The sequence below is a fragment of the Haliotis cracherodii genome, unplaced genomic scaffold (genome assembly GCF_022045235.1).
Source record: "Haliotis cracherodii isolate W230 unplaced genomic scaffold, xgHalCrac1.p SCAF_7, whole genome shotgun sequence".
NCBI lineage: Eukaryota > Metazoa > Mollusca > Gastropoda > Lepetellida > Haliotidae > Haliotis > Haliotis cracherodii.
Window position 1 is genome coordinate 45,942,661 of NW_027266330.1, and position 58,096 is coordinate 46,000,756.

General features: G+C 42.4%; 4 protein-coding genes across 4 annotated transcripts; 3 read left to right on the top strand and 1 right to left on the bottom strand.

Moving 5' to 3' along the window:
* Positions 1-5,450: 5,450 nt before the first annotated feature.
* On the top strand, positions 5,451-20,197 carry LOC139448919 (uncharacterized). Its single transcript, XM_071230433.1, has 3 exons — positions 5,451-5,495; positions 16,902-17,990; positions 18,044-20,197. The coding sequence occupies exons 1-3, from the start codon at positions 5,451-5,453 to the stop codon at positions 20,195-20,197; spliced, it is 3,288 nt and encodes a 1,095-aa protein (XP_071086534.1).
* Positions 20,198-21,109: 912 nt separating this feature from the next.
* LOC139448920 (uncharacterized) lies at positions 21,110-22,816 on the top strand. The gene has a single exon (XM_071230434.1). The coding sequence runs from the start codon at positions 21,110-21,112 to the stop codon at positions 22,814-22,816; it is 1,707 nt and encodes a 568-aa protein (XP_071086535.1).
* A 24,827-nt stretch (positions 22,817-47,643) lies between these two features.
* LOC139448921 (mucin-2-like) lies at positions 47,644-50,860 on the bottom strand. Its single transcript, XM_071230435.1, has 3 exons — positions 50,816-50,860; positions 48,320-48,500; positions 47,644-48,203 (listed from the first exon to the last, which is right to left on the bottom strand). The coding sequence occupies exons 1-3, from the start codon at positions 50,858-50,860 to the stop codon at positions 47,644-47,646; spliced, it is 786 nt and encodes a 261-aa protein (XP_071086536.1).
* A 1,733-nt stretch (positions 50,861-52,593) lies between these two features.
* On the top strand, positions 52,594-55,231 carry LOC139448283 (uncharacterized). Its single transcript, XM_071229824.1, has 3 exons — positions 52,594-52,767; positions 54,161-54,249; positions 54,863-55,231. Exons 1-3 carry the CDS (start codon positions 52,692-52,694, stop codon positions 55,160-55,162), a joined length of 465 nt encoding a protein of 154 aa, XP_071085925.1. The 5' UTR covers positions 52,594-52,691; the 3' UTR covers positions 55,163-55,231.
* Positions 55,232-58,096: the final 2,865 nt, after the last annotated feature.

A 58,096-nucleotide genomic window follows, 5' to 3' on the forward strand; every position in this document is an offset into this window, starting at 1 on the left:
TAGATATATATTTTTAAGTAACATTACTTATTTCTGGGACTAAATGTCAGTCTAGATGGGGCACATTGAGACCGAAGAAGGTGCCATGTTCAAACGGCTACCAACTGCTGACATGTCTGACCCTATACATTTCCAAATCACGATCAACTGCAGTTATCACAAACATTCTTTTCAAGGAGCCATAAAAGAGAAACCTTCTCAGACTAATGCTCCATTACCCCTAGAACTACATGCAGAAATGAAGGCAACGATAAATATAAATATATATTCGATGTATCGAGACCTGAGCGAAACGTGTTAAATGATCAGTGTGTTCACATGGTGATCTTGCATATGCCCGGTGATATCACACAATCCATACTGTCACTTACAACACTGTAATTCCGGATTTCCGACACACACACCTTCCAGACAAGTACTGGATGTATATAAATGGTAATAGTACAGGAAGTATCTGTAAATAAGCCATTTTAGGAAAGGAAGGAGACAGCTTTAACCCCACTGCAGTCGCTGTGTCGACGCCCATTATTCAATGGTTTGAGACAGGCACATCAGATTTTATAGGGGTCTGGGTGACTAACATATAGTCTCTGAAATGAACATATCTTACCGAAAAAACAGTTGTTAAATTATCTTAATAAAATATAATGAAAAAGGAGCCCAGAGACTCTCTTTTTCAGATACTACAATAATGTAGACTTGTCCACTACTATACCCCTGGGCTGTTTGGATATATTTGTTTCAGGGTCTGTATGACAGTCTAGGGATCTAGGCTGGGACAGATTGGCAGACCTGGACAAACGCTACCTCAACCGTTACGTTGTACATGCAGAGATAAGTTAATGATTACCCTATTTACATAGTCACGATTGTTAAGTTTCAAGCATTGTACCAATCACACCCAGACCTGGTAGGCACACAGCCGAATATTTTACTCTCTTATGTTATATTTCACGGATGCAAATGTCAATACATCTCTCCGTGCATACACAAGGATAGCCCTGCACCATGACCGTGGAATATATTTATTTCATGAAAAAGAAAGAAATCTAGAAACGCATACAAAAGCAAGTCTAGCCAGCTTTAGCTCGCTCTATTCCACATATTAGCATAGGGACTTTTTTTATTCTTAGAGTCAAGAAGGATATTGTGTAATATAAGATTTCAGAGACTAAATATTAGTCTAACACCAGGGCAGCATATCAAATACAGTCTCTCACTGACTGACTGCGGCAAAACATAGCATTAACAAGTTCACACTCTCAAATACAATTCTGAAACATATATGGTACTTCGTGTGCATTGAGTTGATGAATATTATTGCTTTAAGCAACTCGAACCCAAATATAAATCCTGGTATGCCAGTCCACGTGGCAATGTACAGGGCCATGTAAATTCGTGGACTATAAACATGAATAAATGATAAAAAAATTATAAAAAAAGTTACATGAGTTGATATGTCCTTTTATGAACTGACCCGAGCATAATTAGAACGTGTAACAAGACAGACCTCTCCAGTAGAAAGAAATGTCGTTCACTTTACACTCTCATCAGCACCTTGTCCATTAGACTAACGCTTAGTCTCTGAAACATATTCTTTTGATAGAAACAAAAAACTCCATTTAAAGCTTGAACAAATATACACGCGGTGACTGAGGGTACACCCGGTATTGCCTCCAGTTCTACCCCGGCACCAAGATGGTAAAGTCTACGACTTGCATCTCCACCTCCCGGAGAGACCATGCATGTTGATGTCCTAGATTCCTGACTGACGCTAAGGAAATTTTTGCCCTAAACCAACAGAAATTAAGACTTGCCTCATCTGTGTTTTGAAAAAGGGTTAACTGTATAACAATCACGGTGTGAGAGTTAGTTTGAATCATATTTCATTTCAACTGAGCGTGTGTTCTAAAATGTCGCTTTACATGAAACAGATGTGCTGTTACTACACAAAAAGTGGAAGTATTATTTTCCCCCCTTTTTTCAAAGAAACTAATTGTATATATGTTTCAGCTGATGTGAGGATATGTAAAGTTGATATAACCACATTCCATAGTAACTAAAGAATATTTTGTGTTATGAACATTCTTTTTATCTATTATTGCAAATTTCAAGTTTTAGAGGTACATATAATTGTGTCACTTTTTGCTGTAACTGGCACCTGGTTAATATATCTATTATCTGTACCTCCCCTGTATTTCTGTATGGAGGACAGACATGGCAACAGTGACAAATCTTTATGGTGATAAACTCATTTAAAGCCTCATATGAAATTGGTTCCTGTGATGATCTTTCAAAATACTGTATGGAATGGTTTCAATGTCAGAGATTCAATACTTATTCGTCACAGCATGATATATCAGTTACAAACTCAATCTATGACCAAATCAATTTGTTTTTGTAAGTACAGATACGTCAAAGAAACACAGTTAACACAGTCGCTCCCTAAGTCAGGATTCACTTGTACTTTGTTCGAATCCCACATCCGCCTCAAATTATGTGCCATGTTTTGTCAGCACAATAGTTGTAATCATGTTTTTTTACCAATGTGGAAAAAGTCAAATAACAACGCATCATGAATGATCAAGTGTATAGCCATTCCAAGGAAAACCAGGTTATGGTCGGATACGATGCTACACTAAGACAACTTGGTTAAGGGTTGAACGATGCTACACTAAGACAACTTGGTTAAGGGTTGTACGATGCTACAATAAGACAACTGGGTTAAGGGTTGTACGATGCTATACTAAGACTACTTGGTTGAGGGTTGTACGATGCTACGCTAAGACTACTTGGTTAAGGGTTGTACGATGCTACTCTGAGACTACTTGTTTAAGGGCTGTACGATGCTACAATAAGACAACTGGGTTAAGGGTTGTACGATGCTACACTAAGACTACTTGGTTAAGGGTTGTACGATGCTACACTAAGACTACTTGGTTAAGGGTTGTACGATGCTACACTAAGACTACTTGGTTAAGGGTTGTACGATGCTACACTAAGACTACTTGGTTAAGGGTTGTACGATGCTACACTAAGACAACTTGGTTAAGGGTTGTTCGATGCTACACTTGGACAGCAAGGTCATGAGTCGGGTACGATTCTACACTAGGACAACCAGGTTAAGGGTCGGGTACGATTCTACACCAGGACAACCAGGTTAAGGGTCGGGTACGATTCTACACTGGGACAACCAGGTTAAGGGTCGGGGCCAATGTTACACTAGGAACACGAGGTTATGGATCGGATACGATGCTACAACTAGGAAAAACAAGGATATGTTTAGGATACGATGCTACACTGACAGTGGGGGCAGAAGCGACCCAAGTAGTACCCTGAAAGCAAATGCTGCCAAGAAGACTCACGGAGGCACAAGGGATCCCCCAAGAAGACACCCCGGAGTCAAAAGAGGTCCAAGAAGACATACCGGAGGCAAAATTGGTCTAAGAAGACACACCGGTGCAGAAGAGGTCCAAGAAGACACACCGGGGCAGAAGAGGTGACACCCGTAAAAGAGATCCAAGAAGACACACCGGGGCAGAAGAGGTGACACCCGTAGAAGAGGTCCAAGAAGACACACCGGAAGCAGAAGAGGTCCAAGAAGAGACACCGGAAGCAGAAGAGGTCCAAGAAGACACACCTGGGCAGAAGAGGTCCAAGAAGTCACCCCGAAGACAGAGGAGGTGACAGAAGAGACACCGGAGGCAGAAGTGGTCCAAGAAGACATACTGGGGGCAGAAGAGGTCCAAGAAGACACACCAGAGTCAGAAGAGGTCCAAAAAGACACATTCATAGAAGTGGTCCAAGAAGACACCCCGGAGGCAAAAGAGGTCCAAGAAGACACCCCGAAGACAGAGGAGGTGACAGAACAGACATCGGAGGCAGATGAGATCCAAGAAGACACGTGCGCAGAAGTCCAAGAAGACATACCGGAGGCAGAAGTGGTCCAAGAAAACACAACGGGGCAGAAGAGGTCCAAGGGACTGCCAAAAAGACGTCCCGGCGGCTGTGGTTAGCCAGCAAACGGAAGACACCAAAGTAGACAAACTTTTCAAATCATCTCTTCATGAAGAACACATGGCAAAAAGGCTTGAGTGCGATAGTTTCTTGTGTATAGTTTTCCCCAAAGAATTACAGCTATGTAGACAGCGGTGGGTCGGGACATAACACACACAGACAATGATCTCGGATTATTTGTCACAACGCAAGAAACAATCCCCTGGTATTACGCTATCCAATTTAATAATTTTCATTGTATGCCAGTATATTGATCTTATTAATTTTATTTAAAAAATCATTCACTATTGTTTTCGAAGCTTATTTTTTGAGAAAATTATACACGGTCAACTTTTAATACATGTAAGTAAAACAATAGCATAACGGGATCTACAGCCGACATTGTACATCATTATGTCCAGTGATGTTTCATCTAAGAGTTGACATGACCACTGACCAGGTATGTTATCCCCCGTATCACCTACTGGCCAGTCTCTTATATGAAGGTGGAGTCTTATCAACTAAAATATTGTACTCAAATGAAGTGATTACGTTTTGCTGGACCAGTGTAGATCCGGGTAGAGACGTCTTCAGTAGCCCATGCTTACCGTGAGAGTCGACTAAGGGTTCGGGTGGTCAAAACTCGCTGGCTTGGTGGATGCATGGCATTATATCCCAATTGTGTAGATCGATGCTCATGAAGTCAATCACTGACAGACTCGATTATTTACAGAGAGAATTGTGAGATATCAGTACCGGCGATGATGAAATATATGAGGTTTCTGCGCAATGTAACAATGTAAATTTTGTCCACCGTGTATGGGTATTCTGCAATAAGGAACCTTTCTCTCCCATTTTTTCTCTTTCCTATCCCGCGCCCCACCTCTGGAGATGAGAAACGCAAAAACGCAAGGACGCCCTTTTAATAAACAGTATCTTACAATTTAGCATAGTATACAATAAAATGACCTGTTAGATATGAGATCTGCATGTCAACATGACTTATTTAGCGAGTTAACGGAAATGTGGCTTCAAGCAAGTAATAAATACGTTTCAAGTAGAAATTAAATCTACCGCCACTGCCACAGAACCACAATAGCAAGGGATAGCATCTTTCGTCCATTAGTATATCGTATATATCACATATATCATTCAGAAAGAAAGGCAGGGATGGTGTATATCCGATATATCACATATATCATTCAGAAAGAAAGGCAGGGATGGTGTATATCGGATATATCACATACATGTACATCATTCAGGGTTTATATCGGATACATAATTTATTACATACTTCAGCATGATATTGATGCAGGGCAATGTAACCTTAGAAACCTGACACGAAGTAATATATCCAAATCGGATGTTGGCCATCTACCCTTATATACAAGTAGCTGGGAAGCTAAAACACGCGTATCTACTTACTATGTATAAAGTCGTATCATATATGCTTGATGCGAGAACTGCAAGCTCAGGAATTCCACGTGCAGATCGAAGCGGTAAGACTGATATATGACTTATACATACGTGCACCAGTCACATCTAGACACCTCATGGACATTTTGCAGTAACTTCATCGTGTTTTAGAAACCGGACAGCGTCAATGTCAAATGTCAAATAGTCGTGTTTTCAAGATCTCAACACAAATGTAGATGTAAAAATAATCAGTCGACTCTACACGCATCGTTTATACTGGGATTTGATAGAAACAAATAAATTGTTCCCGAAATTTCTTGATTAAAAAAAAAAATTGCCTTCCACAAAATTTACATTGTTGCAAGATGTTTTTTCCCTTTAAAAAGGCAGGCTCATAGTTCTCAATAAAACATAATAAAAACAGCAGCAAATGTTGACCTACACGGGCAGAGAGTAGCTACAGTGACTCGGTGCTCACACAAGTGTACTAGAACAAGGAAATAGCTCCTAGATCGGGAGAAATTGTTATTTGAAAACTTTCTAGATTATCTAAATTATTTAAATATAAATATTTCATACCAAGTGGTCAAATATTTGTTGAGCAATTTCTTTCAAGAAAACAAGTAATTGCTGAGATTAACGACATGAATTTAATTCCCTGAAAAGAAAAAATTATTAAAATGTTGACAGCAAACATCAGACAGATCATATGTACAAATGACAAAAGATAGAATTCTCCAGTTTTTATTTGCAAAATATAGACTCTTTGTTATGCCGTCCGACGAACGTCATCAACTGTGTTCTGGAATAGTTTTGACACATTTAGTTATATCGGTCCTTTATACACTGTACTTAATAAAACCTAGAAAAGGACGAAGTTATCTGCATGTTCACATGATGGAGAACATAACCAGACAATTCCTTAATTACCTCCCTTTCTAAACAAAAGTCAGTGTGCCACTTTCACATTTTCACAAGCATTTTAGTAATGAGCTTTTTTCAATGATCCAAATGTATTTAGAGACACATTTATTGATGACACGTCTAAATGCACAAGGCTGCTCGTGTTTTTTACCGAGTTTCTGATCTATTCTCTGGCCTTGTCAATTCTGAAATTTAAGCCAGCTCATCGTTTTTTACAAACAAAGCCTATCATCGGTCAGTGTCACAAAATGACATATTGAATTGTAGTTTTCAGGTAACTAAACATTATATGTTATCAGGAAGACTGTGGTGAAGGCAAAAGGGCGAAATTAACTCTTTATTAAGTTTGCAATAAAACACCGGGAGTTAATTGCGATGTTAATTTCGTGTGTAAAGCGAAACACGTTTCGCAGATGTATAAAACGATAGGTAGGATCTGTCCCTACTACACGAGAGGTGCACATGCCTCGGTTTTCGCGTATGACGTCAGAATGATCTTTTCATCCAAAGGGCATATGTCATGTGTGTTCCTGGTTTTGTGCACTGATATTATCTATACTTGGGGAAACCTGGAATATAACATTTCGTTGAAATGCCTAGCAGTTTGACAAATTCCCCATTTTCCATAATGAAAGAAACATGTTTAGTATGTAGTGCAATAACGGAGTGCACCTGCATGGAATCTGTGGAAACCTTAAGTCAAGAAGTGCACGTGCTTAAAACCCCCCATGCAAACATCATGTGTTCAAGTATCTCTACTTGACGTGAACGTTTAACTGCCCTGAGCGTTAAGTGTGTACATGTTTATGCTGCACTCAATAAAGTCGGCTATCATGAGTTGTCCAACACAGAGATCATATACCGGTATATGCATGTTTGTATCAATATATACATATATACATGTACTTATATACATACACACAATTGAAGGCAAATCTTCAGGTGTTTCCACATTCAACCTGTGTGTGTCTTTATCTGTGTGTGTCTTTATCTGTGTGTGTGTGTGTGTGTGTCTTTATCTGTGTGTGTGTGTGTGTGTGTGTGTGTGTGTGTGTGTGTGTGTGTGTGTGTGTGTGTGTGTGTGTGTGTGTGTGTGTGTGTGTGTGTGTGTGTGTACGTTTGTAGGTGATTGCTCAACCTGATTTCCATATGTAGGAATATTCATATGAAAATTAAAACGAAAAGAAATTATTCCTCATTTCAAACACTTACATGTTAAATTCCTTTTTAAACTAATTGCAAAGACAATGTTTAGCCTCCAATTTTAACCAGGTTTATTTCATATCCGCGGAGTGATATTGATAGTGGGCATTAGGACAGTACACAACTTTAATGAGGAAGTGATGTTCCAGGCCATCATCTGTCCAGCTACAGTCTTGACCCCTAGCCAGATATACAGATCAGGCGTTATCTTATCTGACCACTCACTGGCTAGATGATTCCTGTCAACAGCAGTAGAATTGGTGTGCCCTTCTGATCACTCCCCCCCTCCACCCCAACCCCAACCAGCACCCCCAATCCAGCACCCCCACCCCCACCCCCCCTCCACCCCCCAACACCCCCACCCCCAACACACACACTATCCTCCCATCCCGACATCTGGTTTTATGATGATATAGATAGGCATCTAGAGCCCACGTGCTAGCCCAGGCATTCTCCCTTGAGAGACAGTAGCCAGCTGGTCACTCGCCCAGCTCTTTCTGTAATACAAAAGCTCTGCATGAAGCAAGTCTAGATATTCTTCTGAAAGATTTACAAGGCAAACTTTTGTGATGTCACCTTGTCCTTAAACATATTTACAAATCAATATTGTGTCATGTAACTATATGGCCCTGAACATATTTACAAGACAAACTTGTGTGATGTCACCTTGTCCTTGAACATATTTACAAGGCTCAGTTTTGTGTTACGTCACGTTGTCCTTGAATAGATTTACAAGGCAAACTTGTGTGATGTCACCATGTCCTTGAACATATTTACAAGGCAAACTTGTGTGATGTCACCATGTCCTCGAACATATTTACAAGGCAAACTTGTGTGATGTCACCATGTCCTTAAACAGATTTACAAGGCAAACTTGTGTGATGTCACCATGTCCTTAAACAGATTTACAAGGCAAACTTGTGTGATGTCACCATGTCCTTAAACAGATTTACAAGGCAAACGTGTGTGATGTCACCTTGTCCTTAAACAGATTTAAAAGGCAAACCTGTGTGATGGCACCTTGTCCTTGAACAGATTTACAAGGCAAATTTGTGTGATGTCACCTTGTCCTTGAACATATTTACAAGGCAAACTTGTGTGATGTCACCTTGTCCTTGAACGGATTTACAAATCAATATTGTGTCATGTAACAATATGGCCTTGAACATATTTACAAGGCAAACTTATGTGATGTCACCATGTCCTTGAACATATTTACAAATCAATATTGTGTCATGTATCTATATGACCTTGAACAGATTTACAAGACAAACTTGTGTGATTTCACCTTGTCCTTGAACATATTTACAAATCAATATTGTGTCATGTATCTATATGGCCTTGAACATATTTACAAGGCAAACTTGTGTGATGTCACCTTGTCCTTGAACGGATTTACAAATCAATATTGTGTCATGTAACAATATGGCCTTGAACATATTTACAAGGCAAACTTGTGTGATGTCACCATGTCCTTGAACATATTTACAAATCAATATTGTGTCATGTATCTATATGGCCTTGAACATATTACAAGGCAAACTTGTGTGATGTCATTATGTCCTTGAACAGATTACAAGGCACATTTGTGTGATGCCACTATGTCCTTGAACAGATTACATGGCAAATTTGTGTGATGTCACCTTGTCCTTCGGCAGATTTACAAACCAATATTGTGTCATGTACCCATGTCCTTGAACAGATTACAAGGCTAACTTGTGTGACGTCACTATGTCCTTGAACAGATTACAAGGCAAGCTTGTGTGATGTCACTACGTCCTTGAACGGATTACAAAGCAAACTTGTGTGATGTCACTACGTCCTTGAACAGATTACAAGGCTAACTTGTGTCATGTCACCTTGTCCTTGAACAGACGACAGTGTCGAGATGATCACTTTACAGGATGTCTTTGATCCACCAGATGACCAGAGATGTCCTATCTAGTCACAACAGTATATCCGACAACAGCCCTGTGTGACGGTCGAGACACTCGTCGGGGGATGGGCAATCAAACAGGGTCTGTGGTAAGGGACATACATTGTACAGCTATCGTGGTTCGAGGCCAGATATGAGTGGACTCGGTGTGTATGAATCACTCACCAACAATTCGTATAGCCGTTCCCAGCTGCAAGCCCGACCTGGGTTACGTTCAGTGTCTCCGGTTTTGCCTCACACGACCTGGACAGGACCAGCACACCGTGTCGGGGCGGCCGGAGTACAGGCCACGCACACAAGGGTGTTGTTTTGGGACAATACTTTTCGACAGTTTGCATTGCCACCCTTTCTACTTCTCGTCGTGTCAGTATTCACATCCAGCCCTCCCTTATCCGTCTCCACGACCAAGTTTCCTCCATCTCAATCTCAAAACACAACGAAACCATCCTCGTTGCAGAAACCCGAATCATCCCTTTCCCAAACCCTATTTAATCGGAACACCCATGTCAGAACCCATCATCCAACGTCGTTTTTAACATTATTTCATTTATATCACGGAGTAACAGCTTCATGTGAGAAGAAATGCCAAAATGATGTTCGCCATTTGAGAATCGAACCGCGATCACAGAATTCTGGCGCACCTAAGGGAACCAACTCTGCACACCGAGAATTGATTACTGAGATAACAAATGATTGAGTGAGTATGGTTTTACACCGCTTTTAACAGTATTCAAGAAACATAATGGGCTTCACAGACTGTACCCATGTCAGAAATCGAACCCGTGTGACGAGTGAAAGCTTTAACCACTAGGCTATCGGACCACCCTACTGAGATAACAAAAATACCCACAACAAATGGTATTTACGTGTGTAAGGTGGGCAAATAGTTCTGACTTCATGCAGTGGGGACATTCATTGACCATAAAGCGAGTGTGTGAATAGTATTTTGTGCCTCTCTGCATACACGCAATACAGGATGTAGCACCTGATCAGAATCCCACACAACAATGTGTACATGCAGTCCTCCTAACACTGTAAATGTGGGCATTTGGGGCTGTTCCCGGGCACAAAGGCTGCTGTATCCTGGGATTAGGTATTGCTAGGCTAGTCAAGGTCACACTGACTGTTTCATTTTGCCATGGTAATTGTGTGTCAGTATAAACCAACAGTGGCAACGGCTCACTCTATCAACCACTGAAGCGGGATAATGACAAGACTGACGTATGGCAATGTCGTAATATGACGGGTGATAATGACAAGACTGACGTATGGCAATGTCGTAATATGACGTGTGATAATGACAACACTGACGTATGGTAATGTTGTAATATGACGTTTGAAAATTACAACACTAACGTATGGTAATGTCGTAATATGACGTGTGATAATGACAACAATGACATATGGTAATGTTGTAATATGACGTGTGATAATGACAACACTGACGTATGGTAATGTCGTAATATGACGTGTGATAATGACAACACTGACGTATGGTAATGTTGTAATATGACGTGTGATAATGACAACACTGACGTATGGTAATGTCGTAATATGACGGGTGATAATGACAAGACTGACGTATGGTAATGTCGTAATATGACGTGTGATAATGACAACACTGACGTATGGTAATGATGTAATATGACGGGTGATAATGACAACACTGATGTATGGTAATGTTTTAATATGACGTGTGATAATGACAACAATGGCGTATGGTAATGTTGTAATATGACGTGTGATAATGACAACAATGGCGTATGGTAATGTCGTAATATGACGTGTGATAATGACAAAAATGGCGTATGGTAATGTCGTAATATGACGTGTGATAATGACAACACTGACATATGGTAATGTCGTAATATGACGTGTGATAATGACAACAATGGCGTATGGTAATGTCGTAATATGACGTGTGATAATGACAAGACTGACGTATGGTAATGTCGTATTATGACGCGTGATAATGACAACACTGACGTATGGTAATGATGTAATATGACGTGTGATAATGACAACACTGACGTATGGTAATGTTGTTATATGACGTGTGATAATGACAACAATGGCGTATGGTAATGTTGTAATATGACGTGTGATAATGACAACAATGGCGTATGGTAATGTCGTAATATGACGTGTGATAATGACAACAATGGCGTATGGTAATGTCGTGATATGACGTGTGATAATGACAACAGTGGCGTATGGTAATGTCGTTATATGACGTGTGATAATGACAACAATGGCGTATGGTAATGTCGTTATATGACGTGTGATAATGACAACAATGGCGTATTGTAATGTCGTGATATGATGTGTGATAATGACAACAATGGCGTATGGTAATGTCGTTATATGACGTGCGATAATGACAACACTGAGGCATGGTAATGTCGTAATATGACGTGTGATAATGACAACACTGACGTATGGTAATGTCGTTATATGACGTGTGATAATGACAACAATGGCGTATGGTAATGTCGTAATATGACGTGTGATAATGACAAGACTGACGTATGGTAATGTCGTATTATGACGTGCGATAATGACAACACTGAGATGCAGATACTAGAACGTAACTTCTTATTGTAATCTTCGTGATACATTTGTTCATGCTAAATTCGATTGGAATGATATCATGATAAACAAGAAAGGCAGATACTTATCACGAGAAAAAATACTCTTAGGATTTTTGTCCAATATTCCAAAGGGTGTCTTAGATGAACATCAATCCCAGTTTGTATGTTCTGTTTAGGGCCCTATTCGGGCTGTGTACCTATTTTAATCTTATTCATCACACATGTTTTCTCATTCGTTAGTATATATAATTATATATATACACACACACACACAATCTGTGTAACACATTACATGTTGCGGATCATGTGAGATTTGGAGAATATCTTGTGTGTCAGCACCAATGCGTGGTGAACGTGCAGAGACAGTTTCAGTTGAAACTCCTTATGAGACAATATATGTATATATTGTCTCATAAAGAGTTTCAGCTGGTGCTGATACACAAGATATTCTCCAAATCTCACATGATCCGCAACATGCAATGCGTTACACAGATTGTGTGTACCCCTTGTGTTTATGGATCTGTGACCTTTGTACAATGACGTTTGTATTGAATTGACAGTGGTAAGATGATACTGCATGTGCAATTACTAAGTTTAAAGTGGAGACTTCCGAATTTCAAATTTGAAATGTACTTAATCATTGTTCTGAACCCATACCACTCAGTGTGTATCTTCACACACACCAAAGAGTTCGCGTTTATTTTTTAAATAATGGACTGGTGATATGGTGATGAATACCGCGTGTTTGAGTGGAGAGCGATGTTACCTTTAGACCTGCGTTGAATCAAGTGCCATCAAATGTTTCCTGGAGATATGATGGTGCGAAAGTGCATTCCGACCACAGTACAAAATCCCATAATTGTAGGCAGTGTGAGTCTATGAAGATTTTCTTCCGCCAAATAAGTTAATGAAAAGTCATCGACAACAGGAGACAAAAAGCATATTTGAATTAAAAGTTTGACATTGACTGATAGTAATATTGTCAGATACACTTGGGAGTACTTTTAAATCACTTAAAGTTTGGACGTATATACAGTCAGTCTTGGACTTCCATAGTTGACATTCGTGGTCGCATTCACATTTAAACGACTAACAAATCTGACAAAATTGTTCAGTAAATAATAATACGATCATTAGAAATATGTCGTGTTGTTGTTAGTTTATAAAAGTTCTACTGGTTTTCGCTCTCAGCAGGGCAATTTAGCATCCGCGTGGGGTGAAGAAAAGTGGGTTTATTTTGATTGTGAACGAGATAATTTCCCCAAACGCAACTCTAAATTGTTTCACATACACAGTTGAGATTGCGACGTTTACAGAGTTATATTTAAACACATGTGTATTACGTAGCTTAACATCAGTGTCAGAACTGAATTAATGGCCCTCCCGTGGCTGGAGTGATTGGCCACCGGAAGTGGATGGCGATCCCTCGTGGCACTGTACCGGCGGATACTACAGCTCCCTGCGCTGGAGCGGGTGAGTCATGTATCTATAGTGTCATACAGACCCTGAAACAGTAAACTACGTTTATAACGAACACGCTTATAACGAACTGACCTATATAACGAACTTATTTTGTAGTCCCGGACATTTGTTGTAATCATGTTGTAGATATGCTTATAACGAACTACGGTTTTTACGAACTAAAATTAGTGGTCCCTTTGAGTTCGTTATAACCGTAGTTTACTGTATATCCAATACAGCCCGTGCAAGTCTATATTAATGATCAAGTCTAGACAACTGAGGTTTCAGGAAAATGAAGAGAGTCTCTGGGCTTCTTTTTATTATGTTTTATTAAGATAATTTAACAGTCTTTTTATATAAAATATGTTCATTTCAGAGACTAAGTGTTAGTCTAGGACAATGTATCTGCACAACACGAACACGATAGCATGTTTGCAGAGATCATCCCCCAATTGCACAAGAAAACATCGAAGTTCCCATCTAAGGGTCGACCGTCAAATGAATGTAATTAAATGTACTTTAATGTTACATTACTCTCACAACTGACCAACACTAGTGAAGGTATAGTGCAGAGATGTACACCACCCCGATATCGGTATATGGTCACGCAGATATGTTAGTACAATGGATTTCTCAGAGATGCAGTGCGTCCATTCCTAGGTTGAGGTTAATGGTTTGAGCAGATAGTGTGAGCCTTATACACCGGACTGACATGTTTTAGCAACCCACGACTTCGATTAGGACAGTGTCGTAATTTGTGACCGAACCAAATACTATTCACAGATCGGGGTTCGAATCCCATATTCGTCCCGATTATGACCCTTGGTTTGTCAGTTCCTTTGCCATGTTTTTTAAACCAAAGCTGTAAATGGTTACAACCTAACGCTTGTGTTTCACTCGACATTAAGGTGACACGACGTATCCCCCAGTAGAGGTTGCACACACAGGTTGTCACACACTGTCTACGTTGAGCCACGTCACACCTCACTGACCACATTACACATACGTCACACACTGTCTACATGTAGTCCACGTCACACGTCACTGACCACATTACACATACGTCACACACTGTCAACATGTAGTCCACGTCACACGTCACTGACCACATTACACATACGTCACACACTGTCAACATGTAGTCCACGTCACACGTCACTGACCACATTACACATACGTCACACACTGTCTACATGTAGTCCACGTCACACCTCACTGACCACATTACACATACGTCACACACTGTCTACATGTAGTCCACGTCGCGCCTCACTGACCACATTACACATACGTCACACACTGTCTACATGTAGTCCACGTCACACCTCACTGACCACATTACACATACGTCACACACTGTCTACATGTAGTCCACGTCACACGTCACTGACCACATTACACATACGTCACACTCTGTCTACATGTAGTCCACGTCGCGCCTCACTGACCACATTACACAAACGTCACACACTGTCTACATGTAGTCCACGTCACACCTCACTGACCACATTACACATACGTCACACACTGTCTACGTGTAGTCCACGTCACACCTCACTGACTACAGTACATAACAGTCACACACTGTCTACGTGTAGACCATGTCACACCTCACTGACTACAGTACACAATAGTCATACACTGTCTGCATGTAGATCACGTCACACTTCACAGACTACATTACATAATAGTCATACATTGTTTGCATGTAGACCATGTCACACCTCACTGACTACATTATATAATAGTCAATGACATACACTGTCTGCATGTAGACCACGTCACACGTCACCTTCGACATTCCACATACGTCACACAGTACTAGTGTCTGCATGTAGACCACGTAACACGTCACTGACTACATTCCACATACGTCACACAGTACCAGCGTCTGCATGCAGACCACGTAACACGTCACTGACTACATTCCACATACGTCACACAGTACTAGTGTCTGCATGTAGACCACGTCACACGTCACTGACTACATTCCACATACGTCACACAGTACTAGTGTCTGCGTGTAGACCACGTCACACGTCACTGACTACATTACACATACGTCACACAGTACCAGCGTCTGCATGCAGACCACGTAACACGTCACCGACTACATTCTGCATACGTCACACAGTACTAGTGTATGCATGTAGACCACGTCATACGTCACCGACTACAGTACACATACGTCACACAGAACGAGTGTCTGCATTTAGACTACATTCCACATACGTCACACATTCCTAGCGTCTGCATGTAGACCACGTCACACGTCACCTACTACATTCCACATACGTCACACAGTACTAGTGTCTGCATGTAGACTACATTCCACATAGGTCACACAGTACTAGTGTCTGCATGTAGACCACGTCACTGACTACATTCCACATACGTCACACAGTACTAGTGTCTGCATGCAGACCACGTCACACGTCACCTACTACATTCCACATACGTCACACAGTACTAGTGTCTACCTGTAGACCACGTCACACGTCACTGACTACATTACACATACGTCACACAGTACTAGCGTCTGCATGTAGACCACGTCACACGTCACTGACTATATTCCACATACGTCACACAGTACTAGTGTCTATCCTGTAGACCACGTCACACGTCACTGACTACATTCCACATACGTCACACAGTACTAGTGTCTGCATGTAGACCACGTCACACGTCACCTTCGACATTCAACATACGTCACACAGTACTAGTGTCTACATGTAGACCACGTCACACGTCACCGACTACATTACACATACGTCACACAGTACTAGCGTCTACATGTAGACCACGTCACACGTCACCTACTACATTCCACATACGTCACACAGTACTAGTGTCTGCATGTAGACCACGTCATACGTCACCGACTACATTCCGCATACGTCACACAGTACTAGTGTCTGCATGTAGACTACATTCCACATAGGTCAAACTGTACTAGTGTCTGCAAGTAGACCACGTCACACGTCACCTACTACATTCCACATACGTCACACAGTACTAGTGTCTACCTGTAGACCACGTCATACGTCACTGACTACATTCCACATACGTCACACAGTACTAGTGTCTACCTGTAGACCACGCCACACGTCACCGTCTACATTCCACATACGTCATACACTGTCAACATGCAGTCAACAGTACATCTAAGTCGAAAAGTGTCTACATGTTACCACGTCACACCTCGCTGACAACAGTACATATAAGAGTTTGTGACCACGTCACGCCTCACTGACTACACTGTCCAGGAGGGTCAGTGTCTACATGTAGACCACGTCACACGTCACTGATTAATTTATCCAGCAGAGTCAGACAGTATCTCGAAGTAGAGCAGTGGCTGCGTCTGCCTATAGACAGGATCAATACTCCAGGTCAGTGCACCGAGGCCCGTGTCTACCTGCCTGACCGAGCTCCAGTGCCAGCTTCCATCTACCAGCTTAAATGTTCCTGCTTCCATCTACCAGCTTCTACCTTCCAGCTTCTATCCACCAGCTTCCATCTCCCAGCTTCCATCTTCCAGCTTCTATCTTCCAGTTTCCACCTACCAGCTTCTATCTACTAGCTTCTATCTACCAACTTCTATCTACCAGCTTCTATCTACCAGCTTCTATCTACCAGCTTCCATCTCCCAGCTTCCATCTTCCAGCTTCCATCTTAGAGCTTCTGTCTTCCAGCTTCTGTCTTCCAGCTTCTATCTTCAAGCTTCTATCCACCAGCTTCTATCTCCTAGCTCCGCTCTTCCAGCTTCTATCTCCCAGCTTCTATCTCCCAGCTTCTATCTACCAGCTTCTATCTACCAGCTTCTATCTCCCAGCTTCTATCTACCAGCTTCTATCTACCAGCTTCTATCTACAAGCTTCTATCTCCCAGCTTCTATCTTCGAGCTTCTATCTACCAGCTTCCATCTCCCATCTTCCAGCTTCTATCTACCAGCTTCTATCTACCAGCTTCCATCTACCAGCTTCTATCTACCAGCTTCTATCTCCAAGCTTCTATATACCAGCTTCTATCTACCAGCTTCTATCTACCAGCTTCCATCTTCCAGTTTCTATCTTCCAGCTTCTATCTACAAGCTTCTATCTCCAAGCTTCTATCTTCGAGCTTCTATCTACCAGCTTCTATCTACCAGCTTCCATCTCCCATCTTCCAGCTTCTATCTACCAGCTTCTATCTACCAGCTTCCATCTACCAGCTTCCATCTACCAGCTTCCATCTCCAAAGCTTCTATCTTCCAGCTTCTATCTCCCAGCTTCCATCTCCTAGCTTCCATCTCCCAGCTTCTATCTTCCAGCTTCTATCTCCCAGCTTCCATCTCCCAGCTTCCAGCTTCTATCTTCCAGCTTCTATCTACCATCTTCGGTCTTCCAGCTTCTGTCTTCCAGCTTGTATTTACCAGCTTCTATCTCCCAGCTTCCATCTCCAAAGCTTCTGTCTTCAAGCTTGTATGTACCAGCTCCTATCTCCCAGCTTCCATCTCCCAGCTTCTGTCTTCCAGCTTCTGTATTCCAGCTTCTATCTTCCAGCTTCTATCTACAAGCTTCTATCTTCCAGCTTCTATCTACCAGCTTCCAGCTTCCAACTTCCAGCTTCCAGCTTCTATCTTCCACCTTCTATCTACCAGCTTCCATCTTCCAGCTTCCAGCTTCTATCTACAAGCTTCTATCTTCCAGCTTCTATCTACAAGCTTCTATCTTCCACCTTCTATCTACAAGCTTCTATCTTCCAGCTTCTATCTACCAGCTTCCGACTTCCAGCTCCTATCTTCCATCTTCTATCCACCAGCGTCTATCTCCCAGCTTCCATCTCCCAGCTTCCAGCTTCTATCTTCCAGCTTCTATCTACCATCTTCTGTCTTCCAGCTTCTGTCTTCCAGCTTGTATCTACCAGCTTCTATCTCCCAGCTTCCATCTCCAAAGCTTCTGTCTTCCAGCTTGTATGTACCAGCTCCTATCTCCCAGCTTCCATCTCCCAGCTTCTGTCTTCCAGCTTCTCTATTCCAGCTTCTATCTTCCAGCTTCTATCTACAAGCTTCTATCTTCCAGCTTCTATCTACCAGCTTCCAGCTTCCAACTTCCATCTTCCAGCTTCTATCTTCCACCTTCTATCTACCAGCTTCCATCTTCCAGCTTCCAGCTTCTATCTACAAGCTTCTATCTTCCAGCTTCTATCTACAAGCTTCTATCTTCCACCTTCTATCTACAAGCTTCTATCTTCCAGCTTCTATCTACCAGCTTCCGACTTCCAGCTCCTATCTTCCATCTTCTATCCACCAGCGTCTATCTCCCAGCTTCCATCTCCCAGCTTCCAGCTTCTATCTTCCAGCTTCTATCTACCATCTTCTGTCTTCCAGCTTCTGTCTTCCAGCTTGTATCTACCAGCTTCTATCTCCCAGCTTCCATCTCCAAAGCTTCTGTCTTCCAGCTTGTATGTACCAGCTCCTATCTCCCAGCTTCCATCTCCCAGCTTCTGTCTTCCAGCTTCTCTATTCCAGCTTCTATCTTCCAGCTTCTATCTACAAGCTTCTATCTTCCAGCTTCTATCTACCAGCTTCCAGCTTCCAACTTCCATCTTCCAGCTTCTATCTTCCACCTTCTATCTACCAGCTTCCATCTTCCATCTTCCAGCTTCTATCTACAAGCTTCTATCTTCCAGCTTCTATCTACAAGCTTCTATATTCCACCTTCTATCTACAAGCTTCTATCTTCCAGCTTCTATCTACCAGCTTCCGACTTCCAGCTCCTATCTTCCATCTTCTATCCACCAGCGTCTATCTCCCAGCTTCTATCTCCTAGCTTCCATCTTCCAGCTTCCAGCTTCTATCTTCCACAATCCATCTTCCAGCTTCTATCTACCAGCTTCTATCTACCAGCTTCCAGCTTCCCTGCTTCTATCTTCCACCTTCTATCTACCAGCTTCCAGCTTCCAGCTTCCAGCTTCTATCTTCCAGTTTCTATCCACCAGCGTCTATCTACCAGCTTCTATCTACCAGCTTCCATCTTCCATCTTCCAGCTTCCAGCTTCTATCTTCCACAATCCAGCTTCCAGCTTCTATCTTCAAGCTTCTATCTACCAGCTTCCATCTTCCTGCTTCTATCTTCCAGCTTCCATCTTCCAGCTTCTATCTTCCACCTTCTATCTACCAGCTTCCAGCTTCCAGCTTCCAGCTTCTATCTTCCAGCTTCTATCCACCAGCGTCTATCTACCAGCTTCTATCTCCAAGCTTCCATCTTCCAGCTTCTATCTTCCACAATCCAGCTTCCAGCTTCTATCTTCAAGCTTCTATGTACCAGCTTCCATCTTCCTGCTTCTATCTTCCAGCTTCCAGCTTCCAGCTTCTATCTTCCACCTTCTATCTACCAGCTTCCAGCTTCCATCTTCCAGCTTCCGACTTCCAGCTTCTATGTATCAGCTTCCGACTTCCAGCTTCTATCTACCAGCATCCAGCTTCCAGGTTCTGTCTTCCAACTTCTATCTTCCTGCTTCTATCTTCCACCTTCCATCTTACACCTTCTATCTTACACCGTCTATCTACCAGCTTCCAGAGATCAATATCAACCACCTCGTCACGGACACTTATCTCCATTACAATCAAACTTTAAAATCCATCTCTGTGGGTTCCAACGAGTTCATATCCAATCAATTGCTATAAAGGGAACAATTAAGTCACTCAAAGCATATTTTATGTCGGTTAACCGATAACGACAACTGGATTATACAGGTGCAGGAACAGACATTTTTATCGCATGAAAAAAATCTATACACAGCCGCGGGGTCTAAATGATGCATCTACTTCCCTGTGCCATGCAACCGTGCTCACGAAAGTAGTGTCTGGTGGTGGAGTGATAGCTTTGTTACAATGTCCCCGTGATCCTGCCTGCATGCCCACCAGGAATATAGCCATATACCCCTCACACAGACTGACACCAGTACACAGAGATCGTCAACGATGAGAGCTGGTACCGTTTGAAAATTACGTTCTGCAAAACTTTGTAAAAACTATATAATATAATATAACTGACCTTGAAGTAATTTGTCATTTCGAATCAGACCAACTGTGCCAACGAATGACAATGCGTCGATCACTTCAATGACGTACCCAACAATCGCTCTCTGTTGTGCATTGAGCGTTTGCATTTTACGTCATGACAGTCCCGTAAAGCAAGAGGGTGTCTTGTGTGGAGTACTTATTGACAAACGTGGTGATGAACGTTTCAGATGAAACAACACTGAATACGTGAAATATTCCTTAAGGTGACAGGAACAAACAGGGAGTGATGCGAAAACAATGATGGAATTCAGGTTGTAGGTAGCTTAAGAGTCTCACATTTTGTCCTTGTTTATATATTGAGCAGCATGACTGAATATATAATACAGTTCACATATTCCGTCCATATTTTCAAAATGGTCATGCAGCCACAATATGGACGGTTGATAAAGACAGTCCGGATACAGCCAGAATATAGACCGTCCGGATACAGCCAGAATATAGACAGTCAGGATACAGTACCAATTGAAACAGTCTGGATTCAGTCAGAATACAGACAGTCCGGAAACCGTAGCAATGGAGACAGTCCGGAGTGTCAGAATAAAGACTGTCAGGATACAGACGGTCAGGATACAGACAGAATACAGACGGTCAGGATACAGGCAGAATACAGACGGTCAGGATACAGCCAGAATACAGACGGTCAGGATACAGCCAGAATACAGACGGTCAGGATACAGGCAGAATACAGACTGTCAGGATACAGGCAGAATACAGACGGTCAGAATACAGCCAGAATACAGACGGTCAGGATACAGGCAGAATACAGACGGTCAGGATACAGACGGTCAGGATACAGGCAGAATACAGACGGTCAGGATACAGACGGTCAGGATACAGCCAGAATACAGACGGTCAGAATACAGCCAGAATACAGACGGTCAGGATACAGGCAGAATACAGACGGTCAGGATACAGACGGTCAGGATACAGGCAGAATACAGACGGTCAGGATACAGACGGTCAGGATACAGGCAGAATACAGACGGTCAGAATACAGCCAGAATACAGACGGTCAGGATACAGCCAGAATACAGACGGTCAGGATACAGGCAGAATACAGACGGTCAGGATACAGGCAGAATACAGACGGTCAGGATACAGCCAGAAGACAGACGGTCAGGATACAGCCAGAATACAGACGGTCAGGATACAGACGGTCAGGATACAGGCAGAAGACAGACGGTCAGGATACAGACAGAAGACAGACGGTCAGGATACAACCAGAAGACAGACGGTCAGGATACAGACGGTCAGGATACAGACAGAAGACAGACGGTCAGGATACAACCAGAAGACAGACGGTCAGGATACAGCCAGAATACAGACGGTCAGGATACAGCCAGAAGACAGACGGTCAGGATACAGACGGTCAGGATACAACCAGAATACAGACGGTCAGGATACAGACAGAAGACAGACGGTCAGGATACAGACGGTCAGGATACAACCAGAATACAGACAGTCAGGATACAGACAGAAGACAGACGGTCAGGATACAGACGGTCAGGATACAACCAGAATACAGACGGTCAGGATACAGCCAGAATACAGACGGTCGGGATACAACCAGAAGACAGACGGTCAGGATACAGACGGTCAGGATACAGACAGAAGACAGACGGTCAGGATACAACCAGAAGACAGACGGTCAGGATACAGACGGTCAGGATACAACCAGAAGACAGACGGTCGGGATACAGACAGAATACAGACGGTCAGGATACAGCCAGAATACAGACGGTCGGGATACCACCAGTAGACAGACGGTCGGGATACAGACAGAAGACAGACGGTCGGGATACAGACAGAATACAGACGGTCGGGATACAGACAGAATACAGACGGTCGGGATACAGACAGAAGACAGACGGTCAGGATACAGACGGTCAGGATACAACCGGAAGACAGACGGTCAGGATACAACCAGAAGACAGACGGTCGGGATACAAACAGAATACAGACGGTCGGGATACAGACAGAATACAGACGGTCGGGATACAGACAGAAGACAGACGGTTAGGATACAGACAGAAGACAGACGGTCAGGATACAGACGGTCAGGATACAACCAGAAGACAGACGGTCGGGATACAGACAGAATACAGACGGTTGGGATACACTCAGAATACAGACGGTCGGGATACAGACAGAATACAGACGGTTGGGATACAACCAGAAGACAGACGGTTAGGATACAACCAGAAGACAAATTCAGAATAAAGACAGTCCGGACACAGACAGTCCGGACACAGACAGTCCGGACATAATCAGAAGACAGACATTTGGTTGTACAACCAGAATACAGACAGTCAGGATACAGACAGTCCCGACACAGCCCGAATACAGACAGTCCGGACACCGTAGCAATGGAGACAGTCCGGAGTGTCAGAATAAAGACTGTCAGAATACAAGCCAGAATACAGACGGTCGGGATACAGACAGAAGACAGACGGTCAGGATACAGTCAGAATACAGACGGTCGGGATACAGACAGAAGACAGACGGTCAGGATACAGACGGTCAGGATACAACCAGAAGACAGACGGTCAGGATACAACCAGAAGACAGACGGTCAGGATACAGACGGTCAGGATACAACCAGAATACAGACGGTCAGGATACAGACAGAAGACAGACGGTCAGGATACAGACGGTTAGGATACAACCAGAAGACAGACGGTCGGGATACAGACATAATACAGACGGTCAGGATACATCCAGAATACAGACGGTCGGGATACAACCAGAAGACAGACGGTCAGGATACAACCAGAAGACAGACGGTCAGGATACAACCAGAAGACAGACTGTCAGGATACAACCAGAATACAGACGGTCAGGATACAACCAGAAGACAGACGGTCGGGATACAGACAGAATACAGACGGTCGGGATACAGACAGAATACAGACGGTCAGGATACAGACAGAAGACAGACGGCCAGGATACAGACGGTCAGGATACAACCAGAAGACAGACGGTCGGGATACAACCAGAAGACAGACTGTCGGGATACAGACAGAATACAGACGGTTGGGATACAGACAGAATACAGACGGTCGGGATACAGACAGAATACAGACGGTCAGGATACAGACAGAATACAGACGGTTGGGATACAACCAGAAGACAGACGGTTAGGATACAACCAGAAGACAAATTCAGAATAAAGACAGTCCGGACACAGACAGTCCGGACACAGACAGTCCGGACATAATCAGAAGACAGACATTTGGTTGTACAACCAGAATACAGACAGTCAGGATACAGACAGTCCCGACACAGCCCGAAAATAGACAGTCCGGACATAATCAGAACACAGACATTTGGTTTACAGTCAGAATACAGACAGACCCATGCATCATCTCACACAAGTAGGCACAGAAGAGCGCACAGCTATCATTTGCGTGCGCCAAAGACATATATAGACATACATACGTCTTTGTGTGAGCATAATTGACAGTGTAAAAAAAAACCCAACACGACACACATCGATCTATTTTTTTGTAAGGCAGATGAAACCATTCTCTTTCTGTCTCATCCTAGACATGGCGATTGATTGTTCGTCCTGCTGAGCCATGGCCGTGCCGTGATACACTGAGTGCGCATGCGTGCACTTGACGTTAAATAGCGTGACGGACTTGCTGATCGATCTCGTGCAGCACGTGCACTAAGATACCGTAGAGGAGGTACTAATCCCAGTTTGCAGGTCGTGTGAGTGGACTTGACGATGCCTGACGGGAGACAAAAGATAACAACACCGTCAGTTTGCAATATGCATGGGATGTCGCGTTAATGATACCGTATGAAGTGTCTGATCATGACGGTAAGACTCGCAGCGTACGTTTGGTGTGTCAACCATGACAATCTCATAGAAAGGGACTTTGTTAAGCAAGTGCAGCCGAAGGCCACAAAGACATCTTGACAAAATAGAGCGACAAAAGATCTGACGGGAAGTCTTGATATTTGATTGATTTGAATCTTGTCGATTAGAAAATTGATGAACCTTTAACGACGCAATGACTATTCCGTTATGTGCTCAATGATTTCGCCCACAAAGCAATTAACGCTACTCTGTTTTTATAACCGACAATCACATAAACATACGTAGTCACCTGTCATGTCTCTTAAGGGGCCAGGACGTCATTAGATAGGTCTTAATTTAAAGCACCTGTTGCACAGAGTGAGTTTTCAGCCTGAATCAGGACTGTCGAGTTGTTCCATACTCAAAATCCATTATGTACAATTCTATCATACCCCAAGTGACAAATACAGAGTAGAGTCATTTATTAATTTAAACGCTTTAGACATGACAAAAACACACCCCTTATCAATGTAACGAATTCGAGTATATACTAGAATCTCACCAGTCTATTAATATCAAAACTTGAAAACATGTTGCAAAACTGCGAGGCTTCATATAAAATAAACAAGGGCGAGATTTTATCAAATCAAAATTATTCTTAATCATTTATCACGATAAGAATATTTTGTATTTGGCATTTAGGTAATGTTGAGGGCATCTTAAAATTGTTAAGTGTAAGAAAATATTGACGTGCCTGTTTTAAATTCAAAAGAAACTTTCATGGTCGTTTACATGCAAAAATCTTTATGAGAATACTAATGCGTTGCAGATGCTTGTGATCATACTAAAAAACATCAACTCCAACAACATCGCCTTCTCTTGTATAGGTATAAAATGTAACTCGATTAAGCTATGACTTGTTGTGAAACACGGTTGGCATCGTGTAGGAGAGACTACATTCCTGCATATCATGACACTAACCCAGATTCCTCAAGGCCAAAGATGCATCTATTCAGACGGTTATCTCGTCTTACTGTTAAGGTAAACTTAAGGAAAAATGGATTTTAAATAAATTGTTGTCATAATTAGAATATCTTTGGTTAGATTTGAACATTGATACCTCACGCTGACCAGAAAATGATCAGGAAATTGATCAGGACACCAATCAATACTTAGAAACATATCTATCCAAACGAAACAGTGGAGTCTTCAGAACAGACTTGTGTAATACACCTTCAGTGTCGTGCTGGCCCAAGCATGCATGGACGACGGGTGTGACAGAAGCCGTGCCTCTGAGAATAACAAAAGAGAAGATTCTTTATTTTCTTCTCCAAAAATTGTATTTATTAATTACACAATGCGTTATGTTATACACAAAAACGCACAGTATATATATATATATATATATATTTCTTGACGTTACAGACATTCGCCATATTTGACCAGGCCTTGACTATTTAAGTAACTCCCCGCCATTGTCGTTGTTCCGTTTCTCATTAAGCCATCAACATCATCCATGTGATAGTTGTAATGCTACAACATCCATCACTGGTGCATCTCAATGCCATACTTCCGTCATGAGCAGGGAACAGCGAGGTAATCAAGGGGATTAACAAAAGGAGGATGAATTATGGATGAAACACAGGCACGTATGTATCGTCTGCTCTGAGAGGGGTCAGCCACCGGAAGTGGTGGTCAAAATAGCGACAGGAAGCAAGTTACTTGTCAATAATTGGATGATAATTGTTTACTGATTATTCTATATGATTATAGAGCTATTATAATAATTGTGATATTTTGATTTGGTAATGTAATTTCATCTTGATTTGTACACACCAAATGCTAGGCTTTTTCCAAACCAGTAATCTTTATTTTAGGCGTTTTCAAACATCCAGCATACCCAGACTATTCAATACATCAGCCCGGCTACTCACAGCTCTGTAACACTATCATACAAGTTCACGTAATAAAAGTGATATTAAAAGAAAATAATAAATTGTCCTGCTCATTTGTCTCCAAGCAAGAGATGCTCGAGATCCAAGATGCAACCAGGGAACAAAACCTTTCATTGTGTCATGTAGAGATGATGTAGATAGATTACATTTCAGTTGTATTGTAGATCGTTGGCCCGTGACATAAATGTGACTGTGTGATTATTGGAGTTCGAGGGTCATAACACACGCATAGCTTTAACAATGTACATAGCTAAATGCTTTCCAGTGAATACATTTGAAGATGACATTAATCTGTATCCTAGGTAGGAGAAGCTCACTGCAGCCAGACATGTTGCTACTATTGTAAAGCTGTCTGTAACGTTAATGCCCCTGGAGTGGAAAAATCGAAGTTGTGAGCAAAGATACACATCCTCGGGATAGAACTGCTATCAGCCAGATCCAATTTTTCCGTTGGTTTTACTTGGGTGTACATTCCTGTTCAGTCCAGTCAGCCCCTTTGTGTATCGGATTCCCGTTTTAGTCCACTCCTACCCCTCCCTACCTAGGGGGCTGGGGACCTATTCATCACGATACTTCCAACGGGAGTAACATACGATCATAGATAATTGAATGTGACTGCTGTAGCTGTGTGTAGAATCGCTGCGGTTGTCATATATCATGTGTTCAGTCTCCCGACTTAGTGTTAGAAGACATGGACTTTGATTACGACTCTGAAATAAAATTTACAAGGCGCATATGCGAGGGACGCGTTAGGATATACTGAACCATACACGACTTAGGCCATACATAGTTCAAATCTGATGTCATCTGTAGCAGGACATTCGGTGTATAAGTATTCAATATGAATAAGTTAAGACAGGGTTACCTAGGAACCTTGTACAAGAGCTTCAGGAGACCTCGCAACCATGGGCGCAAGAGACAGTCTGTAGATATATCTGCACGTTTACCATATGAAGCCAGATATATGTATGCATGTAAATGTTTAACTAACGGCCAGCCCTACTGCCGTGCCCTTGTCTTATTTCTGCTACTAGTGACCTGTGTACCGATACTCGAGTCATAAACAAAATCAATAACAATGGAGGCTATTTTTTATCATTAGCTCTATCATAGCCCAAACCACAAACAAGCAGGTCTATCGATCTGTCCCATCTGTCTTTGTTCCAGCTCCCGCATCTATGCTGTACCTAATTATTCTGTAGCTATAGGCCATACCTGAATTATCCCCGGTCCACAAAACGCTACGACTATCGTACTGCACTATACAGTTTGGTAATATTAGCAGGATGAGTCGTGGCGGGAGATATGGCATTTCTTCACTGGCTCCATTTTCTTAGCAAATGGAAAGCGAAACCGGTATTGGAAACAGACACGAGACTGATATTTGTTGAAATGCCATTTGACGATGCACAACGAAGCACAAAATGTGGCTCTCGAGAAGACATACCACGACACGTACGAATGGCCTCAAATTATCTCATGCCTGTTAACCCTCCTTCCTAACTGTAATCAATTCCCATTCGTAATGACTCAAACGTTGGGGGTATCCGTGTATTTATATGATCTATTTATATGACTATGGTGGGTGAGTGCATACACTCGGACACAGTCGCTTGCCTTGGACTGTGCCTGGTAACGTCATCCTTGCCGATAACAGTGATAAGATTGATGGCTGGGACGTGGGTGTTGCAGGACGGGAATAGCCGATGGCTGATATACGGGCATTCCTTGGGAAATATATGATTGAACGACCATCAGCCGTGATCACGTTTGATAACACACATTTGTATTAACCTGTATAAAACCGTTTTTCTGACAATAATCGTGCTCACATTGGGGTCATATTCTATTGTGTGTGTACAATGGAAGCCGATATTAGATCAAACATATTATATTTAACGTTTATCTTTATTCTAATGGTAATTTTATTTACATTCTGTTTATTCAATCTTTTCTGTCCAAAAAGGTAAAATCACTGAACCCGCACTTAAAGTAAATAATTAGTAACTGGGATTTGGAAAATGTATTATTCGGGAGTTGACATTGAGGGAAATGCTGATATCTGCTTTATAGCAACTGTAACACATAGGTAGGCCACAGAACCACTTCCTTGGCCGATTACAGTGAAGCCCGACAAGCGCAATCAATTAGTTACTACCCCGGACGTAGGCACACAGTGTTGATTAATTACCAGTTGATAATGTGAAGCGATAGGCGATGACAAATAATACCGCGGCGCACTTCATATCAGTACTATTACTTATTCAGGAGAAATAACCAGGGAGGCCACCGTCCTCTGTCCGTGTAGAAGTGAGCCTCGAGCACTTAGCTTAAGCACTTCACTAAACATTGCATTCCCTACGGTGGTTGGCCGGGAATATAACTGCATCTTCCCAGTTGAAAAGTGTTGTAAAGTACGCGTCGTAATCTCATTACCCAGGGGTGTAATTATCCCATAAGTACTCACTTTGTACATGTGCCTTTAATGTATCAGTGGCTAGGCTGACCCTAATGCTGCAACTGCTTCCGCGCAGATAGCGCCTAACGGGTCACAGTGACCTTTAGACATTGATAATGGAAGCTCGTCGTCAGATCTCTCAGTTACTTACATGACAGAAGGGTATAAACTCATGTAACTAAATCATCCGTTTGAACATTGAAAGCCGATGTCTAGAGGGCCGTGGTCACTTCAAGTGTACATGTTCACGTGTTTCGCTATATTCCCCTTGTGTCCAACCTGAACTGCATGTGTGCTCCAAATTCTCAAGTGGATCTTGGCTTCCCCGAGAAGTGTGAGTGAGTGAGTGAGTTGGGTTTAACGCCGCTTTAAACAGTATTCCAGTTATCTCAGCTTAATTTGGGAGGAAAGCCCGAAGTGATGCAGGTATCAGACGTTTACCACTTCGGTGAAACCCACGAGCACGGGTATGGTGCAGACAAACCTAGAAACATAATCTGGGCGAACCGGGATTCGAACCCACAATCATAGGTTCCTGGCGTGCCCAAGGGACACAACTCTGCACAGCGAATCGCGGCGCCTTAGACGACTGAGCCACCCGTGCCCCCTCCCCTAGAAGTGAATCATGGAGCTTCTTGCTGCTTAGCCTAACGCTTGTTACCCAACATATAAATTTTGATGGAAATATATATAACTCCATTTAAATTCAAAAGGAGCCCCAGTTCCAGCTTGTTTACCCTGACTTGCTGCCTTGACGGGCTTTCTGGGTTTGTCTCAACACGGTATGATATACTAGTACATAACATTGATGCAGTACTGGATTGTGGTTTACTTACAGTTAGTTTGTTGTAATTATAGGGTGCAGATGGTAGGAAATGAAAACCAATACCTGTACACCAGTATCACAGTATACGGACGTTAATGTCAAGCTGCTGGATGTGCTAGTCCAGTCGATTGTCACATGTGTGGTGGAGGCTGAGTTTTGTTTTTTATCACGGCACTCAGCAATATTCCAGCAGTCAATAATTGAGTCTGGACCAGACAGTTAAGTGTTTGACATCATGACCATCGATCTACGCAATCGGGATATGATGACATGCATCAACCAAGTCAACGAGCCTGACCACACGTTAGTTGCCTCTTACAACAAGCAAACATGGTTGCTGAAGACCTATTCTCACCCGGATTATCCCGCCATACAATGAACACACTCACCCACACCATCAGTGTCACGTTACCAGCATATTTTAATAATCACTGGAAAAGGGAAGCGTCTTGTGTTATGTTAGAAAAATTATTCACTGAATCGTTTCATTATGTATAAACTTGACATGTATCCTTGGTATACAGGCAACGGAATCAGTTATTCCCGTCTGTGTAAATGAAATAGATAATGGTTAACATAACGTTGTATGTATAATTCAGGCGAGGTGAAAGCAACCTTATGAGTGAGCCATTGGAAGATTTAACGTGACATCTGCCAGTACATCGGACCCGTGAAGACCCGTGGTAGAATAGGTCTTCAGCAAACCCTGCTGATCAGAAGAGGCGACTATGCTTGTCGTAAGAGGCGACTAACGTGATTGGGTGGTCAGGCTCGCTGACTTGGTTGATAGACGTCATCGTATCTCACTTGCGTGGATCGATGCTCATGATATCAATCACTGGATTGTCTCGTCCAGATTGGATTATTTACAGACTGCCGTCATAAAGTTGGAATATTAGAGTACGGCGTTAAAGAGAAAAACAACAACCAAACAAACAAGTATAAATCGGTCACATCATGGCCATCTTGCCGAGACACAGATATAACTGACTATAAAAGTCCATTGGAAATTTCAAGGCACATCGGCAGTATTTCGGTCATAGCGAGACTAGAATAACTTTATTATCACAGATTTATAATGAAAGCTAGTTTGAGATCATTAAAACATATGACTATTACACTACAATTCATTATGAAAACGGGCTCAAGACCACATCACGATTTACACCCTCCCTTTGGTCGCTGTCGACTGTCGACAAGCTTAGTCATAGATTAAAACAAACAGCTACTGGTATTCTGCGCTTGTAACAGCGGTAGATATAATATACATTTAAAGACGTGGTCTTACATATTCTCTGAGGGGGACATCTAGTTTACGCTACTTCATCCCCTACACCCACAGCCACTAACAATATCAGTTATCAAAATGTACTCAACCAGTTCCTGAAATGATCGTTTATAAAATTACAAAATACATTAAAAAATGTTTCACGAATGTTTCTGACAACGCAAAGGGCGCGCGCGTATGTGTGCGTGGGTGGAGGGAGGAGCCCAACGTGGCGCAGGATTTTATTATTGACCCGTCAGGTCGCAAGATGTTTTCATTTTAGACGAGTGTTGACATTTACAACCTTTTCACTGTCATAATAAATATATATACTACTCAAAAGAAGTTAAAGAACACCCCCAATTGGAAGGCTGTGTGTTTCAATACACACCAGCCATGACAAATTTACTGTAGTCATGTGAGCAAATTGGGTGTTCTTTAACTTCTTTTGAGTAGTATATATAACACGATGAAGCTCGCGAGAAAGAAATTCTGTTACATGTATCGTAAACTACGCTTATAACGAACCGACAGATATAATGAACTATAACGAACCACGATCACCACCAACTAACATTAGTGGCCCCTTTATGATTGTATAACCGTAGTTTACTGTATATTGAAAATGGAACAGATTTAATCTCTGCATGACATTGATTAGAAAACTATTCAAATTACTTTCAAATCACGACAGAAAATTAATACGCGTTTAATTATTCATATGTGCTTAGCACGCTGGAAGATAGGGAGGCCAACAAGACACCCAGGTCGTTAAGCAGCCACTGGAAGCATCACTGTTGCATCACCATCTGTACCATGCATGAGCGGTTGTTGACGTAAGTTCCTCAAATTAACCACAGAATGAAAGGTTATAAACATGAAGATACCACAATACGCTAGTTCCAGGAAGGCGAAGAGCGGCGGATTTTACACAGTCGACTGCTTGTCCGTGTTCGATCGATGCTGCCATACCTGCATGGAAGCGCGTGTTCGGGGGCAAGATGGTACGAGTGCAAATGCAGTGATGATATCATTAACCAGTGACGTCACGTTAGCATAATGTGCATGCTGTGAGATGGGAAAACAATCAATATATCGGTCAACGTAATGGTGTAAACGCATGCATCACAATGCTACAAGTAGAACACGTCCGGCAATACCACAGGTAGAACACGTCGGCCAATAATACTACAGGTAGAACACACTGGGCAATACGACAGGTAGAACACGTCGGGCAATACTACAGATAGAACACGTCGGACAATGCTACAAGTAGAACACATTGAACAATACTACAAGTAGAACACTTTGGGCAATACTACAGATAGAACACGTCGGACAATGCTACAGGTAGAACACGTTGGGCAATACCACAGGTAGAACACATTGGGCAATACTACAGTAAGAAGACTCGGGCAATGCTAAACTCAGGTAGAACACATTGGGCAATACTACAGTTAGAACACGTCGGGCAATGCTACAGGTAGAACACGTCGAGAAATGCTATAATTAGAACAAGTTGGACAATGCTACAGGTAGAACAAATTGGGCAATACTACAGATATAACACATCGGGCAATACCACAGGTAGAACACGTCGGGCAATGCTACAGGTAGAACACGTCGAGAAATGCTATAATTAGAACACGTTGAACAATACTACAGGAAGATCACGTCGGGCAATACTACAGGAAGAACACATTGGGCAATGCTAAACTCAGGTAGAACACATTGGGCAATACTACAGTTAGAACACGTCGGGCAATGCTACAGGTAGAACACGTCGAGAAATGCTATAATTAGAACAAGTTGGACAATACTATAGGAAGAACACGTCGGGCAATGCTACAAGTAGAAAACTTTGAGCAATACTACAGATAGAACACGTCGGACAATGCTACAGGTAGAACACGTTGGGCAATACCACAGGTAGAACACTTTGGGCAATACTACAGATAGAACACGTCGGGCAATTCTATAAGTAGACCACGTTGGGCAATACTACAGGAAGAACACGTTGGGCAATGCTACAGGGAGAACAAGTTGGGCAATACTACAGATAGAACACGTCGGGCAATACTACAGATAAAACACGCCGGGCAATTCTATAAGTAGAACACGTAGGGCAATGCTACAGGGAGAACACGTCAGGCAATACTACAGATAGAACAAGTAGGGCAATGCTACAGGGAGAACACGTTGGGAAATTCTATAAGTAGAATACATAGGGCAATACTACAGGTAGAACACGTGGTGCAATTCTACAGGTAGAACACGTGGTACAATACTACAGGTAGAACACGTTGGGCAATGCTACTGGTTGAACACGTCGGGTAATGATACAGACAGGACACGTCGGGTAATACTACAGCTAGAACACGTCGGGCAATACTATAGACAGAACACGTCGGGCAATACTAAAGGTAGAACACGTCGGACAATGCTACAGACAGGACACGTCGGAAATGCTACAGACACAACACGTTGGGCAAGACCACAGGTAGAACACGTTGGGCAATACTACAGATAGAACACATCGGACAATGCTACAGGTAGAACACGTCGGGCAATACTACAGAAAGAACACGTTGGGCAATACTACAGGAAGATCACGTCGGGCAATACTACAGGAAGAACACGTCGGGCAATACTTCAGGAAGGACACGTCGGGCAATACTACAGGAAGAACACGTCGGACAATGCTACAGCTAGAAGACGTCGGACAATGCTACAGACAGGACACGTCGGGCAATACCACAGGTAGAACACGTTGGGCAATACAACAGATAGAACACTTTGGGCAATACTACAGGAAGAACACACTGGGCAATGCTACAGGGAGAACACACTGGGCAATGCTACAGATAGAACACGTCGGACAATGCTACAGACAGGACACGTCGGACAATGCTACAGACAGGACACGTCGGACAATGCTACAGCTAGAACACGTCGGACAATGCTACAGACAGGACACGTTGGGCAATACCACAGGTAGAACACGTTGGGCAATACTACAGATAGAACACGTCGGGCAATGCTCCAAGTAGAACACTTTGGGCAATACTACAGGAAGAACACACTGGGCAATACTACAGGAAGATCACGTCGGGCAATACTACAGGAAGAACACGTCGGGCAATACTTCAGGAAGGACACGTCGGGCAATACTACAGGAAGAACACGTCGGACAATGCTACAGCTAGAAGACGTCGGACAATGCTACAGACAGGACACGTCGGGCAATACCACAGGTAGAACACGTTGGGCAATACAACAGATAGAACACTTTGGGCAATACTACAGGAAGAACACACTGGGCAATGCTACAGGGAGAACACACTGGGCAATGCTACAGATAGAACACGTCGGACAATGCTACAGACAGGACACGTCGGACAATGCTACAGACAGGACACGTCGGACAATGCTACAGCTAGAACACGTCGGACAATGCTACAGACAGGACACGTTGGGCAATACCACAGGTAGAACACGTTGGGCAATACTACAGATAGAACACGTCGGGCAATGCTCCAAGTAGAACACTTTGGGCAATACTACAGGAAGAACACACTGGGCAATGCTAAACTCAAGTAGAACACGTTGGGCAATACCACAGGTAGAACGCGTTGGGCAATACTACAGTTAGAACACGCCGGGCAATGCTACAGGTAGAACACGTCGGGAAATGCTATAAGTAGAACACGTTGGGCAATACCACAGGTAGAACGCGTTGGGCAATACTACAGCTAGAACACGTTGGACAATACGACAGGTAGAACACGTCGGGCAATACTACAGCTAGAACACGTCGGGCAATGCTACAAGTAGAACACGTTGGGCAATACTACATGTGGAACACGTCAGCTTGTGTAATCTGACCTGGATCCGGCAAACAAATGATCGATGAAGTGAACATCGATGCACGACATACGATGACATACTGAAAAAGCCAAGTCAAAAACAAGGGTCATTGCCAGTGAGGACAGACCTTATCACACGTCTTCTGACGACCAACACCTTACTCTGATGACAATAATGCTACGCTTAAGAAAATCATGTTACACTTAAGACAATCATGCTACACTTAAGACAATCATGCTACACTTAAGACAATCATGTTACACTTAAGACAATCATGTTACATTTAAGACAATCATGCTACACTTAAGACAATCATGTTACATTTAAGACAATCATGCTACACTTAAGACAATCATGCTACACTTAAGACAATCATGTTACATTTAAGACAATCATGCTACACTTAAGACAATCATGTAAGTTAATTTGCAAGCACATGGTTCACTGATGACAAGCATTTTAGCCTGACGACAATTATTTAACTCAAAAGACATTTATGTTGGTCTAACGACATGCATACCACTCTGGAGACAATCATATCCGTATAACGACAAATGACAACCATGTCACTTTAAGGTGGCACGTGGTCCTGTGTACAGCGCACAGATCACAAATCGGTTTTGGTTAAGCAACGCTGGCCGTCGACAGTAGATGGATTCGGCAGCTTGACTCCTGAGAGTTTCTAGGGCTTCGGTCAAGCCACACACTGAAGCACATTTTGCACTTGTGGTGTCTCCCAAAGCAGGTGACTTTGTTCGAAATATGCATATGTTCACCCAGCACTGAATAGGTACCCGGTCGAGTGAGATGGTAATGTGACTGTTAACCTTCTGACACCTTCCAGGCAGCAGGGAATTGAGAATCAGAGTGCACACTGATCCATTGAACGGAGTAATAATGTAGCGCTTTGAGCATGCTTTAGGGTATCGATCTGGCATTAAATTACATCACAAGGGAGAGAGTTTACATTACATCAGTCTGACGACAATCAATATAATTCTAAAGACATTTTTTGTTCACTCTTATGACTCAAACTGTAACGGTTATACAATTCACACTTAAAAGAAGCATGCTACTGTAAAGATAGACCAGATAGCGTAAACGACAAATATGTTATTAAGGATGTTCATCTGGCGATAAACTTGTTATTAAGCATGTGGATCTTTCGACAGGCACGTTATTTAGCATGTGGATCTGGGGACAAGTATGTTATTAAGGATGTGGATCTGGTGACAAACATGTTATTTAGCATGTGGATCTGGTGACAAACATGTTATTTAGCATGTGGATCTGGTGACAAGCATGTTATTGAGTATGTGGATCTGGTGACAAACATGATGTTAAGCATGTGGTTCTGGCGGCAGGCATGTTTTTAAGCGTGTGGATCTTTCGACAGGCATGTTATTAAGCATGTAGATCTTTCGATGGGCATGCTATTAAACATGTGGATCTTGCGACAAGCATGTTATTAAACAGGTGGATCTGGCGACAAACATGTTATTAAGGATGTGGATCTTTCGACGAGCATGTTCTTAAGCATGTGGATCTGGTGACAAGCATGTTATTAAGCATGTTGATCTGGCGAACAGCATGTTATTGAGGATGTGGACCTGGCGACCAGCATGTTATTAAGCATGTGGATCTGGCGATAAGCATGTTATTATGGATGTGAATCTGGCTATAAGCATGTTATTAAGCATGTGGATCTTGTGACAAGCATGTTATTAAGCTTGTGGATCGGCAGGCATGTAAGTCAAAGACAGACATGCATGTTACTCAAGAATCAAGCACAACGCTTAAACCAGCATGCTACTCAAACGTAGGACCAGTCTGTTGTACGGTACGTAGCAGAATCAACATGTGGAGATAGAGGCCTTACTCCGAAACCTGCAAAGAACTGTGTGTGGACAACGTGTATGTTATGTATGTATGTCGACACGGGACTTGATGTGCGATCATTAAACATGCAGTGATTTGAGACTGCTTCAACCAGGTCGATCATGCAGTGAGAAGTGAACCAACACGAGAACGGTTACTGTAGCAACACGGTGAAGGCGTAGTCATGTTCCCTTGGGAAACACAAGTCTCATTTAACGACTAGTCGTCTAAGACCTGTGATAGCCACCTGCCACTGTGGAAGTAAATCATACAATGGTTCGCTAATATGTCATCTGATTACTCGGGGAGGGAACCAGTCTATACCAGTGTTCAGCAAAGGCACGTTACTCGATCATAGCTGTCACAATGACACCCACCATATGTTCCCACGTGCAAGGTCAATCCTGCAGTTAACTTGGCCCGTTAACGCGAAGTCCCATCGACACGTATACGAATCATCGCTATTTCTCCACAAGTCAACGCATCCGTTCAGAATTCTATCGATGTCGTTTTTACGATCGTAAAATGTATTCAAATAATGTCTATTACACCAGTGTCATCTTAATGTCGAATCACATATTCGACCTGATTTTGCTTCGAGGTTTGCCAGTACCACACATCCCACATAAAGGTAACACGACGTAATAAAACTAAAATAAATGTTAAAACAGCGTTAAACCGAAATTCACTCACTAATTCAATGATAAGTCATCGATCGTCATTACGAAACATTGCCATATTTTACCGTCCAATAGCACACGGAGTCCTCTACACATCCGTGCTATATATAGTGAACTCGAGGGGAGGTGAAGTGGGATTAACGTCGCATTATATATTATTGCACTTATATAGCGTCGCGCGCATGCGTGCGTGCGTGCGTGCGTTTGTGTGTGTGTTTCTCCTAGTCCGGACTAATGCTAGCCCACTGGGATACACTCCGCATGGATACCAACTCACACACAGTATACTGGCTCCGAGACGACTATACCCTAATGTCGAGCGCCAGGCAGGGTAACAGCTCGTGACGCGTTTTAACGTTTATTGGTATTGACGCGGCCAGGGATCGAACCATCGACCTTCCGCCATTTTTGATCATGTGCAACTACCTTTGTTAAAAAAATGTAAATACCACATGGCTAAAAAAAGGGCACATCTTTAATTAATGCTGGCTTAGGGTCACGGATTATATAGCAGCATGCTATTTACGCCGAATTATTAGGTGCCTATACAGTGACCCTTCACATCTTGTATACACGTCTTATGTCTTGTTCAAATTTCACTGAATTCACTGACACCATACATCAATAGTGTCATATACGTTTGTATAACAGAATAGATAGAGGATTACTTCATTTTTTATCAAGGGGTTAATCCATTGTATTCTCCACAATGGTTACTGTGTGAAGCCCATTGTACGTGACCCTGTCGTGACATGGTGCACGTGTCTTCACGTGTCCTCACGTGTCCTCACGTGTGAAATGTCTGTATTAGGGCATGTAGCCTTTAATTAAGAGCATACAGGGAAACCATGTCATATTCTGATGTATCATCATTTATCATATATTTACATATATTTACTTCATACATAAACCTGACATATGACATGTAACATTGGTATTGGGACACTTCAAGGGTTGTATCGTCAATCCGTTTGTACCACATCTCTAAACAATATACAGTACAAGGCTATTGCCTTATTTGGTGTAATTTACTAGAACGCACGATATTATGTGAGGCATAATGTGTCAGAAGTGCGGCAAAGTATAAGTGAGTGAGTGAGGTTTTACACCGCTTTTAGCAGTATTCCAGCAATATCATGGCGGGGGACACCGGAAAATGGGCTTCACACATTGAACCCATGTGGGGAATCGATCCCGGGTCTTCGGCGTGACGAGCCAACGCTTCAACCATCAGGCTACCCCACCGCCCCGGCAAAGTATAACGGACGATATGGTTCTTCTATATGCATGTATAAATGACATCACTGAATGAAACACATGGGTTCTACTGCTTACTCACACTTACTCAGAGCGGTATGCCATTACTATGAATCAGCCACGAGAGTGCCACCGAGAGGATTCATGCTACACGTGTTTGGCGATGTAAGCTCATTTAAAATCGGGTACTCTCCTGGATTCTCGTCATCCCACGCGCACCGACACAGGGTCAAGAGTGGCGTTTGTCTTCCGATCCAATGAATATATGAATACCGACTACGGCTGGTGTAATTGGCCACCAATTCCCAAGGTTGAGTGTGAGGAATATTGATCGTTGTGAGGGAATAATATGACATGATTTGACCAGCCAGCAATATTCGCATAGACAATCTACACGAGTTCCACTGTTTGGTTGGACCCTGCATGAAGAGAATGATGCCATTACACGGCACAATTAGTATTTAAATGCTCCAACTGTTGTCGTTGTGGTAATTCCATTAGTTGGATGCTTGCTGAAGCAGCCTCCCTGAGGGGTCATGTGTCATATCAACATGACAGATGGAAATGTAGTCAATAACAGTCGCATGCTAATGGTAACTCAAAGCCAACCCATTTATACGTGGCTTGTACAGTATAAAGTGCAGGAATATAGCGTCTCCGAGCTACTTGTATTTCCAACGACATTCGAGTGATTCCATGCATGGGTCATGTTTGTATAAATACATATTTACAAGGTGGAATACAACAAAGAATTTTCTACATTTCTTGGAGGGATATACAACGATGAATGCGCATGGGAGGAATATACAAGGGAAATATATGTGGAGAGTGTCAGACATACAAGAAGGGGGGAAATATATGCGGGAAACAATCAGACATACTAAGAAGAGGGAAATATATGTGGGAGAGCGCGAGACATAATAGAAAGAGGGAAATATATTTGGGAGATTGTCAGACATTCTAGGAAGAGTGAAATATAGGACATACTGTCCGACATACTGGAAAGGGGAAATTTCTGAGGAGAGGTTCACATATGCTGGAAAGGGGGAAATATATAGGAGAGGGTCAGACATTCTGGAGATGGGGAAACATCTGAGGAGAATGGCAGACATACTGGTGGAAATAGGGAAATATATGCAAGAGAGTGTCAGATATACTAGAAAGGGGGAAATATCTGAGGAGAGTGTCAGTCATACTGGAAAGAAGGAAATATATGTGGAAGATTTCAGACATACTAGGAAGAAGGAAATATATGTGGGAAATTGTCAGACATACTAGGAACAGTGAACTATAGGAGCGAGTTTGTCAGACATATTGGAAAGGGGAAATATCTGAAGAGAGGTTCAGATATACTGGAAAGGGGGAAATATATGGAGAAGAGTGTCAGACATACGAGAAAGGGGGAAATATATGTTGGAGAGGGACATACATTCTGGAAAGGGGGAAATATCTGAGAAGAATGGCAGACATACTGGTGGAAATAGGGAAATATATGTAAGAGAGTGTCAGATATACTAGAAATGGGGAAATATCTGAGGAGAGTCTCAGTCATACTGTGTAGGGGAAATAGCAGAGGAGAGCGCGAGACATACTAGAAAGAGGGAAATATATGTGGAAGATTTCAGACATACTAGGAAGAAGGAAATATAGGAGCGAGTTTGTCAGACATATTGGAAAGGGGAAATATCTGAAGAGAGGTTCAGATATACTGGAAAGGGGGAAATATATGGAGGAGAGTGTCAGACATACGAGAAAGGGGGAAATATATGTTGGAGAGGGACAGACATTCTGGAAAGGGGGAAATATCTGAGAAGAATGGCAGACATACTGGTGGAAAGGGGGAAATATATGTAAGAGAGTGTCAGATATACTAAAAATGGGGAATATCAGACATTCTGGAAAGGGGATATATCTGAGGAGAGGGTCAGACATACTGGAAAGGGGAAATATCTGAGGAGAGGGTCAGACATTCTGGAAAGGGGATATATCTGAGGAGAGGGTCAGACATACTGTAAAGGGGAAATATCTGAGGAGAGGGTCAGACATACTGGACAGGGGATATATCTGAGGAGAGGGTCAGACAAACTGGAAGGGGAAGTATCTGAGGACAGGGTCAGACATACTGGAAAGGGGAAATATCTGAGGAGAGGGTCAGACATTCTGGAAAGGGGAAATACAGGAGCAAGAATTGTCAGACACACTATATGAATTACAGGAACTTTATGAAGATCAGGTACACGATCGGGGAGTCTAGTAAACTCTGAAAAATGAGGGACGGATAATAACAAGCGTAAAATGTATTCAACATAGAGAGGCACGTGGAAATAGAAATATCATACAGATAGCGAACCACATAGAGATAAGACAGCTGTATGTCTAAAAAAATACTTCATTTTGATATGTTTTATTAATCCTTGTTACAAAAAAGGGCGTGGAGTATGAGATTTAGAGTAGTAGAACCTTGAGTTCTGGTTCCGCCCACTTGTTGATACCGTGGCAGTGAATGTGATACAGAGCCCGTCCACCAGCAACTACCAGCCTGCCATGTCAAGACATTCCAGTGTCTGGGAAATATGGGACCTTCAACGACCTGAAATATGGACATATGTTTGCGTCTTAATTCTCAGCAAGATGGCTCCGGGAGCCCGTCAGCCCATTTTTTTCTGTCCTTGGGCACGCCTGTAAGTAAACTGTAAACACTTAAAGGGTTAACACTGATCAGCAACAGCATGTGCTGGGTGACACACCGAGTCATATGTGAATAAAACATGAGAGACGACGGGGAAAAAGCACGCTGTCGAGCAACACAGTTGCTTTGATTACACCACAGCCGCTTACTTGAAGGGCTGCGTTTCTGTTTCACGATCAACAGTTTGTTTTAGTTACTTTCGGAAAGCTTCATTTTCTGTAAGAATATGAATTAGTCTGTGCTGGTTCTTCTCACACAAGCAACCATTATACGGCTACTTCATGCCACATCGACTGTCTACCCGCAATATGGTACTTCATGCCACCCCGACTGTCTACCCGCGATATGGTACTTCATGCCACATCGACTGTCTACCCGCAATATGGCTACTTCATGACACACCGACTGTCTACCCACATCGACTGTCTACCTGCGATATGGCTACTTTGTGACACATCGACTGTCTGCCCACATCGACTGTCTACCCACATCGACTGTCTACCCGCGATATGGCTACTTTGTGACACATCGACTGTCTACCCGCGATATGGCTACTTCATGACACATCGACTGTCTACCCGCAATATGGCTACTTCATGACACATCGACTGTCTACCCGCATTATGGTACTTCATGCCACATCGACTGTCTACCCGCATTATTGCTACTTCATGACACATCGACTGTCTACCCACGATATGGCTATTTCATGACACACCGACTGTCTACCCGCAATATGCTTCTTCATGACACATCGACTGTCTATCCGCAATATGGCTACTTCATGACACATCGACTGTCTACCCGCAATATGGTTACTTCATGACACACTGACTGTCTACCCGCAATATGGCTACTTCATGACACATCGACTGTCTACCCGCAATATGGTTACTTCATGACACATCGACTGTCTACCTGCGATATGGCTACTTCATGACACATCGACTGTCTACCTGCGATATGGCTACCTCATGACACATCGACTGTCTATCCGCAATATGGCTACTTCATGACACATCGACTGTTTACCCGCGATATGGCTACTTTATGACACATCGACTGTCTAACTGCGATATGGCTACTTCATGACACATCGACTGTCTACCCACAATATGGTACTTCATTCCACATCGACTGTCTACCCGCAATATGGCTACTTCATGACACATCGACTGACTACCCACGATATGGCTATTTCATGACACACCGACTGTCTACCCGCAATATGCTTCTTCATGACACATCGACTGTCTACCCGCAATATGGCTACTTCATGACACATCGACTGTCTACCCGCAATATGGTTACTTCATGACACACTGACTGTCTACCCGCAATATGGCTACCTCATGATACATCGACTGTCTACCCGCAATATGGTTACTTCATGACACATCGACTGTCTACCTGCGATATGGCTACTTCATGACACATCGACTGTCTACCTGCGATATGGCTACCTCATGACACATCGACTGTCTATCCGCAATATGGCTACTTCATGACACATCGACTGTCTACCCACATCGACTGTTTACCCGCGATATGGCTACTTTATGACACATCGACCGTCTAACTGCGATATGGCTACTTTATGACACATCGACTGTCTACCCGAGATATGGCTACTTCATGACACATCGACTGTCTACCCGCAATATGTCTACTTCATGACACACCGACTGTCTACCCGCGATATGGCTACTTCATGACACATCGACTGTCTCCCCGCAATAAGGCTACTTCATGACACACCGACTGTCTACCCACATCGACTGTCAACCCTGCGATAATGCTACTTTATGACACATCGACTGTCTACCCGCGATATGGCTACTTGATGACACATCGACTGTCTTCCCGCGATATGGCTACTTCATGACACATCGACTGTCTACCCACATCGACTGTCTACCCGAGATATGGTTACTTCATGACACATCGACTGTCTATCCGCAATATGGCTACTTCATGACACATCGACTGTCTACCCACATCGACTGTCTACCCGCGATATGGCTACTTTATGACACATCGACTGTCTACCCGCATTATGGCTACTTCATGACACACACATTCGTCATACTCCGGCTACTAGTCAGGTGGAAACTGTATTCTTCTCACACACGGCTACTAGACACGTGGATCCTATATTCTTCTTACACACGCTACTAGACACATTGATACTGTATTCTTCTGACACACGGCTATTGGATACGTGGATACTGTATTCTTCTTACACACGGAAACTAGACACGTGAATACTGTAGTCTTTGCATACATCAAAAGTCCATACATACATCCCATCCCATCCAGTGCTTAGGTTATAGCCTGTTCTGACACAAACACAGCTCTTTCATGCACAGATTTCCGTATCCCAATCCAAATTTAAAGCCAATTTTAGATTGCCATCACCACAATAGACGAGTTATTGCATTATCTCTGTTGAGTGTCACGTTGACATGACGTCGTGAAAATCAATGCGTGGAAGTTTGGCCTTATGAGGCATGGTGTTACCATTTAGACGCTGGGGACACCAGGTGACCAGGTGTCCAACAGCATCCCGCATAGGCATGTAGTACCAGGCATAGACACGTGTTTGATCAGGGATTGAACTGTACCACGCATAGAAACGTATTTGGGTGAGGGAATAATATTTTACGCCACTGTTAGCAATATTCCAGCAATATCACGGCGGGGGACATCAGAAATGAGCTTCGCACATTGTACCCGTGTGGGGATTCGAACCCGGGTCTTCGACGTGACCAGCGAACGCTTGAAATTTAACCACAGGGTTACCCCACCATACCGAAACGTACCCTGCATAGATGGAACGTATTTGATCAAGCAAGACTGAACAACACTGAACAGTTCCACGCATAGATCGAACGTATTTGATCAAGCTTGACTGAACAAATCTGAACTGTATCCCGCACAGAAACGTGAGTGAGTGAGTAAGGTTTTACGCCGCATTAAGCAATATTCCAGCAATATGACGGCGGGGACACCAGGGCTTCATACATTGTACCCATGTCGGGAACAGACCCGTGTCTTGGGCGTGACGAGCGAACGCTTTAAACATTTGCTACCCCACCCTGCCGACATGTATTTGAACAGGTATCGTAATGTAGACATATTTGCTTAAGCTGTTTTACAAATATATTGTACTCAGATCTATGTAAGTACAAGAGAGTTACCTATCTTATTTGTACATCGCTAACAGATTTACTAAATCGGTACATGAAGATAATTATTGCTTTTAGCTCTAACTTAGTTGAGCTATTAGCATAAATATGTGGGATTTAAATACATCATATATTAGCTATAGTAATTAACGTTTATTTTCTGCGAGACCTAGTTCCATCAAATAACTATTATAAACAATTATTTAAAGCAGTCTGGATTCTGTTGATGAAAAAGTAATACATGCAAAGTATGGTTACATTAAAAGATAATGTGCATACCTCGTGTGATATAAGAAGTCTGATTAAAGTGAGGTTATTCGTCTGCATTTGCACAACGATTTTATATAAACAAAATAACTGAAAAAGTCACACTAAAAAATCAATATGCAGATAAAATACACAGCTTGCCAGCACAAGACCCGATTGTTAACCACACTTATTTCCGACTACACGAATGTTGCTGAGTTAACTCTTCTTTGACCGCCAAAGAGCGAATTGCGACGTTCCCCCGAAAATATCTGACCTGCGGCTTGCATTGGTGTGTAACTTAACATGTATTGAACAACCCTGAACAACATCTCTAACAGACGTGTAACTGAATATGTATTGAACACCCGGGAACAAAATATCTAACAGGCGTGAAACTGAACATAAGTACATACACACAACACCCGTGAAGATCCGGGGTAGAAATGCTTCTCATGCTTGCCATAACAGGCGTCTATGCTTGTCGTAAGAAGGGACAAACGTAATAGGGTGGTCAAGACTTGGTTGATGCATGTCATCGTATCCCAATTGCATGGATCGATGCTCATGGTATTAATCACTGGATAGCCTGGCCCAGATTCGATTATTTACAGACCACCGTCATACAGCTGGAATATATTGGAGTGCGGCGTTAAACAAACAAATCTTGTGACGTTGCATAAAGGTATATTACGTGCGCTTCATTTACTTTGATATTCGTATGTTTGATAAACACAACGAACATTTATTTTTTGTTAGATGATAAAAACACAGAAACTTGAAGGTAGAGGTACTTTACAACTCTATTCGTCTTGTAGTTATACTGATACTTTACTGAATCAGCATGGTGAGGCTGTCGAAGTGTACAAACTGTTGGCAGTGGTTAAAACATTAAAAAATGCATATGTGTATACATTTCATGACTTCGAATTCTCAAACCAATGATAATCCTTTGGGCAAGCCAGAAACCTATGACTGAGGGTTCGAATCTCGGTTCGCCCGAATATGTTTCGGACTGTCCTTTCACAAGCCGATACGCCTTAATATAACTGGAATACTGTTAAATGCAACGTAAAAGCCCAACTCACTCACAAAGTATAATGATAAGTAATGGGTTGAACAAGTGATGGTTTCCAAAAATTTATATTGGATTGTGAAATAACGCAGATCAGGCAGCGTAGGATTGGTAGCACCATGGATGTCTGGTGACATCTGCGAACAATGTCCCCGGTGAAGTCGGCGTGTTGGATGTGCACGCGCAGTAGGCCAATAGATCATGCAGTATAGATGAGAAAGTGCCCACAGCTTGAAGGCTGTGTGTCCTGTACGGAGACATATGCTTTTTTATTTGTTTGTATGCTGTTTAACGCCGCACTTGGCAATATTCCAGCTGTATGAAGGAAGTCTGTAAATAATCGAGTCTGGACCAGACTGACATCATGAGCATCGATCCACGATACGAAGCCATGCGTCAACCAAGCCAGCAAGCCTGACCACCCGATCCCGTTAGTCGCCTCTTACGACAAGCATAGTCGCTTTTTATAGCAAGCACGACTTGTTGAAGTTCCATTCTACCCCGGACCTTCACACATAAGGGGTCCTTATAGAGAAATTCATGTTTGATGTCAGAACGTTCAGTAGACTAACATTTAGTCTCGCGGCGCCTTAGACGACTGGGCCACCTGTGCCCCCTCGCATATCATGAAGATTAGTGATAAATAATGAATAAAGTAATTGTATTTCAAATATGCAACAGAAAAACAATTCTTCCTATTAAATTTTCGTTTGGTTACAGTAACGTATCTATTTGGTTGATTTCATAGCTGTCATGGTGCTAAACTAACTATTACGCCGCCCTCAGCCACAGATGTAACATCGAAAATTATACAAATAGATCGATTGCATTAAGGCGCATTGGCAAAGAAAAACCCTTTGAAGTTTAATATATTACCAACACACTATAATCAACCAAGCTAAAGCATTGAGGCTGTAAGTAAGTGATTATCAGGACGACTTACACAGCGTGAGTACCTTCTTTCATTTGGACGTGACGCACTTCCAACGTGAAACAATAAGTTAACCCAGAAATCCATATGCTAAAGATTACAGTGTGAAACCAACACGTAACAAAATAAATGCTATACAATTAAGTCGTATAGTGTACAGTTAGCTAGGTTTACAAACCAATACAAATTACTGCAATGTAATTACAATGGCAGTACAAAATTCAACAGCAGTGGTAAAAGCAATAACGTCGAATATAATAATATTCACCTAACAGCAACAGTGGTCGAGCTTCCAAAATTGGCCTTGGCTGGATATCCAGAGTGAAAATGTGATACAGGCCTTGTAGCATAATCAGCAGAGTCCCAAACCTTTACAAGGTCACAACTCTCAACAGTGTCACAATCTGATACAATATATCTTTGGGAGTAACAGTGGCAATACACTGAGAAGGTACGTTCTCATTTCCTTCATTCCTTACTCACACGCACTCACTCTTTTGTCCTGAGATGCTTTCAAATTATCCCTAGCAATTTCACAATCTTTAGTAAGCCATGACCGAAATGATACTCCAATAAACTCATTTCAGACCTATCATTAAAACCCTTTCCAAATTGATAAGAAGTATCTGCCGAAAGAGATTCCGACTCATCAGGAGCATGTGCAATGAATCAAATCGTGATGATACCAGGTGTTCGCAAAAGGGTGAACGTATCCAGCCCCATCGGTGGCACCCGTCACAAACACATGCAAAGGCTAGTCAATTGTCAACCTGAAAAATAAACACGGGAACATATGTAAGTAAGGATACGAACAACTTCTTTATTACAATTAGGCGAGGCGTTTCGGTGTAGGTTCTAACAGTTTCTGGTTGCGCATCTTGTGACGTCTGTTGTCTGATCGAGCGTGGCGTCCTTTGGTATCTGGTCAAGTTGTCGCATCTGTTATCTGGTCTAGCGTCGTGGCGGCTTCTATTGTCTGGTCTGACGTCATGGCGGCTTCTATTGTCTGGTCGAGCGTCGTGGTGGCTTCAGTTGTCTGGTCGAGCGTCGTGCCGGCTTCTATTGTCTGGCGGAGGGTCGAAGTGGCCTCTGGTGTGTGGTTGACTGTGATGGCGGTTTCTGGTGTCTTGTTGGGCATTGTGGCGGCTTCTGGTGTCTGTTTGAGCATCGCGGCGTCCTGTTGTATCTGGTGAGTGTTGTGGCGGCTTCTGTTATCTGGCTGAGCGTCGTGGCAGCGTCTTGTGTCTGTTTGAGCGTCGTGGTGGCTTCTGTTGTGTGGCCTAGCGTCGTGGTGGATTCTGTTGTCTGGCCTAGCGTCGTGGTGGCTTCTGTTGTCTGGCCTAGTGTCGTGGTGGCTTCTGTTGTCTGGCCTAGCGTCGTGGCGGCTTCTGGTGTCTTGCTGAGCGTCGAAGTAGCCTCTTGTGTGTGGTTCAGCGTTGTGGCGGCTTCCGGTGCCTGGTTGAGCGTCGTGGCGACCAATGGTATCTGATGAGAGTTGTTGCAGCTTCTGTTGTCTGGTTGAGCGACGTGGTGGTGTCTGTTGTCGGGGCTAGCGTCGTGGCTGCTTCTGAATTTGGACAAGCGTCATGGCGGCTTCTGACGTCTGGTGAGTGTTGTGGCGGCTTCTGTGATCTGGTCTAGCGTCGTGGTGGCTTCTACTGTCTGGCTGGGGATCGAAGTAGCTTCTGGTGCCTGGTGAAGCGTCGTGGCGCCTACTGGTGTCTGGTAAAGTGTCGCGGTGGCTTCTGTTGTCTGGTCAAGCGTCGTGGCGTCCAATGGTATCTGGTGAGTGTTGTAGAAGTTTTAGTTGTCTTGCTGAGCGTCGTGGTTCCTTCCGGTGCATGGTCAAGCGTGATGGCGGCTTCTGTTGTCTGGTTGAGTGTTGAAGAAGCCGTTGCTGTCTGGCCAAGTGTCTGGAGTATGCTACAATCTAGTCCTGTTCAGATATCATTTTCTTAAGAAGTCGTCTAGGTGTGGAACTACGATCAACACCAACATTTCTTTATGTGGTCATTGTCTGATACATGAATGGTAGCTGAGGTTCTTCTAGAATTGCGCAAAGTTAAGTCCCTTTGATGTCCTGAAGTGCCAGTCGGATGCGTTATTGTCACCCAACCATCACATTGGAAGATTTAATGTCAGCCAAGGGTCTTAATACTGACGTTATGGTAAGACGGTAGGTCTTATCCTTAGCAGAAGCCGTAGAAAGTTCCTTAGTCGACAGTATGGACGAAAGCAAGTTTCCACTAAACTAGCCTTTTCAACAGAGGAAATGACAATGCGATGCCAGTATATTGAAGTAGGTTAATTATGCCATCGGAGAAGAGGATGGACGGCGGACAAGCATGTGAGGGGAGTCAGATGAACTAAAAAGATGGCCTTACATAGGAAATACGTTAAAATTGCTTACTTAGAATTTTGTCGGAGATGTTGAAAACAAATGCTACGAAAATTCAGTGTCTGTGATGCATGTGTATAACACAGAACACACGGTCCTGCCAATAGACGTTGATGAAATTATATGCATGCAGAACCAGAAGCACGGCAATGTATTCTTGTTTGCTTGTTAACACATCCTTCCGTCAAAATATAGTATCGGAGAATTTGGTATCCCAAAGTAATGTGTGTCATAATAAAGTAATTTATCATCCAAAACTGGCTCCCACAGGAGATATCGCTTGGATTAGATCAAGCGATATCTACACTGTAGATATCGCTGCAATGGAATTGCATCACAATGCTTTGCAGACCATTGTGACGTCACTGGTTACCATGACGTCACAAACAAATGACATCACTAATGGCTTTGCTACTGAAGCTGTTAGCAGTACTTTTTACACTGAAGACACTGCTAATTACTGTCTACAATTTGAAAAAGTTGGAAAAATGATGTTCGATGATAAATAAAATCTCACCCTCGTGTCTTTTGATATCAAATATATCAACACTCGTTGATAAAAGAGTAAAAAATCCTCGGCAAGCCACGGATTTTTTCCACTTTTATCAACTCGTGTTGATATATTTGATATCAAAAGACACGAGGGTGAGATTCTCTATGTGTCGCTAGTGTCTTTTAGCCGTGTGTGCTAGTTGGTTCCTACACCTGATGCTGATACCTATTCACCAGAGAATTCCACGTATTTACCAAGATGTCATCATATCATGAGTTATGTCGTTAATTTCAGTGAATAACTCTCCAGACAGAGCACTGTTGTATTATGTTGCCTCTGTGACATGCAAGGTCTTTGACGTTTACCACTTTAGTGAAACCCACGAGTACTGGTATTTTGCTGTAAAACCCAAAAACATAATCGGGGCGATCCGGGATTCAAACCCACGATCATAGGTTTTGACTTTAGACGACGCCACCCGTGTCCCCTCAGCATGGTAATCACGGCCCATTTGTTCGTTATTTGAGCAGTTGAACCAATCTGATGAGTTTTCCCACATGGCGTTGTTATCCTGGCTTTGCTGTATGCAATTAACAGCAAATTGACATGCACGTTTGCACTGAAATGATTACGTGTCAGATATTTATCCATCAGCGTACATCATGTACAAATGGTAACAAGTTATCCCTCCTGTTACCGCGTGTTTCGGATAAACAGTCATATAAACTCCATATTGAGTGCACGATACAGTTTGATATATGACAGTATGTTAATTAATTCCCAGGTACCTGTCCGTGGTAGCACACCTCCATGCCACCTGAACATCCAATCATTAGTTCCCCCTATTAGTTTGGCCGCTGGTACTCTTTTCCTGTTATTGGGGTGTGTAAATGGCTGTTGATTACGGCTACTATATACTACTCAAGGTATGCTAAGGATCATCACTGTAAAAAGTAATATGTTAAATTGTGTACATCTGTTGCAATAGCCAAAGACAATATTGCGTGAAGACATTTTAAGTAAACCAAGATCCATTGTCATATGTCACACAATGCTAACACATGTAAACAAATCATTGTCCAAAAAACAACAACTGTACCACTCTTCAGTAAAACATTGCCGAGTTCTGTAGAGGTGCCGGAGTGAAACGGCGATCTGCAGTTCGTTCGACATGTGTTCGTTAAGGTTGATGTCTGTGTGACTGACTGTCAACTCCATGCGGACAGTGGTCTCCTGTGGGAATCTTGACATTTTTCTTCTTGTCTACGCCACACGTGGCAACAGCGATCTGTTAGTCTAGACAGTATCCCGATCCATCGGTGAAAGTACTGGTTCTCAGTCCTGATCTGTCCAATTGACCTGTTCTTCATCCCAAGGTGCGTGCCTGTGCTGTGGGTCAGTGGGATGCGAATGCATGCCCTCCGTGACCTGAAACAATTTCACGAAGACGATAACGCACTGTCTAAGTATAAACGCTCACGCCATTGGCGTTCCGCAGGTCATTTCTGAGTGTGATGGCAGTCACAAAATGATGGCGTCTTGCTGCAATCAGGACATACCTTCCTTTCCGCTGTGTGGTGGAATGTTGTCGACCACTTGCACGTCGGTTGGTAGCTGCTCATCACACTTAATCACTCGTACTAAAGAAAGTTGCAGAGTGACGTGTGTTTACCCAGTTTCAAGCATATCATTGGATCTGGCGAATTCTTCGGTCGTCAAACGACTACTTTGAAGCTGAGGGGTAGAAGTGCATTCACTTGTTACAATCCTCAGCAGCAAATGATGTTGTGCTCTCTGATAATGATGTGCTGTCTCCAAACATCCTAACACAGGTTCTTAATCACCTAGCACACACTGTGCTCATGACTTCATGCCACTGTCCGTTTACTATTGGATTGAAGTCATACAGGGCTTACCCAATCATTTTGCATCGGGATATTTCAATCTTTATTTGTTGAATGTTTTTTTTTATATAATCAAAACCTGATCCTTAACAAACTTTGAGTAGTATATGTGAATTGATGAATAACAACCCTCGGTTGTCACCTGCTTGATGCAGTTTTTCCTCATTCTTAAAAGCCCTGACACAATAATATTTTAACTCTACATTTCGAATGATACTTTTAATTATAAACTGAAGACCTTGTGCATGATATACCAAGATTGTATTGCAAAACCGGTGTGTTAGAACACTGGTCCTCAGTAGGGATTTAAGGTTAGGCTTGGTCCTTAGGAACCTATGCCGTCACTGATGCTGAATATATAGCTTAAATATTGCTTAGTGAGGCATTAAACAACAAAAAACATTTTTTTTATCTATCTTGACTCAGTGTAATTCCACGGATCACTGAGTGGTTTTACTAATTGTGAAGTACTTCCTTACGTGGATTGACACTTATTCTACTTCTAAACAAATGCTCACACAATTTCGGGTTGATCTAACGAAAGATGTTTTTTTTCATCATTGTGAAGAATAGCGTCATCCAGCGGTCTTCTCGGGTATTGATAACCAGGGTCAACATCGTGGACACTGTGAGTGATCAAATTTATTGCACCTTATCGTAGGTCGATCATTGTGACCCACTGGAAGTATAACACTATAAGTAGCTTGTGTCAGCATCAGTGAACATAAGTCATGAATAATTAACATGTCTTTTTAATTGATAAAAGTAACACTTTTCAATAGTTTAATTTCTCCTTTTTTCAAATGTATTTTCTTGGAGTTGTCACTCATATTTACAATATTGACGTCGAGAAAATAAGGGATATGCAATGCTACAGTATGGACGTCATGGTTCTTGTGCAAATGTTAAGCTTTATTTTATTTCCCATGATCTGGCGACATGACGGTCATATTCATGTTGGTGTGTTCTAACAGGATGCTGCTTCTAAATGGTGACAACTGTATGGATTGCTCAATGCACAGCTGTGCGATAATACTGCATCACGTGAAGAGCAGGTTTTTTTCCGAGAAACGGATGTAAATAACGAGTCACGATCCCGACTACCTGCATTTCATTTGTCATGTTAAATAACCGTGATGATGAGTTTATCACTTTATTGAGGAACCAGTTCACTATAAATGTTGGTTGGTCGGAGCACTATTTCCAGTACCCCAGGCAACTGTCGTCGGAATTCTACAGAGAACACCAGATCCGGTAAGTACTGATTGCACGGATGATATTTACAGAACAACTTTATTTACACTCAGGCCGGAATATACACAGAAGATAGTGGGATGGTTTAGGCGGAAGATTTTACAGTTTTCAAAATGATATTACAGAGGTTTCCTTATAACATTTATTATTTAACAATTAAAAAGTTCTATAAATTTAAGCATTTTTTGGTTTCTAAAATATGAATTTTGAACAAGTATGTTCCGTTGGTGTTTTAAACGAGGACAACAACGTGCTTGCATTTTTAGTGTGTGAGTTTGATTTTACGCCGCTTTTAGCAATATTCCAGCAATATCCCGGCGGGGGACACCAGAAATGGGCTTCACACATTGTACCCATGTCGGGAATCAAACCCTGGTCTTCGGCGTGACGAGCGAACATTTAACCATTAGGCTACCCGACCGCCCCGCTTGCGTTTTAAAAACGATTGTGGCATTGATTGGGATAACACGCATGTCTTTATAGGAAGGAGCTCTGTATAATTTGTCGCGAAAAAAATCTTAAATTTTTTTTTATTATGCTTCAGACTGTTAAAAATATAATGCTCACCACATTCAAGTATTCAAGCACATGATTGTTAAAAAAAACTGTCTGGGATTGCTGTCGTAGCTGAAAAATATCTAATCTCGGTACAAAACCCCAGGATGGATGCTCCAGTTCTGCCATCAGTGGTCCCTTCGAAGTGTGACATTGTTCTCGAAGGTGCTTGTTTATGAATGAGCGTACTCGTGAACTTTCTATGTATCTAACCTCACTTTCGCTTGGTCAGAAACGATAGAAAATCCACTCGTTTCGTAGAAATGTCTCTTGCGGGACAAAGTGTAATATTCCCTCTCTCGACACAACATTATCGACGTGGTCAAACAGTGAGACCAGTTCAGCTCATCGACAGTAGCGGACGGATTGCACGGCTATTCGCGGTGACGACAATGGCCGCCGTATCACCAGCGACTACGTCGGCGATAGATAATCGCCGTCAGCCTGAGTGTAAGTGACAGAGCGAGTCCCATCACCGGGAACATTGGCGACTCGGTCCCGGCATGGGTTCTGTCACGTGATTGTCAACCTGAGCCTTTTCAACCTTTATTCTCCCATCTAACTGGCTGTTGTCGCCTATAACTTCAGCCCAACCGAGAATAAACGCGTGATCTTGGACCTACATAGCGACCGTTGTTATTCTACATGTATGCAGCCATCGATGTTGAAGGTCAGACTAAGTCAAATAGGGAAGATGTTTGAAGATTCAGATGTTGGCTGATAAAATAAATATTCAGTACCCCACTTCTAGACGAATTGCTACCTAATAGCTATTACATGATGTAAGCATTCAAACGTCAAGATACAAAATCGATGTTTGTGATTATTTGTATTGCAGGTACAATGGAATCTATTGCCGTCATCCTATGTGTGCTGTCTTTGATAATGACTTTGAGCCCAAGCCTTAGTGGAGCGGCGACCATCAAGGTATTGATTCAATAACATTTAGCACAATATTTTATATGTATGGTCAACAGTAGTTATGCGTTCCCCGTGCCAGGAGCCACTGGCCGTTTGTCCCAACAGCAGTTCTTCATCGATTACGATCCTAGGTCTGTGCGAAACCTTTCCAGTCACTCAAAAACCTTCGCCCGTTAGCTCCATCCGAGTGTTAACGTCTTTGAAATGTAACCCATCTCGTTTTCATGCCACATTAAGCTGCCACACTCTAATTGTAATTAACCATCGTTGTTAAACCCTTTCCACTATCTCACTGTTACGTTTATACTCGTCATTGGACGTGAAGATCCGGGGTAGAATAGGTCTTCAGCAACCCATGCTTGCCGTAGAAGGCGACTATGCTTGTCGTAAGAGGCGACTAACGGGATCGGTTGGTCAGAATCGCTGACTTTGTTGATGCATGTCATCGATCCCAATTGCGTGGATCGATGCTCATGATAATAATCACTGGATTGTCAGGTCCAAACTCGATTATTTACAGACCGCCGTCATATAGATGGAATATTTCTGTGTGCGGCGTTAAACAACAAACCAACTAACCAAGCAACTTGTCCTGGACAATCTCCCTCCTTTCACACAGGGCACAATAAAGGTCGGGGACGTCTCATGTAGCTATGCGGAGATCAAATACAACTCTGGTGGTGGACCCCGAGGATTGCGTCTCTTCAGCTGCAAGAACAACGGCGGCAACATGAACCTTGACTGCTACTACTACCCCGACAATCCACACGACTGCGCTTGGTACAATAAAAACCAGTCTCAATACTATAAACTTCTGGCAAAAAGTGCTATGAATAATGGCCAGCCATGCCGTATGGGAAACATTTCTGAAAGAAAATGTCACAAGACCTACCCATGCGAGAAAGGAAACTGTATGTGAGATGTAAAATGAATTCATGATTCCAAACTTCTTCTTACATCAGAAATAAATGCTCGACAACAAGACTAATCCTGTTGTGTCATCATATATCGTAGAATCATGCTGTACACATGTTTGTATAGAAATGTATCACTGAACACTGAGTGTTGAACTACTTCATGTCAGTGAAAGTGAGTAAGTTGGGTTGTATGCCGCTTTAAGTAATATTCAAGCACTATCATGGCGGGGGACTCCAGAAATGGGAATCGACACCTGGTCTTCGGTCTGAGGAGCCAGCACCTCAGCCACTTGGCTACCTCAGAATAAAAATATGTCTTCAGAAAAGTATCGACTTTGACCAAAGTACAGCGTAAAAGAAATATAATATAATTTTAAAATGTGACCTATTTTAGCACTTGGTCGGTAGGATTGTTTTCTATAGTTTTGGCGTCCACGAGAGTTTGGACTGTACAAATCCTCTTCTTCATGTACAATGCTGTGATATTGCTGGGATATTTCTACAATTGTCAGTTACTCTGTTCTCTGTGGTTATTTCTTAACCGTATCCCCTGCCGTGAAACAGTAAACACAGCCATGTTATAACACAGGGATTCATAACCGCATGCTTACAAAACGAGAGTTGGAGAAGCAGCTCGCTTAGCAGGGGTACCACTGTACACGACCAACCCACACAACCACACAAGACCTGAGTGAACAAACAGTCGGTTTATTAACTGCCACAGAATCCATATATAATCAGTCAAATAGAAATGTTTACAATCAATTTTTAAAGCATGTTGACAATCAGTTGTAGAAGTACATACATCTGAAGAACATTAGGTGAACATGATATAGAATCATTACACAAGATACATACTACATTAGTCACGATACAGTTTACATATGATTGAATCTTGTACATTAACCTAGTGGGCATTCACACAAGATACATTCAGTTCAGCTACAATACATATTCCAAACGGTAAACAACGTGCTAAGCTAACAGAATTGTCATAATCTATACACAGAAGTAGTACATGGGAATATTTAAGATATACACACACGTGTGACACTTACAGTTTCCAATTAAACTTGCAGGTATTGCCAAGGGTAATAACATATAGTTAAGAATTAACAAAGCACAAGATAGTAACGTTTCTTTCCTAAGTGAATAAACAGTCAGTTTGTTAGGCAGGCGCAGAATGATTTGTGATCGTCTGTCGTCCGTATTTATACCTATTCTGGCTGCTACAGATAATCTTATTTACTGATTAAACTGACGATAAAGTTGTTATTGCGAACTTTAGTGGCGCTATCTAGACAGAAATATATAATTTAGTTTGACCGAGACATTGATGATAAAGGTGTTTATGAGTGAAGTTTAATCAGAATAATAGTTTACCAGTTGCTAGTATACCATGAATGCATACGTGGTACCTGTGATTTGATAAGGGTGGATGGTAAACAGCTGTAGATACAGATAATCCGACCAGCACCCTGAGAGATGCTGGTCCTGTCCGAAATGCGTTATCGGGTTGACCCTTGGCCGTCTAAAGATAATGGAACGTGGTCCTTAGTTGTAATATTCTCCTATTTCCAATTCTTAATATGTGGCATGTAACGTGATAAAATGCTTGTAGAACTCTGTCCATTTTCCCCATGTCAACACTTATGATACAGTTGGAATCGTTCAGTCAGATTTTGCATAGATTTCTTATTTAACATAATGGGTTTTGACGCTTTTATCTAACCTGCTCCTGTGTCACGTTAACGCGCCTTTTCAAAAATACATTTAAACGTTTTTTCATCCACACCTGACGCCCGAAAGTAGCCAAGTGACTGTACCAAACAACATGTTACAAAGTGTGCAAACAGAACACGCAATTCATGAATGCTGACGAGCCATTTTTATACCATCATTCGCTGTATACTGGATTACGATGGACCTTTTTTGTGTTTTCACATATGTTAAATTGTTCAGAGAATATATTGCATATAGGGACTCTTGAGGAGCCTAGCGGATAAAGTGGTTGCTCTCCACGTCGAAGGCCCGGTTTGATTTCTTAGACCTTACATTATCATCTCAATTACATGGACTGTTTTTAATAATAATAATGATAATAATAATAATACAGATTTATAATAATCTACAGATTTATATAGCACTGGTATCCAGTTCGAAGAACTTCTCAAAAGCGCTTCATTTGAGTCTACACAAAACAGAGACATCACACAGCTAGGAAAACACAAAGCTGATATAAGTTGTTGTTTTTTTATTGTGTCTCACATCGAACACAATCAACATCACTTTATACTGGATTCTCTCATTGATTTTGAGCCAGTGGAGGTTCCGTAGAATCGATGTGATATGGTCAAACATTTTGATTTAGTAACAAGCCTGGCAGCACAGTTTTGAACTTTTTCCAAAGTATAATGCTATTTGGTGTTTATAAATTGGGTACTGCTGATATAGCTGATGGAGTTTTAAATACACGTATGCCAAAAATGCAATTATATTAATTTCATTTCTCCCCAAAAATAACAACACCGTGTAACATTTCACCAAAGAAGCAAAGATATTCCTAAAAACTATTTCAGATGTCACAAATCCATGGCAGAACAACACGAAGCATGGCGAACAGGCTGTGTGAATGTCACGGACTCCAACAAGGATTCATAAGAGTTGTTTCCCTTTGACCACTATTGACACTATTGTATGTGGCAGGGAGCTCCCGTGCAGCAATTAACAGCTAAATATTTCAGAGAGAATGTCTGTTAAAACACTCGATTGAATCAAATATGCACACGTATTACATGTTTTGATATTTCTACTCTGATTAATTTAAGCTTCATTAGATACTCATATTTTCTAAAATGCAGGCAGTTCTATAAAAGAGATAGATAAACTTAATGTGTTTTGAAATTGGATGTAGTCCCACTGCAGGTTTGATAATT

Coding starts and splice junctions, on each gene's coding strand:
- LOC139448921 (XM_071230435.1), bottom strand. CDS start 50,860: ATGTCAAGATTCCCACAGGAGACCACTGTCCGCATGGAGTTGACA. Junction 48,501..50,815: donor CTGTCCGCATGGAGTTGACA/GTCAGTCACACA, acceptor AACACTCACCAG/ATACCATTGGACGCCACGAC. Junction 48,204..48,319: donor CGCCACAACACTCACCAGAC/GTCAGAAGCCGC, acceptor AACTCTCATCAG/ATACCATTGGTCGCCACGAC.
- LOC139448919 (XM_071230433.1), top strand. CDS start 5,451: ATGCGAGAACTGCAAGCTCAGGAATTCCACGTGCAGATCGAAGCG. Junction 5,496..16,901: donor TCCACGTGCAGATCGAAGCG/GTAAGACTGATA, acceptor GTCTGCCTATAG/ACAGGATCAATACTCCAGGT. Junction 17,991..18,043: donor AAGCTTCTGTCTTCAAGCTT/GTATGTACCAGC, acceptor TCTGTCTTCCAG/CTTCTGTATTCCAGCTTCTA.
- LOC139448283 (XM_071229824.1), top strand. CDS start 52,692: ATGTTGGTTGGTCGGAGCACTATTTCCAGTACCCCAGGCAACTGTCGT. Junction 52,768..54,160: donor TACAGAGAACACCAGATCCG/GTAAGTACTGAT, acceptor TTTGTATTGCAG/GTACAATGGAATCTATTGCC. Junction 54,250..54,862: donor GTGGAGCGGCGACCATCAAG/GTATTGATTCAA, acceptor CCTTTCACACAG/GGCACAATAAAGGTCGGGGA.
- LOC139448920 (XM_071230434.1), top strand. CDS start 21,110: ATGGAGACAGTCCGGAGTGTCAGAATAAAGACTGTCAGGATACAGACG.